The sequence below is a fragment of the Chlorocebus sabaeus genome, chromosome 8 (assembly GCF_047675955.1).
Source record: "Chlorocebus sabaeus isolate Y175 chromosome 8, mChlSab1.0.hap1, whole genome shotgun sequence".
NCBI classification, from domain to species: Eukaryota; Metazoa; Chordata; class Mammalia; order Primates; family Cercopithecidae; genus Chlorocebus; species Chlorocebus sabaeus.
The window spans coordinates 117,987,248-118,059,336 of record NC_132911.1 but is presented as its reverse complement, the minus strand read 5'-3'; the positions used below and the strand labels follow the sequence as shown (position 1 = coordinate 118,059,336).

At 35.5% G+C, this 72,089-nt stretch overlaps 1 protein-coding gene across 1 annotated transcript; it reads left to right on the top strand.

Moving 5' to 3' along the window:
- Nucleotides 1-50,242: 50,242 nt before the first annotated feature.
- Nucleotides 50,243-67,700, top strand: LOC103237717 (protein arginine methyltransferase NDUFAF7, mitochondrial-like; the record flags this gene model as incomplete). The annotated part of the gene is made up of 4 exons (XM_073018619.1): nucleotides 50,243-50,837; nucleotides 55,332-55,452; nucleotides 66,262-66,350; nucleotides 67,612-67,700. Coding segments are annotated over 4 exons (894 nt in total), but the record flags the coding sequence as incomplete, so codon positions are not given.
- Nucleotides 67,701-72,089: the final 4,389 nt, after the last annotated feature.

Here is a 72,089-nt window from a genome sequence, read left to right as displayed (position 1 = left end):
TTTTGGGAGTTGTCTATTTGTCCACTTTTTGATGGGATTATTTGATTTTTCTTGCTGATTTGTTTGAGTGCCTCATAGATTCTGGATATTAGTGCTTTGTCAGATGCATAGTTTGTACATATTTTCTACCACTCTGTGGATTTTCTATTTACACTGCTGATTATTTCTTTTGCTGTGCAGAAGCTTTTTAGTTTAATTAAGTCCCATCTATTTATTTTTGTTTTTGTCCCATTTGCTTTTGGGTCATGAACTCTTTGCCTAAGCCAATGTCTAAAAGAGTTTTTTTGATATTTTCTTCTAGAATTTTTATGGTTTCAGGTCTTAGATTTAAATCTTTGATCCATCTCAAGTTGATTTTTGTATTAGGTTTGTTGTAAAATTAGGCACCAATTTAATACAAGTTGAAAAATCAGAATCCAGTTTTTTTCTTCTGCATGTGACTTGCCAATTATCCCAGGACCATTTGTTGAATAGGTTGTCCTTTCCCCACTTTAGGTTTTTGTTTGCTTTGTGAAAGATCAGTTGGCTGTAAGTATTTGGTTTTATTCCTTGTTTCTCTTTTGTGTTCCACTGATCTACCTGCCCATTTTTATGCCAGTATGATACTTTTTTGGTAACTATAGCCTCATACTATAGCTCGAAATTGGGTAATGCAATACCTCCAGGTTAGTTCCTTTTGCTTATTCTTACTGTGGCTGTATGGGAACATTTTTTGTTCCATAGGAACTTTAGGATTGTTTTTTGTAGTTCTGTGAAGAATGATGATGATATTTCGATGGGAATTACATTGAATCTGTAGATTGCTTTTGTCAGTATGGTGGTCATTTTCACAATTTTGATTCTACCCTTCCATGACCGTGGGAAATGTTTCCATTTGTTCAAGTTGTTGATAATTTCTTTCAACAGTGTTTTTGAGTTTTCCTTGTAGAGATCTTTCACCTCCTTGGTTAGGTATATTCCTAAGTTTTATTTTTTCACATCTGTTGTAAAAGGTATTGTGTTCTACATTTCATTCTGGTTGCTGTTGGTGTACAGCAATGATACTTATATGTGTACATTAATTTTGTATCCTGAGGCTTTAGTGAAGTCCTTTATCAGATCTTTTTGGATGAGTCTTTAGGGTTTTCTAGGTATACAATCATATAATCAGCAACAGTGACAATCTGACTTCCTCTTTACTGATTTGGATGCACTTTATTTCTTTCTCTTGTCTGATTGCTCTGGCTAGAACTTCTAGTAATATGTTAAATAGAAGTGGTGCAAGTGGGCACCCTTCCCTTGTTCCAGTTCTCAGGGGGAATGATTTTAAGTTTTCCGCATTCAGTATAATATTGGCTGTGGGTTTGTCATAGGTGGTTTTTATTACTTTGACATATGTGCCTTCTGTTCCAATTTTGCTGAGGGTTTTAATAATAAAGGGATCCTGGATTTTGTCGGATGTTTTTTGTGCATCTATTGAGATGATCACATGAGTTTTGCTTTTAATTCTATTTATGTGATGTGTCAAACTTATTCACTTGCATATGTTTTATTTATTTATTATTATAATTTTTTTGAGATGGAGTCTCACTCTGTCACCCAGGCTGGAGTGCAGTGGCACAATCTGGGCTCACTGCAAGCTCCGCCTCCTGGGTTCATGCCATTCTCCTGCCTCAGCCTCCTGAGTAGCTGGGACTATAGGCGCCCACCACCACGCCTGGCTAATTTTTGTATTTTTAGTAGAGGTGGGGTTTCACTGTGTTAGCCAGGATGGTCTCGATCTCCTGACCTCGTGACCCACCCTCCTTGGCCTCCCAAAGTGCTGGGATTACAGGCATGAGCCACCACGCCCGGCCTCACTTGCATATGTTAAACCATCCCTGCATCCTTGCTATGAAACCCACTTGATTACACCTTTCTGATATCTTATTGGATTTGGTTAACTAATATTTTGTTGAGGATTTTTGCATTGATATTCTTCAGGAATATTGGTCAGTAGTTTCTCTTTGTTGTTATGTCCTTTCCTGGTTTTGGTATTAGGGTGATACTGGTTTCATAGGGTGATACTGGCTTCATAGAATCATTTAGGGAAGATTCTCTCTTTCTCCATCTTTTGGAAGAGTTTCAAGAAGTTTGGTACCCATTCTTTTTTGAATGTCTGATAGAATTCAGGTGTGAATCTATCTGGTCCTGGACTTTTTTTGTTTGTTGCCTTTTTTTTTTTTTAATACTCTTTCAATCTCACTACTCGTTGATCTATTCAGAGTTTCTGTTACTTTCTGATTTAATGTAAGACGGTTATATATTTCCAGAAATTTATTCTTCTCTAGATTTTCTAGTTTGTGTGCATAAATGTGCTCATAGTAGCCTTGAATGATCTTTCGTATGTCTGCGATATCAGTGGTAACACCTCCCATTTTGTTTCTAACTGAGCTTATTTGGATCTTCTAGCCTCTTTTCTTGGTAATTTCATTAATGGTCTATGAATTTTGTTTATCTTTTCAAAGAACCAGCTTTTCCTTCATTTATCTTTTGTATTTTGTTTCTGTTTAATTTAGTTCTGCTCTGATCTTCATTATTTCTTTTCTTCTGCTGGATTTGAGTTTGGTTTGTTCTTGTTTCTCTAGTTTCTTGAGTTGTGAACTTTGATTGTCTAATTGGTGCGCTTTCAGATTTTTTCATGAAGGCATTTAGGCTATAATCTTTCCTCTTAACATTGCTTTTGCTGTATCTCAGAGGTTTTGATAAGTGATGTCACTATTATTGTTCATTTCAAGAAATTTTTGAATTTTCCATCTTGATTTTATTGTTGATCCAAAGATTATTCAAGAGCAGATTATTTAATTTGCATGTGTTTGTATAGTTTGAGGGTTCCTTCTGGAATTAATTTCCAGTTTTATTCTACTGTGGTTTGAGAGGATATCTGATATAATTTCAATTTTCTTAAATTTTTTGAGACTTGTTTTGTGACCTACCATATGGTCTATTGTGCAGAATATTCTGCAGTTTGAAAAAAAAAAGTATATTTTTGATGAAAAAAAGTATATTCTGCAGTTGCTTGGCAGAATGCTCTGTAAATATCAGTTAAGTCCATTTGTTCTAGGATGTAGTTTAAGCCCATTGTTTCTTTGTTGACTTTCTTGATGACTTTTCTGGTTCTTTCAATGGAGTATTGAAGTACCCCACTACTATTGTGTTGCTGTCTATCTCTTTTCTTAAGTTTAATAGTAATTGTTTTATAAATTTGGAAGTTTCAGTGTTAGGTGCATATATATTTAGGATTGTGATATTTCCTGCTGAGTTAGACTTTTAAAGTTATATAGTGTTCCTCTTTGTCTTTTTTTACTGTTGTTGCTTTTAAGTCTGCTTGGTCTGATACAAGTATAGCTACTCCTGCTACCTTTTGGTTTCTATTTGGAATATCTTTTTCCACCCCTTTATCTTAAGTTCATGTGGGTTCTTATGTGTTAGATGAGTCTCTCGAAGACAGTAGATACTTTATTGGTGGATTTTTATTCATTCTGCCATTCTGTATCTTTCAAGTGGAGCATTTAGGCCATTTACATTCAACGTACAGTTCTATTCTATGTGAGTCGTTGCCTGTATATCTTGCTTTTTTTTCTTTTTCATGTATTACTGTTTTATAGGTCCTGTGAGATTATTTTGTTTTACAGGCCCATTGCATTTTGTATTTCTCTAAGTGTGTCTTTCATTTCCAGAATTTGTGATTATTTTTTCTTTAAAGTATCTATTTCTCTAGAAAATTGTTCATCCATATCCTTTTTTTTTTTTTTTATATTTCTTTAAGTTGATTTTTAACTTTCTCTGGTATCTCCTTGAGTAATTTAATAATCAACTTTCTGAATTCTTTATCTGGCAATTCAGGGATTTCTCCTTGGTTTGAATCCATTCTTGGGTAGCTAGTATTATCTTTTGGGGGTGTTATGGAACCTGCTCTGTCATATTGCCAGAATCATCTTTCTGGTTTCTTCCCATTTGGGTACACTATTTCAGTGTAAAGATCTGGAACTTATATCTTGCTTTTCAGATTTTTTTGTCCCATCAGATGATTTCTTCATGTGATGCCCTCCCCCTTCTTCTAGGGATGGGGCTTCCTGAGAGCCAGACTGTAGTTATTGTTATTACTCCTCTGGGTCTAGCCACCCAACAGGGCTACCAGGCTCTGGGCTGGTGCTGGGGAATGTCTGAAAAGGGTCCTGTGATGTGTGTGATGTGATCAGTCTTCAGGTTATACCAGCACCTGCTGTGGTGGAGGTGGCAGGGGAGTTAATAGATTCTGTGAGAATCCTTGGTTATAGATATGTTTAGGGTACTGACTTTCTTGAATGCTGGTTATGTCAGCAATGAAGTTGTCAAGGGTACAGATTCAGGACCTCTGGTTAGCCAGGATATTGCAGGCAGTGATATTAGCTGCTATTTTCTTCTTCCTGGGACAGGGTTTTTCTGCAATGAGTTCCTGTAATAGCCTGAGTTGGTTATCCTCCAACCAAGAGGTGGTGCTTTCAAGAGAGCACCAGCTACAGTAGTAGTAGGGGCATATAAACTTGCCCTAAGTTGGCCAGGGTAAGTATTCTGGTTTCTCAGGCAATGGACAGAGCCATAAAGCTCCCAAGAGTTTATGTGTTTTGTGTTCAGCTACAAGGGTGGGCAGAGAAATACCATCAGATGGGGGCAGGGTTAGGCAGATCTGAGCTCAGACTTTCCTTGGATGAGGCTTGCCACAGCCACTGTTGAGGGTGGAGGGGTGGTTCTCAAGCCAATGGGGTTATATGTTCCAGAGGGAATTATGGCTGCCTCTGCTGTGCCGTAGAGTTCACCAGGGAAGTGAGGGATAGCTAGGAGTGAGAGTCCTCACCCAGCTCCTATGCAGTTGGCATAGAACTTAAGTCCTGCTGTTCAGACTTAAGTCTCACTCCTGCAGTGCTCCATTAACTGTGTCAAGTTTAGATGGAGGCAGCCTGCACACAGAACTCAGACCTTGCCACTGGTCAAAAGCTTCCCCACTGAGAGAGAAAGCATGGCTTTCAGGCCTTGTCCCTCCTCATTTGCCCACAATGCTGGCAGCATTCCTATAGCAGTTGCCATTCACCCCCTCGACTCTGCTCAAGAAAGTTTGTGCCTAGTCGAAATTAGTACAAAATCCAGTTGGAATCATCTTTCACCCTGTGACCCCTCCCGAATTCTGCTGTCAGCGTTCCCCAAGGGCCCCTGTGACGTATAGTCAGGGTTGGCTTCCCTGGGATCAAGCTGGAGACTGGGAGTGCCCACAAGGCTCTTTCTACTACTGCTTCTACTTTTATATTTTACATGGCTCCCTAAATCCATTTCATCTCTAAGTAAGTTTAAATCCTTCTCTTGTGATCTGGATTTTCACATTCCCCAGTGGGGATGTGTGTTTGGAGGCAGGTTTTACCCTTCTCACACTTTGGGAACTCACAGTTTTTTGCCTGCACTGTTCAATTTGCAGTGTCATGCCACCTCTTTCAAAGGATCTGTGAATTCCTTCAGTTTTCCTGTTAGGTTCCTGTGGTGATCCCTGGAGCAAAAGTTCACTGTGAGTTTCGACACACTGCTCTGTCAATTCAAGTGGGAGCTGCACATTAGCCCTGCATCCTATCCACCATCCTCCTCCACAATCTGTTTTTAACCCTTTGAATAAATTTTGAATAAACTACCCCTATCTCTTTCTTTATCTCCTCTTTAAAGCCAATAACTGTTAGATTTGCCCTTTGAGGCTATTTTCTGGATCCTATAGATGTGCTTCGTTGTTTTTTATTCTTTGTTCTTTTGTCTCTTTTGACCACGTATTTTCGAACAGGCTGTCCTCAAGCTCACAGATTCTTTCTTCTGCTTGATACATTCTTCAGTTTGTCAATTGAAATATTCAGCTCCGGAATTTCTGCTTGATTCTTTTTAATTACTTCATTCTCTGTATTAAATTTATCTGACGGAATTCTGTATTCCTCCTCTGTGTTATCTTGAGTTTCTTTGAGTTTCCTCAACACAACTTTAAAAAAAAAAAAAAAAAAATTCTCTGTCTGAAAGATACACATCTCTGTTTCTCCAGGATTAGTTCCTGGCACCTTATTTAGTTCATTTTCTGAGGTCATGTTTCCTGGATGGTGTTGATTCTAGTAGATGTTCTTTGGTATCTGCACATTGAAGAAGTAGGTATTTATTATAGTCTTTACTGTCTGGGCTTATTTGTAGCTATCCTTCTTAGGAAGGCTTTATGGATATTTGAGTAATGCTGTAGTTCTTGCAGACTTGTAGAGACACCACTTTGCTGTTCTTGGACAAGATCTGGGAGAATTCTCTGTACTACTAGGCAGTAACTCTTGTTCTCTTCCCTACATTCTCCCAAACATAGAGCCTCCCTCTGTTCTGAGCTGCCTAAAGCTGGTAGTGGAGTGACATGAGCACTTCTGTGGCCAACATCTAACTGTGGTGGGTCAGACTTGAAGCCAGTGCAGTCTGTCTTCAAATGAATGCTGCCCAGAGTGGTTTTTTTTTTTTTTCTTTCAAGGCACCAGGTTCCCTCCTGGTCCAAGTAAATGCTTCAAGTGAACGCTTCCAAGTGAGTGCTGTCTTCAAGTGAATGCTGCCAGGACTGTGTTCTTTCCTTCAAGGCAGCAGGTTGCCTTCTGGCCCCGGGTGTGTCTGGAAATGTCATCTAGAAGTTAAGTCCTGGAACAGGGGCCTCAAGCCTTTGATCATTTCCCTATCCTGCCATAGCTGAGCTGGTATCCTACATGCAAGACAAAGTCTTCTCCATTCTTTCTTCTCCTCTCCTCAAGCAGAAGGAAAGAGCCTCTTTTGGAGGCTGGGGTTAGAGGAGTTTAGAGTAGGAGTGATGCCCTCCCTTAGCTGCCCCAACTTGTACCTCAATATGTTGCGTGCCCATCCTAACCCCAGTCAACTGTCTCCGGCATAGTTCAGCATTAGGACTTGCCTAAGAGTTGCAGTCCTTATGGCCTAGAACGGCTTGCACATTTACTTGGAGACACAGAGTGCCGTATCCCTTGGTGGCAAGGTTTGCAGGTTTGGAACGCTAGCATCGGTGACTCCGCTCTGGTTAGGGCTGGTTTAGATGCTTCCTCATCAGGCAGGTGTCCTTTGAGTTTGGTTCCATTTTCCTTTCTGCTTTAACAGAATATCTCTGAGTTCAATGCCTCGCAGTTATAATGTTCTCCTCCCTGTGTGCCCAGAGAGGCTCTCTGCCTGATGCTGCAGCTAGGGGTGAGGGAAGGGTAGCACTGGTGATTCAGGACTACTTTTTCTGTCTCTTGAGTGACTCTTGCGGCACTATGAAGTTAAAAGCAGGTACTATGAGTGCTTACCTGATTTTTAGTTCTTATGAATGTGTTTAGTTTTTGTTTTTGTTTATTTTTCCATGTAGATGTTAACTTGATGTCCTTCAGGAGATAGGGTGCAATCAGTGGAACTTTCTGTTCTGCCATCTTGCTTTGCCACCCTCCCAAAGTTTAGTTTTGATTTCAGTAAGACTTGTCTCATACCTACTTTCTTTTTATTGTCCTAGGATATTAGGAACTATGTATTGTGTTTACTTTTATTTATGAAACTGTAAAATGAGTGTGTGTGCACCTTCCTGTGTTGTGCATGTGCTCATGTGTGCTTGTTTGTGTGTGTGGGTCTACATGCAAATATACAAAAGTACATTTTGCAAATAGAAAATAACTGGTAAAGTAAAATATATATATTGTTAGTGGAGTTTCCTTTTCTAAGTGTATTTACCTTTGGCCTTATTACAAGACAGAGAATACTAGCAATAACATCAAGTAGGAAACTGAACAGTTCTTTCAATTGCCCCCGCTAACAATTTCAAATGAAATCATTACATTCTATTTCAGATTGTTTTCAAATTGAAGCACCTGAATCAAATGACATGAAAGAAAGATGAGCAATAAATGTTAAAGGCTTTTAAAAGTTATTGCTATTACACTATCTGACATGGATTGTCATATTGATTATAGCTGAACAATGAAACATAACCACAAGCAAGAATATGTATTTTAGCTGATGATTCACTTTGTAAACTTCTCTTCTCATTCAAAAAGTATTCACCTTAGGAGTTTGATTTGTCTTTCTATATTTTCTTCCCTCTTGTAATGACAGTCTTGGATATTACGTCTTCATTTCAAACCCTTGATCAATATGGTGCTTGGTTAAGTGGTGGCTCTAATAAATGTTAAACTGCACCTTTGCATTTTGTATAAACTCAAAATAGATTTTAATAGAAAGCACAAAAGCACTATATAGTGCTATACAGAGTATAGGAGAACTGCAAATTTACCCTCTAGATGCTTATAACCATTTCTAAAAATTGGTTTGATCTAAAAAGCACTGTGAAGCATATTATGTAATATTTGAATAAGTTAAAGTCCCTCGTGTTACAAATAAATATGTTAAATCCATACTTTTTAAAGTTTTATTTTCATGTCACCATGTTTATTTCTACTGCTAGAGCCAACATAAAATAAACACTAATTGCATAAGCACTACAGGAGCAATGGAAAAAGAAATAACTTTTATGTAGTTGAATAAAACTTCATTTTTTAAAAAATTGTTGAGTTTTTATTAGGTCTTTATAAAATATTGTAGGAAATGAACCTTTCATAAGTGCAGGGAGCAATATTACTAGACTCTGAGAACAATAGGAAGAAATGCATACACAGAAGTGGTATGCGGTAGATTGCAAAGAGAAATATGGACTCTGAATGGAGAGCCTTGATCTTACACATTTGTACATACATTATGCATCTGTCAAAGGCACTTTACATGTTCTTTATATTCTGATTAATAAAGCAGTTAGAAACATGGAGGGGACACATTAGGGTATTTCCAGAAATTGCTTCATTTAGGCCCACATGTGTACTAATCAAATCCTTCCCAAGTGAGATGAAATAATATTAACAGCATAATGTTCGCTAATGAACTACCTACTTATAAAATTGGTCTCATTCCAACAGGTCTGTCCCTTAAAAGTGTAATCAAAGCACATCTTCCAAATGTTAATTCTTTATAGGCCTCTATTTCTAAAAGAAAATAGATTGGACAAGTCCAATCTCACAGAAAGAGTTTCCCTAGATGAAAGAGTTTCTCATAGTCCCGTAAATATCTATGAATTAAAAAAAAGCAAAAATGCTACAGTCATAAGAACATCATGGAATTTATTTTGAATATCAAGATATTAAAAAAGACCTGTGGGAAAATAATTCTTAGAATATTGGTGCAAAATGGCTTTTATATTCACTTTAAGAGAGAATTATAATTATATATAAAATAAAACATGTTTGATCTTGCTATCTTTTTAAAAAATTCCAGGAAATAGAACTAATTGGGTATTATTTTCTTTAATTCCTAGCCTATAGGTATGGTTTAAACAATATTTTATAATGTAAAAAAAAAAACTTTAAAATATTTCCTAATGTAGTCTCATAAGAAAATGTGCAAATTAAACATTAAAGGTGATTATTTAGTAGAATATTTTAAAACTTATTTTATTTCACATTCATTTGCTTTATATATATTTATTTTACTACTATTATCCATACCAAATACTTTTTTATATTTTGTTCATATCAGCATGGCCCACAATTGAAGACTTTTAGATACATATAACTCTAATTTGAAAAGGGTTACCACGCTACATTTCTCTTTGCAATCTAAAAACCCATTTACTTATTTCTGTACCTGTTAGCTCAGTTTAACATCTGTATAAAAATAATCTCTTGCTCTCAAGAAAATTTAGAATATAGTAAATTAACATAAATTAACATCAATACATTGTGTAAAGTACCTAGGCAGCAATACTTCAATCACAAACTGCTATGGAAAAACATCAAATAAAGAATCTCCAATATTTCCAGAGGCTGGAAAGAACTGCAACTGTGTTAATAGATAATGGTATTAATATTTATATATAGATAGACTGTTGGTCTATTATACATTACGATAAACTTAAAAATCTTTATCTCTAAATATCCAAGTCAGCTCTTTCCCCTCTAGATTTCTCTATTTCTAACATTCATATGAAATCTATCAATTATTGGTGCAAAGCATAATTACTTTTGGCATTTTCGCTTCTTCTCTTTCACACTCCACCCCCTTGCATCAAGAAAGTTGAACAAAAAAGTCTTGCTCATTCTTCTCTAAGGATTGCTGTTGACTGCTCATTCCGATTTGAATTTCCAATGAGACAACATTATTGTAAGTGCTCATGGTCTGATTAAGTCAGTCATCAAAATAGCTACTGAGTACCTATTAATTCATGCATATGCAAAATATCTATTGAGATTACATGGAAATGTCAGAGAATAACATGTTTGTTTCTTAATGTTTCTTGTGTAATCAAAATGTGTTAGTTTGGAAAAGAGATCACTCAGAAAGCGATTAGCTATTCATGAAAAACTAAAGCCAAAGATAGGTAAAGATCATATAGGCAGAAGCTTAGATGCAGTGAAAAAACATCAGTTAAGCAATAATCATAGGAATAAAAACCAACGAACCATAAAGCCTCCCATCATCTCATCTACAAATATATTTTTAAATACATATCTACTACTTATTTTAATCATTAAATCATTCATCCTCCCTCTCTGTTTTCACATCACTTTTTACTTAAAACATGGCACATTATTTTAAAGACACTCATTTGGAGTGTACTCTCTTCATATTTAAGTCTGGACTGATTGCTTGTATATCTGCAGTGTCCTTCGTTTGATGTTCACTGGTTTTTGCTGGATGTGCCTTCCTAAGAAATGATGCATGGGATAAAAAATCTGTTTGCGTTCTTATATATTGGAAAATGTATTATATTTTATATTGATTCTTGAAAGATAACATTTAAGGGTATGAAATTAGTGAAACGTAATTATCTCCCCTCAGAACTTATCTGCTGTATCATCTACTGTAGTTTTGCTGATGAATAGTAAGCTATCAGAATATTCTTATTTTTTTCTGGAAGTTTTAGAATTATGTATTTATCTTTATAAGTCCTAGTATATAATTAAGATCTACTTATGTTTCAACATTGCTTTGCTTTTGCAGATATACTGATTTTTTTCATACACACATGCACACACATATATGAAATAGTTGTGTTGTCTTATTGCAGAACAAAAATTCATAAAAAGTTATCAAAGAAGAGTATTCATTAAAAAATTATAAAAATAAGACTCCTTAACTACATGAATTATGTATTTATATGTACATATATACACATATAGATATGTAGACTATGTCTATAGAACACATATAGACTTCAATGGATTCATGCTTTATATTCTCCACAGTTTTGAAAATAGTTACCAATGTATCATACATACTGAATTTTTTCTTTATAATTTCTGAAGTACAATTTATATAACTTGTAAGTCAGTATTTACTATGTTCATTTGTGAAAATAGGAATCTGCATATACATATTTCATATATTTCATATTGAGGAATCATGTATTACCCCTCCTAACACATTTGCAGTGTAATTTAGAAACTCAAAATTCTTTCATCAGCTATAAATATTCACATATCTAATCATACTTTGGTATTATTATATATATGAGGTTTAACGCAAGGTATTTTCACCTTATCACTTTGTTATTTTTTCTTGATGTATAAGATCAATATGCAAGGCTATGTCACTTTTGACTGCACATTAATAATCAAAGAGTAGTTTTTCCTGCAGGAGTTGTGTCAGGGCAATTTGACAAACAGTACTTTGAAGGATCATGACCTTGGAGGTTTCTAGCAAGACAATTTCCGAATTTGAAGAGGCTGTCAGGTTGAATTTCAAAGAACAGTATAATAATGTCCATGATTAAGACTAGAGTTAACCAGAGCGATGGTTTTTATTTCTCAAAATTAGTCTATAATTAGATCATAAGATCCATACACAACTAATTAGAAACAAAAATTATCTAATGAAAAAAGCATGGGGTAAAGAAGAGTGTTGATGCCTTTGCTTACACCTTTTTTTTTTTTTTTTTTTTTTTTTTTAATGAGTGTTGGAAATGCCATAGATGTGGTTCAGTTTTCACCTAGTTTAACTTTACTATGTGATCAAAACGCTTAATAACTATGCTATTCAAATAGCAATTTTCATCATTGTGAAGGTAAAGCTGTGTGGCCTACAAGGTTAGAACTCCAAGTGTTAGCTTAACCTGTTAGAATGAGATCCAAACAATTTTATTTCTTGCAGCAGAAGTGATAGTGAGCAGCGTATATGGTAAAGACATAATGTTATAATTTCTCCATAAATATATGAAGTAACATGTTTATGATTTATCCATTTCAGGTAACTACTATAAAAGATCTTAAATTCCTTTAAAATTACTTATTTTACTTTTAGAAAAAGATATTTAGCAAAAGAAGACTTTCAAGATTTAAAACTTCAAAATAAAAGGTATGCTTCTATGGCATTTGAGAACACTTTTATGACAAATGGGTAAATATAACATTTATGTTGAAACTTTGAAGGCCATGTTACCATTTCAATACGCATACACATACATAAACATATACATGTATATATTTTACATATACAAAACAGACCATTTTTCTTATGTAACTGATATAAAAATTAGTATTTTGGAAGATAATTATTGCATAATTTTGAATTTCACAAAAACACTTTTATTAAGTGAGAATAATTTATGGAAGCTATATGTATGAAAGTATTTTCCCATGTATATAGAGTCATAAAGTTTATATATATTCTGTTAATTGAATAATGGTTATATGAGTTATCTGAGCTATTGTCCATGTACATAAAATCATAAAATGATTTTAGTATTTATAGATTTATAAATTTATAGTATTTACAGATTTACATTTTAGTCCAGTTCGTAGTTCAATTTTGACACATAAAATATCAAAGTAGTATTGCTAAATATAACAATGACAATTGTTATAGTTAATCCTCAACTTGTCACAAATATAAGAACCAAAACAGTCCCCGTTATACAAAGAAACTAAAAGACTATAAGTGTGACAGCACAGTCTTAATAATAAAGTAGTATTCATGAATCATAAATGCTTTTTACTCTAAGTTGTAATTGTAATGGCATTTCTATTTGAATTTCTAAACCATATCTTCATTTCTATTTGTTTAATGTTCTTTATTTCTCAAAATATGAGAATTTCCACATTAAAAATACAGTCTTAACAATGGAATTATTTCATACATGTAGTCAGTTAACATATATATTAGGTTTATTCCATGTGGCAGGATCATTGCTATGCAGTAAGGATAGAGTGCTGCATAGTTAAATCACGTTCCATGGCTATTTGAAGCTTATAATTAGGACAGTTCATACAGAACCTTACAGGTCACAGATAAACATTTATATTGTATTCCAAGGGTAATGGGAAGCAATTCAAAGCTTTTAAACTTTCTCAGATTGAAATTATATCAATAATAAAGCATTAGAATTATAATTGGAAAATTCAAAGATATGTAATAGAATCAAAATGCACACGTCTTTACAGAATTGCACAGTGTAAAATGTTTAGGAATGAAATAGGAAGCCATGTGCAAAGCACTTTCATGAATATATAAGATAATGTCTGAAAAGTTACATTGAAAATGATGATAAGGTGGTTACATTTTCACGTAAAAGTAGTAAAGAGGGTTGGCAGTATTTTCACATTTTAGAGTTTTAATCCTTTAAAAACTAGTTAATGTAATCATTATTTAATTAAAAGTAAATTTAAGAAGAAATAATAGGCCGGGCACGGTGACTCAAGCCTGTAATCCCAGCACTTTGGGAGGCCGAGACGGGCGGATCATGAGGTCAGGAGATCCTGGCTAACACGTGGCTAACACGGTGAAATCCCGTCTCTACTAAAAAATACAAAAACTAGCCGGGCGAGGTGGTGGGCGCCTGTAGTCCCAGCTACTCGGGAGGCTGAGGCAGGAGAATGGCGTGAACCCGGGAGGCGGAGCTTGCAGTGAGCTGAGATCTGGCCATTGCACTCCAGCCCGGGTGACAGAGCGAGACTGCGTCTCAAAAAAAAAAAAAAGAAGAAATAATAAAGAAAATTACATCTGAGAATGTCTTCCAAGATGTCCATGATGTTATTTCACAACAGAAATTATTTGAATAAATATTTGAAGAAACATACTTTTCCGTATTTTATTCAATCAGTTCACAAATACTCAATTTTAAATATTTTGAATACTCAAGAATAATCTAGTCAAACTCTCAGCTCATATTTTCTGAAATATTAGTGGTCGTTGGTGTAAGGAAGTATTGTTAAAATCTTTTATTTACTGTTTCCACTGGGAAACATCTATGAAATTTTCAATGTGTACTTTCTCTCTCTCATCTTATTTTTTAGAATTTGAAGTTATTAGTTTTTAAAATGTAAACAAACTAACTTTTCTATCCTTTTTTTTTCTATACCACATGCATTTAATTTTCTAGGAATAAATTTATTTTTTTCTTCAAACAGAATGGGAGAACATTTTTGCCATCCATGTATCCTTGGATTTAGAGGTGAATGTGTTTATCTTTTCTCACAGCCCTTTGGAAGATTCTTCTAATCTTAAATTTTTTGGTTCAGCACCATATTGTATCCTAATGTATCTAAATATATACTATATTTAGATATCTAATATAAATATTTGATAATATTTGTGAGTAATTCATATTTGGTAGAACTTCATTTATTTGTTTAAATAAGCTTTTTAAGTCTCCATTTTCATAGGCAAATCTGAAAGTATTCGTTTTATATAATTAGATGATCTTTTGAATCTTTACAGTATCTATTTATGAAATGTCTCTAAATACTGACACAAAATTCTGATATCTGTCTTCTCCAAACTGTTTCAAAAACATTTTTAAAGGGCCTTTATTCTCAAATGCACTTGTAAAAGTGTTCAAATGAACACTTTAAATGACCATTTTATTATGGTGCAATGTTATTTGTTGTTTAAGATTAATTTTACTCAGAAAATACTGCTAAAGGACTTATTCATATAACCAAAGGCCACCTGTTCCCCATAAACCTATTGAAATTAAAAAATAAATGAAATAAAATATAAAAAAGGAAATCTATTGTATAACATGGTGACTACAGATAACAATGTATTGTTTACACTTGAAAATCACTGAGAATAGATTGTGTGTTCTTATTACAAAAAATAATGAATATATGAGGTTATACATATGGTAATTAGCTTGATTTAGTCATTCCACAATGTACACATATTTCAAATCATGTATCACGTTGTTTTAAATATTTACAAGAGACCGGACATGGTGGTTCATGCCTATAATCCCAGCACTTTGGGAGGTCGAGGAGGCAGATCACTTGAGGTCAGGAGTTCAAGACCAGCTTGCCCAACATGGCGAAACCCTGTCTCTATAAAAAATACAAAAAAATAAAATAAAATTAGCTGAGCATGGTGGTGTGTACCTGTAATCCCAGCTACTTGGGAGGCTGAGGCAGGAGAATCACTTGAACCCAGGAGGTGGAGGTTGCAGTGAGTGGAGTTTGCACCACTGTGCTCTAAGCTGGGTGACTGAGTGACTCTGTCTCAAAAAATAAAAATAAAAATATACAATAAATTATATATAATAAAATATATACTATATAACAAAATACTATATCTAATATATATTACATATAATAAAAAATACAATAAATATATATAATAAAAGATTAATTTTACTTAAGAATAGAAGTCCAAATTTTTTAAACTGATAACTGTTCACTCAATTTATGCCTGGTGGCATGTTATCATATTATAAATCTCTCTCTGAGGTAGGCCTTTATAATTCACATAGCTTGATTATAGTCTCCCTCAAAAAAATTTTACTTGAGAGTTTAAATGCCTTTGGAAAAAGATTTGCATAAATTAACACTGGTATCATCTTAATAATGTTTTTGCAGAAAAGTATAAATGATAATGTTTAGTGTTTGTAGGCTTTTAAGCTTTTGCTATTCTTGTGAATTCCAATTTTATTGAATTCTTCCACAACATGAGAACTAAATTCTTCTTTGCCAAAATAATTTCTAGTTGCTAACAGAGTTATAAACAGGAGCATGATCCATAATATTGACAGGACATAAAATGTGCAATAAAAAATATGTTTAAAAGCTTTTTTAACTTTTATTACAAGTTTAGGCATACAGTGCAGATTTGTTACATAGATGAACTTGTGTCATGGGAGTTTGCTGTACAGATTATTTCATCACCCATTTTTTTTCCCTGATCCTCTCCCTCCTCCCCCGCTCCACCTTCCGAAAGGCTCCAGCATGGGTTGTTCCCCTGTATGTGTCCATGTGTTATCATTTAGTTCCCACTTGTAAGTGAGAACACGAGGTATTTGGTTTTCTGTTCCTGTGTTTGTTTGGTAAGGATAATGGCCTCCAGCTCCATCTGAATCTTAATTGTTTCATTTATTTTTCAGTTGTATGGATTTGGGTATCTCATTTAAATTTCTGAATCTTAAATATTTTATCTGAAAATGTTACATTATTGATTTTGGAGAAGTGGGAAATATAAAAAAGAAGTGCAGGGGGAGAAAGAGGAAGGGAAGAAGGAGGAGGAGGAGGAGGTGGAAGAAGAAAAGGAAATAGAAGGAGGAGAAGGAGGAAGAGGAGGAGAAAAAAGAGAAAGAAGAGCAGCAGCACGAGGGAAACAAAAGTTCTATAATAATCATATTGCTAGAAAGATCAACATGAAATTCTAAATTTGTAAGAGAGTTAAAGTTATAAACCTATATTTGCAAATTTTGAAGGGCTATCATCTGAAAAGATGAGGTTTCCATTAAAAAATGTATATCTTAGTATCATTTTGTAGTTATTTACGTATATATTTATTTATTTTTTGAGGTGGAGTCTGGCTCTGTTACCCAGGCTGGAGTGCAGCACTTCGATCTCAGCTCACTGAAACCTCTACCTCCAAGGTTCAAGTGATTCTCCTGCCCCAGCCTCCCGAGTAGCTGGGATTACAGGTGTGTGCCACCACACCTGGCTAATTATTTATTTTTCTTTCTTTTTTTTTGAGATGGAGTCTCGCTCTGTCACCAGGCTGGAGTGCAATGGCACGATCTTGGATCATTGCAACCTCCACCTCCCAGGTTCAAGCACTTCTCCTGCCTCAGCCTCCCAAGTACCTGTGACTACAGGCACACACCACCATGCCCAGCTAATTTTTGTATTTTCAGTAGAGATGGGATTTTACCATGTTGGCCAAAATGGTCTCGATCTCTTGACCTCATGACCTACCCACCTCGGCCTCCCGTAATGCTGAGATTACAGGCGCGAGCCTCTGTGCCTGGTCTAATTTTCGTATTTTTAGCAGACCTGGGGTTTCACCATGTTCCCCTGGCTGGTCTCGAACTCCCGACCTCAAGTGATCCACTCACTTTGGCCTCCCAAAGTGCTGGGATTATAGATGTGAGCCACTGCGCCAGCCCATTTTATAGTTTCGAACTCATTACACATAAAATGAAGAAAAAATATGCTTTTGTTTAAAAACGCAGACTGTATTTTTTTTTAAATAAGTCTAGCCGACACATTTAGCAATTTTTGAAGATTGTAGACATTTATATGAAGGCAGATCTATCATATAACAGACAGCCATGAGAGCCCCCACAGATAGTAACTCTGTTGAAGAGTCATCCTACATTCCCAGGCTGATTTCTGCTCAACTGCCTGACATGTGTAGGGCTCTACATGTGAAATGAGCCCACACACGATGTCACATTATAGAAAATGGCAGGACTCTACCCAAGTCTGAGGTGTGAACACATTCTTTGTTATATTTTTCTAGTTGTATACATGATTGTTTCGTCATAGACCTTTTTTGATTTCTACCTTCATTTAGCATCTGAATTACCCGGCTTTTATATCAAGTGACAAAATCTGACAATTATTTCTATTTGTAATAATTCTGGTTGTACTGTAAGAAACTGACTGGATTAATAGTATCGCTATTTATTGGTATTGAAAATCTAGGAAGAAAGTATGTCTGGGTCTCATTTGAACTAGTTCAGTTTGAGATACCTCCTAGATATCCTAGTAGCAATTAAGAAAGGGGATTTTGGATATATAAAAATCAACTCCTCCTTGAACATTTTCTTCTTTTTTTAAAAAAATATATTTTCACTCTTTTGCTTATGCTGGAATTGATGATAGATCATTGCAGGCTCAAACTCCTGGGCACAAGCAATCCTCCTGCCTCAGCCTTCTGAGTAGCTAGGACTACAGGCACATGCTACCATCTCTGGCTATTAAAAAAAAAAAAAAAAAAAATACAGAGGCCGGGTGCGGAGGCTCATGCCTGTAATCCCAGCACTTTGGGAGGCTGAGGTGGCTGGATCACAAAGTCAGGAGCCCAAACCAGCCCAAACAACACAGTGAAACCCCGTCTCTACTAAAAATATAAAAATTAACCAGATGTGGTGATGCATGCCTGTGATTCCAGCTACTCAGGAGGCTGAGGCAGGAGAATCACTTGAACCCCAGAAGTGGAGGTTGCAGTGAGCCGAGATGCCGAGGTTACACCACTGCACTCCAGCCTGGGTGACAGAGCGAGACTCCACCTCAAAAAAAAAAAAAAAAAAAAAAAAAAAATTATACAGATGGTGTCTCAGGGTGTTGCTCAGGATGTTGCTCAGGGTGGTTTTAAACTCCTGGCCTCAACTGATCTTCCTATCTCAGAATCCCAAAGTGCTGCAATTACAGGTATGAGCCACCATAACTGGTTGAAGATTTTTCTTAAAGGCAGTAAGAATATTAGGTTTAAATAATTTGGCTTTGCTTAAAGAAATACTTATTGAGGGTTTTTTTTTTTTTTTTTTTTTGACAGATATCTTATTTTCTTCTTCTATTCTCCCTTAAAACTTGTTCATTTAGTCCCTCTTTGAAATGATTCTGATGAACAAGTCCCGAAGATGGTTATTTGGTTTTGTAGCTATGCTGGCTTTTCAAATTAACTTTTAAAGTAATAGTTGCTTTATAAAACAAATTCTACAAAGGGAAATAGAAAGGAATGAATCCTAAATGGTAGAGAAGAAACTATTGGAAAAGAATAAAGTTAGGTTATCATATAAAAAATTTGAGCCACATAGAACTGGCTTTAAATAATTACTCCACAATAAATACATGATAACAGAAAGTTCCTAATCTCTTTGAGCCAAATCTTTCATTTTTAGTTATTAATATGATAATCAGTTGTGTTTTATTAAATTCTCATTTAAATCACATTATAAAACATGGACAATTTTATATGGCATAACCTACTATTTAACTTCCAAGACTCAATATTGTCAAGGTTAATGAGAAATACAATATAAATCTTTTGGCCATAATAGAAACCCATTGAACTTAATACACTTGAAGACATCCAAAGATGATGTTAGCTTTCTCCAAATACCTGATGTTGGTGACTACTTTTTGCAAGACAGAAATAATTGCTTGCTCATGTTCAAGCAGTTTTCCAAACATAAAAAAAGCACCATTAAGATAACAAACTGCTTTACTATTAAATGAAAAAGAAATGATTAATAGGTAGACGTAAATAAAAATGTAACTAATGTTTTAGAGAATCAAGAAAATATCAAAACAGGAAAAAACTTAGAATTTTAGGCTTGGAAAAAGTTTAGTAGGTCATGCAGCCCCATAGTCATTCAGTTGTATTTCCTAATCAATTCCCTTTTATTTGTCAATGTTTACAAACTGTACTCAAAAATAATGACGATAATAATGATGATAAAACAATTTTTGTAAGATTATATCTTAAATAGATATAATCAGTCATTTTGTAGCAGGACAAGCCGCAGACAAAACCCCTCAGACACCGAGTTAAAGAAGGAAGGGGTTTACTTGGTTGGGAGCTTCAGCAAGACTTATGTCTCCAACAACCAAGCTCCACAAGTGAGCAATTCCTGTCCCTTTTAAGGGTTCACAACTCTAAGGGGGTCTGCATGAGAGGGTCGTGATTGATTGAGCAAGCAGAGGGTACCTGACTGGGGGCTGCAGGCACTGGTAATTAGAATGGAACAGAACAGGACAGGGATTTTCACAGTGCTTTTCTATACAATGTCTGTAATCTATAGATAACATAACCGGTTAGGTCAGGGGTCAATCTTTAACTACCAGGCCCAGGGTGTGGCGCTGGGCTGTCTGCTTGTGAATTTCATTTTTGCCTTTTAGTTTTTACTTCTTCTTTCTTTGGAAGCAGAAACTGGTCATAAGACAATATGAAGGCTGGTCTCCTGTCTTAAATTCATAAAGCTCTTTGTACCTATGAGTCATATGTGCAAAAGATGTGAATCCAGGTGTAATTAGAAAGTTGAAATCACTCTTTTAAGATTGTGTTTAAAATCACATATGCTACACTGGATTTGTTAATCCATTCAACAGATATCAAAAAAATAATATTTTAAAGAATTTTTTTAAAGTATTGGAGATACTGTTATGAACAATATAGGCAAAGTCTCTGCCTTGACAGAAATTTCATTCTGGAATATTGATATTTATGTTAAATTAAATTATAACACTTAATTATATATGTCTATAATAGGAGAGGTAAGGATTGATAAATAATACTAACTAAAATGTAATGGGTATTTGCATTGTGGCAGACACTGAGCCAAACACTATTCTGCATTATCTAATTTAAATCTAATAAAACCTATATAACTTGCTTAGAACATTTTTCTAAGTTTATAAACGAGAAGACAGGAACATAAAAAATTAACTAAGATTATGTCTCTCAGAAAAGAGACTGTCAATAAATGAGTATCAGACAGAATTTGCTTTGCAGTATTAAAGTATTAAAGGGTTTAAAACATTAATAAAATATTTTTCAATGTTTATGCACTATAAATTGAAAAATAGTTTATAAGACCAAAAATGGCTTCTAATTTAAAACAGTTTGAAACACATCTAATTGTTTAGTTGACTTTCTTTTCAAATTTGTTCTTCTGTGCTGTGTATTCACCATATCCCAGCAGGCTGACAAGAGCAATATGTATTTTATGAATAAACATCTGAAGAAACCAAGATATACAGCTGTTGTACATGTCAGTTTCTATCATTTATGATTCTCACATATGGTTCATTATGTGTTTTCCTTGGAAGGTACAGGATGTAATCATTACTCTCATGGCAATAATACAGGGACATTGTACAGGCTCCAGAGGAGGCATTCTGCTGATCACGGTGGTATCTTCTACCTTAATTATGCACTATATTTGCATTATTGAGAGCACAATTGCTGCCAAGGAACTGTTATGATGTCAATTCAATTACACTGATATTATGCTGTCTCAGCATTGTTCAAATGCAAAATCCTTACTATGCAAAATTTGATCAAAAAGGCAATTGGATATTTATATTATCCCTATCAAAAGATGTTTGATGTAAATCAAATGTGCATATTTAAAGTTTCCTAAAGAATTTAGTGTTTTAAAAGCTTGATAGTTAATGCATATGCAGATTTTTTTTCTTACTAATAGATGTTTAGTTTAAAACAGATTTGCTTATATCCATACATTTGTGAATATTAGCAAAATGGTAATTTCACCCGATTAAAACTAGTAAAAACAGTGGCCACTAAATTGCCTGTGTTCTTATAAATACTGTGTTTGTGAGCTGATATACTTTTTATTGAATTTTATACCGTTTGTTAAAAAAAATAGACAAAATATACGTTTTAAAGAGACTTGAAATTTACATGTTACTTAAGTTCTTTCAAGTTTATACATACCATGATATTATGCCTTCCAGATAAGACACCTGCCATAAAGCTAAATGATCGTTTAGTTAACTCATTCACACATTCAGCAATCATTTTAATAAATATTTTCTTATTTTAGGAGCAGTGTTAAATGATAGAAAAACAAACAAAAGACAAGAGTCATTGATGTTACCAGTGGGAGAGGTCTTAGTTACCCCAAGTTACTGGTATCCATACGGGTCTGCAGCAACTTCAGTTCTTGCCTTCTCAGAAGAAAGAATTCAACTGGGGGGAATAAAGCAGAAAAAGAGACCAAGACAAGTTTCAGAGCAGGAGTGAAAGTTTATTTAAAAATCTTTAGAACAGGAAAGAAAGTTAAGCTCACTTGGAAAAGATATCAGAGGGTGCCGGAAGGTCAAATACAGCATTTAACCTTGATTCTAGGACTTTATAGGCTTGCCTGTTTCTCACGATTCTTCCCTTAGGTGGGCTTCCCGCATGCAAAGTGTCTTCCTTACCCCAGGGAATTGAGCACTCCCAGTGTGTTTAGGAAGTTGTATTCATGTCCATCTGAGGCTTTCTTCCCTTTTCTGATGGAGTGCTCCCGGAAAGTCATGCTTCACCTTTTTGTCTCATTGCGCATGCCATGCGAGGAAGTTTCTTCTCCCTGGCATCTGCATTCAGTTAACACTTCAACGTAATAACCATGGATCATCAGGAGATTGTCTCTGCCTGGCACTCTGGCAATGGCTGCAGAGTTATCATTGTTAGAGAGGCAGTGTGGTAATTGTCAGAACATCACCTGACATGCCTAATGGGTGGGGAAAGAGCCCATCCCTGTCCCTGCTCATGCCTATCTAACTACCTGTAACAAATGATAAAATTGCAAGCTAAAAAATAAGATGAATATGTAAACTGTATAGAATGCCAAAAGTCAGTAATTTGCAAAGAAGAGATATTAATAAACATTTATGTATATACAGATACATGAGAATAGGGAAATATATGTAGGCTTAATTGATGAGATGACATTGAACTGAGTCTTAATGAATGATAGAAATTGAAAAGATGTTTTAGGAGAGAAAAATATTATAAAAAGAAAAAGCTATAAGTCAGGCTAGTGAGTTAGAGTAGTTAGATCCTCAATGTTAAAAGATCCTCACTCACAGTGGGTAAAAAAAAGAATGAAGTGGAAGCGATATAAGATAGTTAAGGGTGAACATGTGGAATAGACAAATCACATAACTTAAATATCAATTCAAGGAGTTTCAATTTTCTATTAGACTCAACAGAGTTGCATGAGAGCTTTGTAAGACAAAAAGTGCTATTGAGAGGTGAAGCCAGTTGGACTTCCTGGGTTGAATGGGGACTTGGAGAACTTTTCTGTCTAGCTAAAGGTTTGTAAATGCACCGATCAGCACTCTGTAAAAATGCACCAATCAGTGCTCTGTGTCTAGCTAAAGGTTTGTAAACACACCAATCAGTACTCTGTAAGATGGACCAATCAGCACTCTGTAAATGGACCAATCAGCAGGACGTGGGTAGGGCCAAATAAGGGAATAAAAGCTGGCCACCAAGCCAGCAGCTGGCAACCCACTCAGGTCCCCTTCCATGCTGTGGAAGCTTTGACCTTTTGCTCTTCACAATAAATCTTGCTGCTGTATCTCTGAGGGCAAGTATTCCAATCAGCAGGGTCCAGGGACCATTGCGGATTCTTAGGCAAGAGCTGTTTCTGCTGCTGTGTCAGTAAGCACAACTGTTCCGATCAGTAGGGTCCAGGGACCATTGCAGTTTCTTGGGCAGGGGGAGAAACAAACAAACCAAAACCACAGGCGGTTTTGTCTTTCAGTTGGGAAACACTCAGGCATCAACAGGCTCGCTCTTCAAATGCATCCTAAGCCATTGGGACCAATTTGATCCTCAAACACTGAAAAAGATTCAGCTCATTTTTTTCTCCACGATGGCTTGGCCCCAATATTCTCTCTCTGATGGGGAAAAATGACCATCTGAGGGAAGTATAAATTATAATACTATCCTGCAGCTTGACCTTTTCTGAAAGACGAAAGACAAATGGAATGAAATACCTTAAGTCCAAGCTTTCTTTTCGTTGAAGAAGAATACACAAATATGCAAAGCTTGCAATTTACATCCTGCAGGAGGACCTCTCAGCTTACCCCCATATCCTAACCTCCCTATGGCTCCCCTTCCTATTAATGATAAACCTCCTCTAATCTCCCCCACCAAGAAGGAACTAAACAAAGAAATCTCCAAAGGACCACAAAAACCCCCAGGCTATCAATTATGTCTCCTTCGAGTTGTAGGGGGAGGAGAATTTGGCCTAACCCAGGTAAATGTCCCCTTCTTCCTCTCTGATTTAAAGCAGATCAAGGCAGACCTGGGAAGTTTTCAGGTGATCCTGATAGGTACAGATGTCCTACAGGGTCTAGAGCAAACCTTCAATCTCACTTGGAGAGATGTCACGCTATCATTAGATCAAACCCCAACCTTTAATGAAAATAATGCAGTTTTAACTACAACCCAAGAGTTTGGAGATATCTGGCATCTCAGGCAAGGAAATGATAGAATGACAGCAGAAGAAAGGGACAAATTCCCTACCAGTCAGCATGCCATCCCCAGTATGGATCCCCACTGGGACCTTGACTCAGATCATGGGGTCTGGAGTCATAAACACCTGCTGACTTGTGTTCTAGAAAGACTAAGGAGAATTAGAAAAAAAACCCATGAATTATTCAATGATGTCCACCATAACTCAGGGAAAGGAAGAAAATCCTTCTGCCTTCCTCGAGCAGCTATGGGAGGCCTTAAGAAAATATACACCTCTGTCACCTGACTCACTTGAGGGTCAATTGATCCTAAAAGATAAGTTTATCACCCAATCAGCTGCAGATATAAGGAGAAAGCTCCAAAAGTGAGCCCTGGGCCCTGAACAAAATCTGGAGGCATTATTAAACCTGGCAACCTTGGTGTTCTATAATAGGGACCAAGAGGAACAGGCCCAAAAGGAAAAGTGAGATCAGAGAAATGCTGCAGCCTTAGTCATGGTCCTCAGACAAACAAACCTTGGTGGTTCAGAGAGGACAGAAAATGAAGCAGACTGATCACCCGGTAGGGCTTGTTATCAGTGTGGTTTACAAGGACACTTTTAAAAAGATTGTCCAATGCGAAACAAGCTGCCCCCTCGCCTGTGTTCACTATACCGAGGCAATCACTGGAAGGCACACTGCCCCAGAGGACAAAGATTCTCCGGGCCAGAAGCCCCCAACCAGATGATCCAACAATAGGACTGAGGGTGCCCGGGGCAAGCGCCAGCTCATGTCATCACTCTCACTGAGCCCTGGGTATGTATAATCATTGAGGGCCAGGAAATTGACTTCCTCCTGGACACTGGTGCAGCCTTCTCAGTGTTGATCTCTTGTCCTGGAAAGATGTCCTCAAGGTCCATTACCATCCAAGGAATCCCAGGACAGCCTGTAGCCAGGTATTTCTCCCACCTCCTCAGTTGTAATTGGAAGACTTTGCTCTTTTCACATGCCTTTCTTGTTATGCCTGAAAGTCCCATACCCTTAGTAGGGAGGGATATATTAGCCAAAGCTGGAACTATTATCTACATGAATATGGGGAACAAGTTACCCATTTGTTGTCCCCTGCTTGAGGAGGGAATCAACCTTGAGTCTGGGAATTGGAAGGAACAAACTCAAGCTCCAACCTTAAGCCTTCCCACAGGACGAAACTTTTCTTTATACGTCACAGAGAGAGCAGGAATAGCTCTTAGAGTCCTTACTCAGACTCGTGGGACAACCTCACAACCAGTGGCATTCCTAAGTAAGGAAATTGATGTATTAGCAAAAGGCTGGCCTCATTGTTTAAGGGTAGTTATGGCAGTGGCCATCTTAGTGTCATAGACTATCAAAATAATACAAGGAAAGGATCTCACTGTCTGGACTACCCATGATGTAAATGGCATACTAGGCGCCAAAGGAAGTTTATGGCTATCAGACAACTGCTTACTTAGATACCAGGCACTACTCCTTGAGGGACCAATGCTTCAAATACGTATGTGCGTGGCCCTCAATCCTGCCAATTTTCTCCCAGAGGATGGGGAACCAATTGAGCATGACTGCCAACAAATTATAGTCCAGACTTATGCCACCTGAGATGATCTCTTAAAAGTCCACTTAGCTAATCCTGACCTTAACCTATATACAGATGGAAGTTCATCTGTATCCCATTTGTGGAGAATGAGACATGAAAGGCAGGTTATGCCATAGTTAGTGATGTAACTGTACTTGAAAGTAAGCCTTTCTCCCAGGGACCAGCGCCCAGTTAGCAGAACTAGTGGCCCTTACCTGAGCCTTAGAACTAAGAAAGGGAAAAAGAATAAAGTGCATACAGATAGCAAGTATGCTTATCTTATCCTATATGCCCATGCTGCAATATGGAAAGAAAGGAAGTTCCTAACCTCTGGGGGAACCCCCATTAAACACTACAAGGAAATTATGGAATTATTGCACTCAGTGCAAAAACCCAAGGAGATGACAGTGTTACACTGCCAAAGCCATCAAATAGGGGAAAGAGAGGGGACAACAGCAGCGTAAGTGGCAAACAGAAGGAGGGAAAGACCAGCAGAAAGGAAAGAGAGAGACAGACAAAGTCAAAGAGAGAGAAGAAGAGACAGACAAAGGGGGAGTCAGAAAGAGAGAGACAAAGAAGTCAAAGAGAAAGAGAGATGGAAGTAGGGAAGAAAAAACAGCGTACCCTATTCCTTTAAAAGCCAGGGTAAATTTAAAACCTATAATTGATACCTGATGGTCTTCTCCGTGACCCTATAACAGTCCAATACCACCTTGTTGTCGGTGCAAACAATGGCATAACCCAAAAGCACTGAGGCCTCTGACAACCCATAGCCTTCCTATCAAAAATCCTTAACCCAGCAGGTTTCCTAACAGGGGATCTAAATCTTAATTAATTACCATACAAAAGCCCAATCTGACCTAGGAAGAACTCCCTCCAGGACAGGATGATGGTTCCTCCCAGGCGATAAAGGGAAAAAGAAACAATGGGAATTCAGTAAGTGATAAAGGAACCCTTGTAGAAGCAGTTAGGAAAATTGCCAAACAATTGGTCTGCTCAAACATGTGAGCTGCTTGCACTCAGCCAAACCTTAAAGCATTTACAGAATCAGCAAGGAGCCATCTATACCAATTTTAAATTAATCTGGACTGAACGAGGTCTTATTAATAGCAAAGAATAATTGAAATCCCAAACTTACAGGTTTCCAACGAAAGTAAAGTTTGCTAAAAGTTAACAGTGTAACATATATTATCCTAACTTCTAATCTTATGGAAATCAGACCCTATCAGTGTCCCTCAAAGCTCAAGTCCATCAGCGCAGGGTCATGCAAGTAATACTCCTACTTATAGGATTAGAAATGGCCACTGCTACAGCAACTGGAATAGCCAGTTTATCTTTATCATTATCCTACTACTACACACTCTCAAAGGATTTCTCAGACAGTTTGCAAGAAATAACAAAATCTATCCAGTAAGGATAGTAACTACAATCCCAAATAGACCCTTTGGCAGCAGTGACTCTCCAAAACTGCCAAGGCCTAGACCTCCTCATTGCTGAGAAAGGAGGACTTTGCACCTTCTTAGGGGAAGAGTGTTGCTTTTACACTAACCAGTAAGGGATAGTACGAGATGCCACCTGGCATTTACAGGAAAAGGTTTCTGAAATCACGCAATGCGTTTCAAACTCTTATACCAACCTCCGGAGTTGGGCAACACGGCTTCTCCCCTTTTTAGGTCCCTTGACAGCCATCTTATGTTACTGGCCTTCGAGCCTTGTATTTTTAACCTCTTCGTCAAATTTGTTTCCTGTAGAATTGAGGCCATCAAGCTACAGATGGTCTTACAAACGGAACCCCAAATGAGCTCAACTAACAACTTCTACCAAGGACCCCTGCACCAACCTGCTGGCCCTTTCACTGGCCTAGAGAGTTCCCCTTTGGAGGACACTACAACTGCAGGCCCCCTTTTTCGCCCCTACCTAGCAGGAAGTAGCTAGAGCAGTCATTGCCCAATTCCCAACAACAATTTGGATGTCCTGTTTAAAGTGGGGATTGAGAGGTGAAGCAGCTGGACTTTCTGGGTCAAGTGGGGACTTGGAGAACTTTTCTGTCTAGCTTAAGGTTTGTAAATGCACCAATCAGTGCTCTATATCTAGCTAAAGGTTTGTAAACGTACCAATCAGCACTCTGTAAAAACGCAGCAATCAGCACTCTGTGTCTAGCTAAAGGTTTGTAAATGCACCAATCAATACTCTGTAAAATGGACCAATCAGCAGGATGTGGATGGGGCCAAATAAGGGAATAAAAGCTGGCAGCCCAGGCCAGCAATGACAACCCCCTTGGGTCCCCTTCCACGCTGTGGAAGCTTTGTTCTTTAACTCTTCACAATAAATCTTGCTGCTGCTCACCCTTTGGGTCTGCACTACCTTTTTGAGCTGTAACACTCACTGCAAAGGTTTGCGGCTTCACTCTTCAAGTCAGTGAGACCACGAATCCACCGGGAGGAGCAAACAACTTGGAAGTACCATCTTCAAGAGCTGTAACACTCGCTGTGAAGGTCTGCGGCTTCACTCCTGGAGTCAATGAGTCCACAAACCCACTGGAAGGAAGAAACTCTGGACACATCTGAACATCTGAAGGAACAAACTCCGGACACACCATCTTTAAGAACTGTAACACTCACTGTGAGGGTTCACGGCTTCATTCTTGAAGTCAGCGAGACCAAGAACCCACCAGAAGGAATCAATTCTGGACATACCGTGATCATTTTATATAGGAAACTTTGAGCATCATGGAGCACCTGCACAAAGAGCAGTCATAAAATGCTGCTTCTTCCATTAAATGAGGACAAGGAAAATGACACCTATCCATAATACATATACATATGTGACATATACATATGTGTTGAAGAAGCACAAAGTTAACATTAGAAGTTAGAATAGCAAAGATCAGGTAAATATTGGTAATGTCCTGGAAAGTAGGAAATAAAATCACTAAAGAGAACTTCTTAGTATCTCAGCTGCCAATAGCACAAAGGCAGGAGGTTTTCAGGCAGCAGGGTGGAGACCCACATGCTAGAGGCTGGCAGAATCTCACATCCAACCCACAGAAGTCAGAAGGCACCCTTGCTCTGTGTGAAAGTGATTTCCACTTGTCTTCCACCTTCCAGTCTAAGTCATCATTCACAAGATAACAAAATCCATGTGGATAATCCTTCTAGCACTTTGATAATGTCTTCAATTCCAACTACTTTTCCCTCACCCAATCTCACCCACCAACTCCCATCAGTAATACTATTGTTACTGTCATCATTATTAACTGTATGGTCTCCAAAAATCTATATTTGAACATTTGAACTCTCCCTGATAACCTGTCTTTAGAGTTTACTTGCTCTAAAACCCCTACTCTTTATATTATTCAATCACATTTGTACCCTATCATCATTTTCATTTTCGACCACTACCCTTATTTGTCTTTACCTAACCTAGATAAGAAATTCTATTCATTTTTATGTGTACGTCCTCAATTCTTACTTTTTTCTCGTTCTACCACATTTCTCCATTAGACTCTTGACCCTAATTACAATCAGCCTTTGGCTAACTCTCTGCCTTCAACCACACAGTTGAAAATGGCAGTAGAAAAGCACACAGGCAACTGATCTGATGAAGAAATCTCAAGTGGGATCTCAGTGATACTCAGTAAACCAACTATGTTCTTCTACAGATTTAGTCTCCCATCCCTCAGATAAATAGTTTTCTCCTTATTTCTCTCTTCAGATCTAATGCTTCCTGCTCCCTATAGCTTTCTCATAGAGTGAACACACCTGTGAAATGATGAGTTACCAAAGAACTCATTCAATTTTACTCCATTCAATAAACTAATGTTTTAAATCGGTTGCCATATACTCCGCTGATTTCAACGCAAATGGATAAGCTGCCCTAGTGAATACATGCGGTATAAGCCCTCACATTGTTTGCTGGGCAACACTGTCTCTTGCCTTCTCTAGTTCTTTCCTGCAATATTCTCTTTTATCTCTTAAATCGTCATATTTTTGCCTTCTGTTGGACTGTTGCCCTTGTCACATAAGCATGTTGTAATTTAACCCCCAAAACACTGTTTTTACTCCATAACCTAATCAAATTACTGCCTCACTTGCCTCTTTAGGGCAAATATCTTGAAAAATGTCCTGTGTCCAAGTCTTTGGTTTCTCATGTATCTTTCTCCTCTCAATCCATTCCAACAGACATCCATTCAACTATCATCAAGATCCTCAACAATTATTTCACGTAAGCCAGCATTCATTTCTCACTACATGATGCCCTATGCCTCTCAGCAACACTTGACCACTTCATCAGATATTTTCTTCTTAGTTTCAAGGATATAATAACCTTCTTGCATTTCTTTTTCTCTTTGCTTTTTCTCAAGCTTTTTTTCTATCTCCTCCTCTTCTTTCTATCCCTGAAGTGTTTGTGTTTCCAAGCATCCAGTCCTGTGTTCTCTTCCATTCTCCCTCTGCATTTAATCCCTAGATCAGTGTTTGTTTTTCCAACTGATGCCTAATACAAAAATTTATGAAATTAACTTAATGGGCTATGACTATTACATAAATATGTCCATTATTAAATAAAATAAAATAGAAATTCACTGAAAATGTCATTGAACACCACACATATCAAGTGTGTAAGAAAGAGTTATTTTATTGCCAGACTGGGACAGCTCTAGGTTAATCTCTGAGAGTGTCTGAAATTTTGTATTGACTCTTGGTAAAGATAAGAATGAGTTTGAAGCCAGGCACCTGGCACGGTGGCTCACACCTGTAATCCCAGCACTTTGGGAGGTTGAGGCGAGCAGACGGCTTGAGGTCAGGAGTTCAAGATCAACCTGGCCAACATGACCAAATGTGGTCTCTACAAAAGATACAAAATTTAGCTGGGTGTGGTAGCACATACTTGTAATACCACCTATGTGGGAGGCTGAGGCAGGGTAATAGCTTAAACATGGTAATCACTTGAACCCGTGAGGCAGAGGTTGCAGTGAGCCGAGATTGTGCCACTGCACTCCAGTCTGGGTGACAGAGTTAGACACTGTCTCACAAAAAAAAAAAAAAAAAAAAAAAAGGCAACAACAACAACAACAACAACAAAAACGAATGAGTTTGAATAGTAGTATATAATGTGCACTTTGAGTGTAAACCATTTCCTGAAAGCAGCAAAGGCAAACTTATTGACATTATTTACCAATATATAAATGGATAGCTTGCACCTGATTTAACTGCTTATACAATCTAATTTGGGAATGTGTCCAGCGAGGTCAGACAAACCCCACTGGAAACTCCTGGGCTCCCCTAAGACAAAGATGTCATGTGCATGTCTGAGTTAAATAGATGAAAGATGATGTGCCTTCTGTGAAACTTAGAAAGAACTCTGGATACTGCCTAAAAATCTCTCCACCAACAATGATTGCTTGTACTTTCTTTCTCCTGTTGTACTGCATTATTTAACTTTGTTAAAGCTTTAATAAGTGTATGACTTGCAAAGCCTTGTGAGTCCTTTAAATATTAAATCCTGCATAATCAATGCAAGCAATTTTGTGAAACTTTTGTTTTAGTAGTTACACATGAATATGGGTTAAGAAGCAAAATGCTTTTTATTGTGGATCAAAAAAAATCTTGACAGGCACTGCCTCAGATAATGGTATCCAGCACCATGATTTTAATTTGTGTGTGGTGACTCCCACATTTATATCTATAATTGCTTCCCTACATTTTAGATTTGCATAATGTACCATATACTTGACATTGAATATATAATAACCACTTCAACTGCAACATATCCCAGGGTAAATTTTGGTTTCCCCTATCAAATGTTTTGTGGCAGTTTTTCCATTATTGCTACATTGAATCATGATTTATTCAATTGTTCATGAATAAAAAGTACTTTAAACAATATAAACCAGGAGTTACCTTTGTCTCTTTTCTTTTCAGTACTCATTTTCTGTACTCAAATCTAACAGAACGTTAAATATAATTGGGTTCAAAATATGTCTCAAATCTAACACTTCTCTCCACTACCCGGATACCGCCCTTGTCCAGGTAACATTCCCCTACTGCCTAGGCTAATAACAGCCTCCTGATCTCTCTATTTTTCATGTACTTTCCTGCTTCTTCAGTTCTCCTTCTACACATTCCCTAGGTCAGTAGGCTTTTTCAAACTGAGACCTAAAACAAAGATTGATGAAATTAATTTCATAGACTATGACCAGATTGGCTTTTAATAAAATAAAATAAAATAGAATAGAATTTCACTGAAAATGTCAGTGAATATCACACATAGTAAGTGTGTAAGAAAGAGGATTTCCTGTCTAACTGAGCCACTCATTTTCCCAGCTGCTGGAAATGTTGGCTGTTGATGGCTCACAGATGTGTACTTCTCGCAGCACTACTTTACCCAAAGGGAGGTGCCTTGCCCATAGGGTAAATGACATCTAGTTACTGTCTGACGTGAGGATATAAAGGCCCAAGCACCCTTGATTCCCTTTGGGACAACTCCAGAGGGCCAGCTCCTGAGCTGCATGTAAGATTGCCTGAGCCTTCTGTTTCACCTTTATCACAGTTTATTTTCTCCCTCTGCCCAATTCTGCTTCCCTTATTTCTGTTTGCAGGGAACCAAACCTAAGATCCTGTATTGGAACCCTTTAATCACAGAGTGGCTAAAATGTCTTTTCATTAAAATCAGATCAAGTAACTCCTCTGTTCAAATATCCAATGTCTTTCTACTACACACATAAAAGCACATGGTATGACTTTTAAGTCCCTGATAAATAATGACTCAGATTATCTCTCTTTTTTAAAACACTTTTCTTTTTTCACTCATCCTGTTTTAAATACTCTGGCCACTTCCTCATGCACCCAATGTCCCTCCTGGCTGGAATGTTTTTATTCCTAATCTTCAAAGGTTTAGACTGATCCTGTCATTTTAGATCTCAACTTCAATGCAACCTAGCCCTTTTACAGAGACCTCCTCTGACTAAAAATCTGAAGCACCGTTCCAGTTCCTTTCTATGACATTCTAATTTAGCTTTTTTTTTTTTTTTTTTGATAGCACTCATCACTAGATTATTTTTCTGTTTTATGATTTATTTATGTATTTATTTTTTACAGAAGCATATATGTGTGTACACATAGGTGTATATGTTTACTTATTTGTATACTTCTCCAAACTGGAAGAGAAACGCTATAAACACAGAAACTTTATTTATTGTATTTACTGTTACATCTCAAGTACATAGAATATGACCAGGGCTTTAGTAGGCTGACAATAAATATATTTGATACAAAATGACCCCATGGCTCATTGTAACTTATATGAGTATAAAACACTCTGATTTATATTTTGTCTGGTGTCAATACCATCATATTTGAATTCTTTAGAAAATATAAGTTGGACTTTTGGGACATCAACAGAGAGGAACATGCAGGTGGAAGTAATTTAGTTATTCCCACAAAAAACAGGTTAGGTGAAAGAAATTAGGACCAGAAAGGGAAAAAGCCAAGCAAGGGTGCACTATCAGTTAAAGTCCCGGAAAGGGTATTTCTGGCTAATGCTGGGGTGCTCTGGGGAGTGCTGGTCACACCATGGAGTTGTCTCAGTCAGCAGCAAGAGACTTGGAGAATTAATACTTCCTCACCTCTCAGGCTTTAGTTATAATCTGTCATCTGTGACATAAAGTTCTGGTCACTTGTGCAAAAAACACAAGTACAGTGGGCATTGGCAGCCTAAAGGCAGTTCTTCTACACAGAGAAACAAGAGCAAATTCTAAGAAGTAGAAGGACGGCCATGGCAAAGAGATTTGAAGAAATATGGGGTAAAGCCAAGAAGACACTTGGTACATAACAGGTTTTTGAATAGAAGCTTTAAAAAGACCTAAAGCACTAATTTTCCTTTACTAAATAGACAAAGTCAAAATCAGAGCTTATCAAAAGTGTGGCACTAATACAAAAATAAACATTTCAGTGCAAAACAGAATACTGATAAACATGATCCCATTACATACTGCAATTTGGTTTATGGTAAAAATGGTGATTAATCAGTGGCAGTGGTAGTGGCGGTATCCTTTACCACAAATGTAGTTGGAAACAATGAATAGTCCTATGGGACAAAGCTAAACTTGATCTTCAATAGACTAAAATATCTATTTCAAAGTAGAATAAAGATAAATTAGAGTGAATCATAGTCTGAGGTTGTTTTGCCTTTACTACACATATGACAGAAAATAGAAACCATAACATATTGAGAATTTTACTATGTTACATTTTATGGAACATACATCATTAAAACCAAAACAACAACTAAAATGACAAGACATTAAGGTAGTTGAAGGAATCACATTGTATGCTTTCAAAAATCAATTAACACAAAATATTAACTTGTACTTTGTTGTAATTTATCTTCTCTTTTCTGCTAAAAATAAGTCCATGAGTCAACATTTCACATAATTCATATTGTTTTCTCTCTGAAGATTTTAAAAGATATCAAATTTGATTTTTATTGATGCTTATTTTAAAAAAGAAAGGAATTCCCTTGGCCTGTCAAAAGATGCTACAAATAGCTTTCCTTTTTCTTCCTAAAAATACTTTGTCCTCAATGTTTTATTTTTCAGATTCCATAGGAGTACATAAGCATATGCACATTTTAATTTATATGCATACATATGTATCACTGTAACTTAGAAATTAAGAATGTCATAGAAGAATAGTTAAAGGCAATGAGAAAGTGTTGATTAAAAAGGAGGAGCCTGTGGGGAAACAAAATAATTATATGCAAATATCTGAAGGTAAAAAATATGGAAAAGGCAATTGTCTTGCTCTAGGTTGTCACAGAGAAGAGAATTGTACTAATTGGGTAAAAAATAAATTACATGTAAGTGAGTTTTTTCAAAATATTTCTATTAAAAAGTTAAAGATCATTTTTTCTATCATATCATTGACCTCCTTTTTACAATAACTGTGGATTACTATTTCACCTCTATTTTCAAGAAAAATTAGTAAAAGTTAAAAATTGTATCAACAGCTTCATAGGGATAGTTGGTTTTGCTTATATCCACCCTTATTGCATTACTTGTATTAATAAATGGCTTCTAATTTTCTGAAATAGTTTACAAATATGCCCATATTAATAAATTTCATTATAATTCAGTTAGCATTTTTCAGATGTCTTTACGAAGCTAGATATCATTCATTAACCATTAATGGTATGAATTTATCTTCTTGAAAGCAAGATTCAATTGACACCATATACGTATTACTTATTGTGTATTTATGGTATTTGAAAAATGTAAAAAAAAAAAACACCTAGTTAAATACCTAGTTAAAAAAATAAGTAATTCAAAATTCAGTCCACAATTTACAATTAAGTGTGGCTGTCTATGTATGACTTATGGTCTGCATCAGGTCAATTTCCTCATTAATATGGAAACTCATAAGAGGGTGAAGTATTTTGGGATTATTTGTAATGTTGACACAGACTCTGTAAATTCTCAACTTGCATAATCATTTGTAACATTCTGAAAATTCATGTACAAGGACACATCCAAAACACTAGTTAAAATAATAAATACTCATAAACAAACTTTGGAATCACAGGTATTTAAAATAATTAAATATGAAAGTACAGTTGAATACTAGCTATTGCTTAAAATTTGAATATTTCTGCACAGATATAACACACTTTTCATATAATTAAAAGATACAGAGAATATCAGAATACTTAATGAAAGCAAAAAATCCCTGCTTTTCATTTACATTTGTCATCATCACTGGAATAAATCTGATTAATTGCTCAAGTTTTCAAGGTTGAGAACAGCAGAACAATTAAAAGTTTCACTTTTAGATATCTTAAATAAAACTAACATAAAAATATTGTTTCATTATTAAGAATTTTTTGAAATTTCAAGATCATTTATGCATAAAAGCACAAAAGGCATTATATAAGAGAATAAAATTCCCAGTTTTCAAATAAAAAAAATTTAAGCTCTCTTATCAAGGTGATAACCTTTTGATCCTTTGCCTCCTAGGTAAAAGAAAGATGGAATAAAATACCTTTTGTGAGAATTAAATGATATATTTGAAATTCTCTATAAACTCTAGATTGCCACATATATTAGTTAATAATAAAATTTAATATTACATAAAGTTTGGAATGTCTATGTGTCACCAACACAAAGAAGAAATTTTTATGTATTTTTATCAAACATCGATATAAACTGCATAGATGTTTTATATAAAAGTTAGTTTGTGGTATTTTTCAATTAATTCTTTTCTTTTAATAGAATGCTGTTTTTACATTTAGAAAATTCAGGATGTCCTATTAAGGTGTGTATTTCAGAAAACAAAGAAAAGAAATACCAGATATTTGGTGCCATAAATATATATCACAAGGACTTTGGCAAGACAAAATTAGAAAAAAAAGATTTTGCTTAATATGTAAGCCAGAGTAGAATTAGACTATTCAGTCAATTCCAAGTAATCAATTTCCCTTCACAATATTATTAACAAAGTTACCACCAGAGAAAGAAGACAGCAATTGTTTAGTGAACATGACAATAAAATCTGAGAGAATCCCAGTACATGTGATGCTGGAAGTGTTCCCAAGTGGCAAAATCATCACATTATATGAAAAAGTATAATTGCTTGATATGTACCATAGATTGAGGTCTTGCAGATACATTTGCCAGCCATTTTATGATAAGAGAATCCTGTATAAGACCCACTATAAAATAAGAAAAAAACCTGTGATGCTGTCACTACAGCTACACCAGCAGGTGTGAAAACCTTGCACTTTTTGTGGAATACTTTTTTATCTTGTATTCAAAATCCAGCTTTTATGTGGGTGTAAGACTACTATAAGACAAGCATACTTGTAGGCTGTAACATGATTTGAGAAAAAGTGAAGGTAAAGAATATAAACTGAAAAATGTAATGCCAGGAAAGGATGGTTTGATAATTTTATTATAGAAAGAGTTTTGGCTTTTAAAATGTCAGGATAGGTAGAAGAGAGCAAGATGGCCGAATAGGAACAGCTCCAGTCTCCAACTCCCAGCGAGAGTGACACAGAAGACTGGTGATTTCTGCATTTTCAACTGAGGTACTGGGTTCATCTCACTAGGGAGTGCCGGACAATCAGTGCTGGTCAGCTGCTGCAGCCCAACCAGCGAGAGCTGAAGCAGGGCGAGGCATCGCCTCACCTGGGAAGCGCAAGGGGAAAGGGAATCCCTTTTCCTAGCCAGGGGAACTGAGACACACAACACCTGGAAAATCGGGTAACTCCCACCCCAATACTGTGCTTTAAGCAAACAGGCACACCAGGAGATTATATCTCACACCTGGCCGGGAGGGTCCCACGTCCACGGAGCCTCCCTCATTGCTAGCACAGCAGTCTGTGATCTAATCGCAAGGCAGCAGCGAGGCTGGGGGAGGGGCGCCCGCCATTGCTGAGGCTTATTGCTGAGGCTTAAGTAGGTAAACAAAGCCGCTGGGAAGCTCGAACTGGGTGGAGCTCACAGCAGCTCAAGGAAACCTGCCTGTCTCTGTAGACTCCACCTCTGGGGACAGGGCACAGATAAACAAAAGCAGCAGAAACCTCTGCAGACGCAAACGACTGTGTCTGACAGCTTTGAAGAGAGCAGTGGATCTCCCAACACGGAGGTTGAGATCTGAGAAGGGACAGACTGCCTGCTCAAGTGGGTCCCTGACCCCTGAGTAGCCTAACTGGGAGACATCCCCCACTAGGGGCAGTCTGACACCCCACACCTCACAGGGTGGAGTACACCCCTGAGAGGAAGCCTCCAAAGCAAGAATCAGACAGGTACACTTGCTGTTCAGCAATATTCTATCTTCTGCAGCCTCTGCTGCTGACACCCAGGCAAACAGGGTCTGGAGTGTACCTCAAGCAATCTTCAACAGACCTACAGCTGAGGGTCCTGACTGTTAGAAGGAAAACTATCAAACAGGAAGGACACCTACACCAAAACCCCATCAGTACGTCACCATCATCATCAAAGACCAGAGGCAGATAAAACTACAAAGATGGGGAAAAAGCAGGGCAGAAAAGCTGGAAATTCAAAAAATAAGAGCACATCTCCCCCGGGAAAGGAGCGCAGCTCATTGCCAGCAACGGATCAAAGCTGGATGGAGAATGACTTTGACGAGATGAGAGAAGAAGGCTTCAGTCCATCAAACTTCTCAGAGCTAAAGGAGGAATTACGTACCCAGCACAAAGAAACTAAAAATCTTGAAAAAAAAAGTGGAAGAATTGATGGCTAGAGTAATTAATGCAGAGAAGGTCATAAACGAAATGAAAGAGATGAAAACCATGACACGAGAAATACGTGACAAATGCACAAGCTTCAGTAACCAACTCGATCAACTGGAAGAAAGAGTATCAGCGATTGAGTATCAAATGAATGAAATGAAGTGAGAAGAGAAACCAAAAGAAAAAAGAAGAAAAAGAAACGAACAAAGCCTGCAAGAAGTATGGGATTATGTAAAAAGACCAAATCTACGTCTGATTGGGGTGCCTGAAAGTGAGGGGGAAAATGGAACCAAGTTGGAAAAAACTCTTCAGGATATTATCCAGGAGAACTTCCCCAACCTAGTAGGGCAGGCCAACATTCAAATCCAGGAAATACAGAGAATGCCACAAAGATACTCCTCGAGAAAAGCAACTCCAAGACACATAATTGCCAGATTCTCCAAAGTTGAAATGAAGGAAAAAATCTTAAGGGCAGCCAGAGAGAAAGGTCGGGTTACCCACAAAGGGAAGCCCATCAGACTAACAGCAGATCTCTCGGCAGAAACTCTTCAAGCCAGAAGAGAGTGGGGGCCAATATTCAACATTCTTAAAGAAAAGAATTTTCAACCCAGAATTTTATATCCAGCCAAACTAAGTTTCATAAGTGAAGGAGAAATAAAATCCTTTACAGATAAGCAAATGCTTAGAGATTTTGACACCACTGCGCCGGCCTTACAAGAGACCCTGAAGGAAGCACTAAACATGGAAAGGAACAACCGGTACCAGCCATTGCAGAAACATGCCAAAATGTAAAGACCATCGAGGTTAGGAAGAAACTGCATCAACTAATGAGCAAAATAACCAGTTAATATCATAATGGCAGGATCAAGTTCACACATAACAATATTAACCTTAAATGTAAATGGACTAAATGCTCCAATTAAAAGACACAGACTGGCAAACTGGATAAAGAGTCAAGACCCTTCAGTCTGCTGTATTCAGGAGACTCATCTCACATGCAGAGACACACATAGGCTCAAAATAAAGGGATGGAGGAAGATCTACCAAGCAAATGGAGAACAAAAAAAAGAAGGGGTTGCAATACTAGTCTCTGATGAAACAGACTTTAAACCATCAAAGATCAAAAGAGACAAAGAAGGCCATTACATAATGGTAAAGGGATCAATTCAACAGGAAGAGCTAACTATCCTAAATATATATGCACCCAATACAGGAGCACCCAGATTCATAAAGCAAGTCCTTAGAGACTTACAAAGAGACTTAGACTCCCATACAATAATATTGGGAGACTTCAACACTCCACTGTCAACATTAGACAGATCAACGAGACAGAAAGTTAACAAGGATATCCAGGAATTGAACTCATCTCTGCAGCAAGCAGACCTAATAGACATCTACAGAACTCTCCACCCCAAATCAACAGAATATACATTCTTCTCAGCACCACATCGCACTTATTCCAAAATTGACCACATAATTGGAAGTAAAGCACTCCTCAGCAAATGTACAAGAACAGAAATTATAACAAACTGTCTCTCAGACCACAGTGCAATCAAACTAGAACTCAGGACTAAGAAACTCAATCAAAACCGCTCAACTACATGGAAACTGAACAACCTGCTCCTGAATGACTACTGGGTACATAACAAAATGAAGGCAGAAATAAAGATGTTCTTTGAAACCAATGAGAACATAGATACAACATACCAGAATCTCTGGGACACATTTAAAGCAGTGTGTAGAGGGAAATTCATAGCACTAAATGCCCACAAGAAAAAGCAGGAAAGATCTAAAATTGACACTCTAACATCACAATTAAAAGAACTAGAGAAGCAAGAGCAAACACATTCAAAAGCTAGCAGAAGGCAAGAAATAACTAAGATCAGAGCAGAACTGATGGAGATAGAGACACAAAAAACCCTCCAAAAAATCAATGAATCCAGGAGTTGGTTTTTTGAAAAGATCAACAAAATTGACAGACCGCTAGCAAGACTAATAAAGAAGAAAAGAGAGAAGAATCAAATAGATGCAATAAAAAATGACAAAGGGGATATCACCACCGACCCCACAGAAATACAAACTACCATCAGAGAATACTATAAACACCTCTACACAAATAAACTAGAAAATCTAGAGGAAATGGATAATTTCCTGGACACTTACACTCTTCCAAGACTAAACCAGGAAGAAGTTGAATCCCTGAATAGACCAATAGCAGGCTCTGAAATTGAGGCAATAATTAATAGCCTACCAACCAAAAAAAGTCCAGGACCAGATGGATTCACTGCTGAATTCTACCAGAGGTACAAGGAGGAGCTAGTACCATTCCTTCAGAAACTATTCCAATCAATAGAAAAAGAGGGAATCCTCCCTAACTCATTTTATGAGGCCAACATCATCCTGATACCAAAGCCTAGCAGAGACACAACAAAAAAAGAGAATTTTAGACTAATATCCCTCATGAACATCGATGCAAAAATCCTCAATAAAATACTGGCAAACCAGATTCAGCAGCACATCAAAAAGCTTATCCGCTATGATCAAGTGGGCTTCATCCCTGGGATGCAAGGCTGCTTCAACATTCGCAAATCAATAAACATAATCCAGCATATAAACAGAACCAAAGACAAGAACCAAATGATTATCTCAATAGATGCAGAAAAGGCTTTTGACAAAATTCAACAGCCCTTCATGCTAAAAACGCTCAATAAATTTGGTATTGATGGAATGTACCTCAAAATAATAAGAGCAATTTATGACAAACCCACATTCAATATCATACTGAATGGGCAAAAACTGGAAAAATTCCCTTTGAAAACTGGCACAAGACAGGGATGCCCTCTCTCACCACTCCTATTCAACATAGTGTTGGAAGTTCTGGCTAGGGCAATCAGGCAAGAGAAAGAAATCAAGGGTATTCAGTTAGGAAAAGAAGAAGTCAAATTGTCCCTCTTTGCAGATGACATGATTGTATATTTAGAAAACCCCATTGTCTCAGCCCAAAATCTCCTTAAGCTGATAAGCAACTTCAGCAAAGTCTCAGGATACAAAATTAATGTGCAAAAATCACAAGCATTCTTATACACCAGTAACAGACAAACAGGGAGCCAAATCATGAATGAACTTCCATTCACAATTGCTTCAAAGAGAATAAAATACCTAGGAATCCAACTTACAAGGGATGTAAAGGACCTCTTCAAGGAGAACTACAAACCACTGCTCAGTGAAATAAAAGAGGACACAAACAAATGGAAGAACATACCATGCTCATGGATAGGAAGAATCAATATCGTGAAAATGGCCATACTGCCCAAGGTTATTTATAGATTCAATGCCATCCCCATCAAGCTACCAATGAGTTTCTTCACAGAATTGGAAAAAACTGCTTTAAAGTTCATATGGAACCAAAAAAGAGCCCGCATCTCCAAGACAATCCTAAGTCAAAAGAACAAAGCTGGAGGCATCACGCTACCTGACTTCAAACTATACTACAAGGCTACAGTAACCAAAACAGCATGGTACTGGTACCAAAACAGAGATATAGACCAATGGAACAGAACAGAGTCCTCAGAAATAATACCACACATCTACAGCCATCTGATCTTTGACAAACCTGAGAGAAACAAGAAATGGGGAAAGGATTCCCTATTTAATAAATGGTGCTGGGAAAATTGGCTAGCCATAAGTAGAAAGCTGAAACTGGATCCTTTCCTTGTTCCTTATACGAAAATTAATTCAAGATGGATTAGAGACTTAAATGTTAGACCTAATACCATAAAAACCCTAGAGGACAACCTAGGTAATACCATTCAGGACATAGGCATGGGCAAAGACTTCATGTCTAAAACACCAAAAGCAACGGCAGCAAAAGCCAAAATTGACAAATGGGATCTAATTAAACTAAAAAGCTTCCGCACAGCAAAAGAAACTACTATCAGAGTGAACAGGCAACCTACAGAATGGGAGAAAATTTTTGCAATCTACTCATCTGACAAAGGGCTAATATCCAGAACCTACAAAGAACTCAAACAAATTTACAAGAAAAAACAAACAACCCCATCAAAAAGTGGGCAAAGGACATGAACAGACATTTCTCAAAAGAAGACATTCATACAGCCAACAGATACATGAAAAAATGCTCATCATCACTGGCCATCAGAGAAATGGAAATCAAAACCACAATGAGATACCATCTCACACCAGTTAGAATGGCGATCATTAAAAAGTCAGGAAACAACAGGTGCTGGAGAGGATGTGGAGAAATAGGAACACTTTTACACTGTTGGTGGGACTGTAAACTAGTTCAACCATTATGGAAAACAGTATGGCGATTCCTCAAGGATCTAGAACTAGAAGTACCATATGACCCAGCCATCCCATTACTGGGTTTATACCCAAAGGATTATAAATCATGCTGCTATAAAGACACATGCACACGTATGTTTATTGCGGCACTATTCACAATAGCAAAGACTTGGAATCAATCCAAATGTCCATCAGTGACAGACTGGATTAAGAAAATGTGGCACATATACACCATGGAATACTATGCAGCCATAAAAAAAGATGAGTTTGTGTCCTTTGTAGGGACATGGATGCGGCTGGAGGCCATCATTCTTAGCAAACTATCGCAAGAACAGAAAACCAAACGCCGCATGTTCTCACTCATAGGTGGGAACTGAACAATGAGATCACTTGGACTCGGGAAGGGGGACATCACACACTGGGGCCTATCATGGGGAGGGGGGAGGGGGGAGGGATTGCATAGGGAGTTATATCTGATGTAAATGACGAGTTGATGGGTGCTGACGAGTTAATTTGTGCAGCACACCAACATGGCACAAGTATACATGTGTAACAAACCTGCACGTTATGCACATGTACCCTGGAACTTGAAGTATAATAATAATAAAAAATTAAAAAAATAAAAATAAAAATTAAATGTCAGGATAACCTCAGAAATAGCTTCTGCTGACCAAGAGGCAGCAGACTAGTTCCCAGACAACATTAAGAAATCATTGAAAGGAAACAATATCTGCCTAAACAGGTTCATAATGCAGATGAAAGTGCACTATTCTGTTAGAAAAAAAAGTGGACATTTATTAGCAAAGAACAGCAAGCACCATGAATTAAGGCAGGAAGAGATAGTCTAACTCTAATATTTTGTTCAAATTCAGTTGGGTTTATGATCGAGTCTTATCTATAAAGCTTCTTTGAAGGGAAAAGATAAATACCAGGTGCCAGTCTTTTGGTCGTACAAGAAAAAGGCCTGGTCAGTGAGAACCCTCGTTCTGGATTGTTTCCATGGAAATGTAATGGATTGATGCTTTGTTCCTAAAGTCAGGAAATCCCTTTTCAGTAATGGATTGCATTTTGAAGTTATTTTAATATTGAACAATGACCCCTGACCACGTAAAACCCCATGGGTTCAACACAGAAGGTGTCAAGTGGTCTAATTGCCTTCAAACACAATGTATCTAATTCAGCCTCTAGATCAGGGGATCATAAAGACCTTAAAGGCTCATTACACATGATACTCAAAGGAAAGGATAACTAACGCTATAGATGAGAACCCTTATACAGATAACATCATGAAAGTCTGGAAGTATTACACCACTGAAGATGCCATCATGGTTAGGGAAAAAGCCATGAAAACCATCAAATCTGAAACAATAAATTCCTGCTGGAGAAAACTGTCCAGATGCTGTGCGTGACTCCACAGTATTTACAACAGAGCCCACCGAGGAAATAATGAAAAACATTGGGGATATGGTGACAAATGTGGGGATTGGAGGGTTTCAAGTTATGGATCTTGAAGAAATTCTAGAGCTAATAGATACCATGCAAGAGGAATTTACAGAAGACGACTTGATGGAGATAAGTGCTCTGAACCAGTGCCAGATGATAAGGAAGATGAGGAAGAAGAAATTTCGGAAAAGAATTTGACATTAGACCATCTTGCGGAAGTTTGCCAATTATTCCGGACTGCTTTTGACTTCTTTTACGACACAGACCTTTCATGATTTGGGCACTTAAACAAAAGAAAATGGTGAAAGAAGGACTGGTGACACACAGCAATATTTTTAGAGAAATGAAGAAGCAAGAAGTCAAAAATTACAATGTGTAATTTAGTGTAAAACTACACTGAGTGTGCCTAACTCTCTTGCTTCCCCTTTCACCTCCTCCATCTCTTCTGACTTTGACACACCTGAGACAGCAAAACCAACACCTCCTTTTTCTCCTCCTGTTAAGACTACTCAATGTGAGGATGAGGATGAAGATCTTTATGATGATCTACTTCCGCTTAATGAAGTAATATAGTAAATATGTTTTCTTTTTTCAATAATTCTTAAAATAGCATTTTCTTTTTTCTAGATAATTTTATTGTGAGAATATAGTAGATAGTACATATAACATACAAAATACATGTTAATTGACTGTTCATGTGCAGGTAATTGCACCACTGCACTCCAGCCTGTGGAACAAAGTGAGACTCCATCTCCAAAAAATAAAATAAAATTAATTAACCAATGCTTTCCTCAGTTTTCTCATCAGAATAAATAAATTTAAAAAGTTATTTCACACTGAAAATTTGAGCATTTTTATGTTAAGAATTGTAAGGGTCTGAAATTTTATTTTACTTGCAAGTTTACAACATACCCCACAGTATTGTAGAGGCTGGCAAAACACATGAAATTCCTAGATCAAAAACAAAAAACAATCTAGTTACTCAAGGCATAGCAGACAGCATAAGCTTTGTGTTTAAGTTGGTTTCTGTTGCTCTCCCATATCCCATGGGAGCTATATGGAGCAGACCAGGTAGATGGTACACACAGTGAGTTTACAGAACTTTCAGTCTTCTAAGGGGATTACTGGCAAGCTTGCCAAAACTTTATCTCGGAAGGAGATATTACCTTTGCTTTTCAAGTCAAGACACAAATCTGTCCTCTGTCCCTGGGGGGAACACTATTTTTCAAAGACATTTGCTGTATAAACTTTCTTGGAAAGATAGTCTGGAACAAAAACTGATACAAGATATGTCGAAACATCATGGATAATTTTATCTCAAGATTTTGTTATACATTCTAATAAAAAATCAAATATTCACCTTCTTTACACTCCCTAACTCTAAAACATGTTTACAAAATACCACATGTGGGAAAGTGAGAAGAAAATTCAGTCAAGTTAACTTAAACATTCTTGTTTCCTATTGATTGTGTTTTTCTAATATTATGTTATACATAAAATATTAAAAAGTAGGTGTTTGTGAAAAAGACTGCAATGACTTTGCTTTAGAGTTTTTAATTGTATCGTTACTTAACACAAATTATGTCTTCTATATTTGACCCTAATTTACCTGAGATCTTGTAGAGCGTACCTGCCCCCAAAATTTATGTAGTCCAGTTTTTACTGTCTTCATGCCTATGCCACTGATTTTCAAATTATTCTTCCAGATTTTATTTTAGCTTAGCATAAATGAAATTTAGCACTACAGGAAATGGCAAAATATTAAATATCATAATAGAGTATTTTCAAATGAATGTGTGCCATAATAGTCACAATTATAAATTACAACTCTATTACCAAGAAAGAAAGATTAATGAGTTGAATATAGTATTTTATTTAAGATAATCTAAATTTAATGCACTCAGTGCTTAGTTCTCTGTGGGTGTGCATGTATGGCTATGCATCCATTATCATTCATCAATTCGACACTTCAAAATGGGTGTGTTTCATTTCCACATTTGTTTTTCTTTTCACTTTTCGTTTTAAATAAATTTAGTCATATAGTGGAAGTAACTGGTAAGCTGTATTTCAAACTGTATCGAAACTTTTTATGGACTTTTTTTTTTTTTGCTTTGACTTCCTTGTTTTGTTTTTATTAAGAGTTATTTATTTCCACCTCCTCACAATGCTTTATGCTTTTTGTTCTCTCTTTATAAAGTAATTGCAAATTATATTTCAAAGTGTTATGGTTAAAAATGAATGTAGAAATGAAAATAGTTTCCTCTTTTTAATGAATAGCCTCTAGCCCCCAGCTCAGATCACTTTAACACTTGTCTTTATTGTCTCCAAATTCAACTAACTGATGTTTTTGATCCTGGATTGCTCCTATTTCTCATCTATGCTCTACATTTCCACTGTTTTCAACAAAGCAGAAACCTCACCTACCTAGCGTGGCTTACAGGAAATTGAGATTGCCCTAGTTTCACTTTGAATTGCTTGTTTTTAACCTATAACAGTTTGCAATGATGTCACTTTTATTTCAGACACGCTCAGAACGTACTCCTTAAGACTATGGTTTGTTGAACTTCAAAATATAAAGTAATAAAGGTTACTTGTTATTTGGTTGTCATAGTGATACATTTGGGTGATGGTTCAAATGTTAACTTGCAGATTAAAGATAACAGTGAAGAAAATCCTGCAATATGAGGTAAAGCCTTATGGTTGCAAAAGAAATCTAATAAAAAGATGAATCAAGAATACTTATAGAGGCCGGGCGCGGTGGCTCACGCCTGTAATCCCAGCACTTTGGGAGGCCGAGGCGGGCGGATCACGAGGTCAGGAGATCGAGACCATCCTGGCTAACACGGTGAAACCCCGTCTCTACTAAAAATGCAAAAAATTAGCCGGGCGAGGTGGCGGGCGCCTGTAGTCCCGGCTACCCGGGAGGCTGAGGCAGGAGAATGGCGTGAACCCAGGAGGCGGAGCTTGCAGTGAGCCGAGATCGCGCCACTGCACTCCAGCCTGGGCGACTGAGCCAGACTCCGTCTCAAAAAAAAAAAAAAAAAAAAGAATACTTATAGATAGATGAAAGAGAAGAGATGTTTATCTTAGATGAAGATACGTTAACTATTCTACCAATCCAGGCTTCTGCTAATTATTTCACACATCACTTTATGCTCAATCAAAGGGAATAACCAAAGATGAGAAAGTGAACCCAAGTGGAGGCACTTCAGAGGCAATCCATCTGAGAATTTTGGGAGAAACTCTTACTTTTCTGTTCATTCATTGGGCAAGATGAAGAAAGCTCTTGACTTAATATATCATCTGTTCTTGTCTTTTTATTTGAAACTTGAGCCAAAAACTACACAATTGGCTATTTTTCTTTTCTTCTCAAATCTTTTATTGTTTTCTGAGGAAAGACTGGCAAACAACACTTTAATAAAATCGCAGATATCTGCTTGTTTCTTGGCCCTAAGTGCACGTTGGGAACAGTTGCTTTCTAGAAAGTATTATTAGGGTAATTAATTTAAAGTTTTAAAAATGCCTGTCCCAAATAGGTTTCTGCTTAATTACTTTTATGATTAGCCATTCCCTGCAGAATGTGACCCACATCACTCAAAATTACTTAACATTGGTTTTAAAAATACGGTAAAAGCTAACTTGATTGTTGTATAGACTACTTTTTTTTTTTTTCAATACAACCATCCTACACTATTACCATTCTGGATCATGCATAATTACTTAAATAAACCATGCTCTGTTGTATCTCTTTGATATGGCTCATGTCATTAATTATTTTCTGAAATGTGCTTTTTCTCATCTCCTTCTTAAAGTGTTTATTAACTCTGGAAAGACCTATCCAAATCTAACGTGAACAAAAAATCCTTCTCTAAACCACAAATTGCTGTTGTTCTAGTGTAGAATTATTAAAATAGATCATTTCATTGTGCTTTAATATAATTTTTGTAAGCATTTTCCTATAAGAATGTAAACATTATTTTATAATTGAATACCATTTTGCTTTGTGTATCAAAGTTTAACCATATTAGGCTATGTACTTCAGACCCTAACACTGCAGCCAGCATGTGGTATTAAATAACTCTTAGTTAAATAAAGAGTTGAATGCATGTTGAATCTCAAATGAACTTGTATTTTGTTGATGTTTATCATATTAATATTTTTGAAATATTTTAAACTGTGTTCCATAAATGTAGACAATCGGGATTTCATACGTGTGCATGATGTTTTAGAGTGGACGATAGGTCTTGATCTAGAAGCAAAACACGCAGTCAGGTAGTCTGCGTGATATGCATGGGGTAAGGTTGTAAATACTGGACGTGTTCACTAGATGAAACGAAATCTGTCAATATCTCTGTCACACAAAACTTTTCATTTACGTCTTACTCCATTGTATGTTGAAGTACACAAATTTCCACATTCTGTTGTTCTCAACACACTTGATGCCTCAAGACAAAAATAGAGAATGTCTTCTGGTGACAAAGGGACAGGAAGTAACAAATGGACAGGAAGTATCAGAAGAAATTAAACACATCAAATAATTTTATTTCTTTCTAGTATATTCTCTCTTCTTTTAGCAGTAGACAGTCTTCAACTACAGCAGGAGGAGCCTCAACCAATGAGGATTGATAACAAACTGCTAGGCTGTGTCTCACAAACCTTCAGCAATATGGCAGGCTGCAGTATTGAAGACAAAAACGTAGAAAGAAAACATCATTGTAATTTTAATGGCAAGAGAATTACAATAAAGAAGGCACATTATGTAAATATTTTCCAAGAATAAGAAGTTATTCAACTGCTCTTGTCATATAAGATTTTGAAATTTATAAAATCCTGTAGGCTGGACTACATTTGGTCATGTAACTAAATCTGCTCTGCTCTTCAAAACTGCTCTTCAAAAACAGAGTGGAATGTTTTAACCTAAAGTATTTAGATTTTTTAGTACTCTAACATGTACGATAAATTTTGTTTATTTTAAGTCAGCTTTTAAATGCATGTTTTAATTATAACATGTAATTGGCTGTATTTGAGCTTTATTTTCATAAAGCTGTTTTATGAGCTTTAATCACTGTTATTCATGTTACCAACTTTTATTCAATAAACTGAAAAAAATATATTTGGCTTTTAAATCAAATGCCTTAAAATAGAACATGTGGAAAATATAAAGTTCAATTTATTGACTGTTCACTTTAGTTACAATTAGTTATTCATTGATTTTTTCTCAACTCAATGTTACTGATTACATGAAATTTACTGAATCAACTTTTGTCCAAATGGATCCCCAATGAGTTAGCGAATTCCTGTTTTATAATAGAAATTATGTAAAACAGACTTATAAGTATTGAAATGTAGGGTTTGAATTGAATTTATCTAATATTGGTAACTATTTTCTCATCTAACATACTACATATTATTTTTTTACAATCAAAGCTAAGTATTTTCTTATAGGCTGGCTAGGCATGATAGGCTGATTTTGATATTATAATCTAATGGTTGTCTATTCAAAGCAAATTTATAATAGTCCCTTTAATATAAGGAGCTTGCAATATAGAGAAGGGGACAGATATTGCAAACATTAAAGGAAATTAGTGTAATATTTTATTACTTGTGTTATGATTGAGCAAAGTAGTATCACTGGGAAAAATTAGTAAAAAATACAAAAAAACCCTTATTTTTAAAAAAGAGATCTGGAAAACATTATAGAATAATGAAATTTAAGCTCAGTCCTTTAAATGTGACTACTACTTCAATAGGTGGAAACAGAGTATTAATTGGGGAATTCGTGGTGAGGAGAATAGAAAAAGCATAGATGGAGAATGGAGAAGAAAGTCAAGTGTACGTTATCCATATCACACATGGAGCAGGACTGTATGTAAATATGAACTCATAGATGTTCTGGAAAGCAACATTTCTTTGCATAGTAAAAATTACTTCATAATTTCTTTTGAATATTATTATTTGATTTATTAATATTACAACTTTTAGAAGTGAATTTTTTCCAAATGTTTGGTATTAACTTATAAATTATTTTAATTTATAAATTTAGCATATTTTGAGTGAAATGGAGTGCAATTTCCTGATCACAGCTCACTGCAGCCTCAAACTTCTGGGTTCATTCCCTCCAGAGTAGCTGGGGCTACAGATGAATACCATTATGCCCAGCTAATATTTCCATTAAATTTGCTTCAATTGCCTGACTACTAAAACCTTCCCAAGTAAGTGTTAGCTTTATCAATATAAGAGGCCCTTATAGTCCTAAATACTGCAATAACATTATATATTTGTGAAATAAATAGCTCCATTTTATTCACTTAATCAAAATTTTAATTCAAATCACAATTACAGTAGATTGTCTCAATGGCTGAAGTCACTAGATTAAACAATCGATCACGTTGAAGTGTTTCCTGATGCTGGTATGATCACTAAGGAACTTTCTCAATGCGTTGCACTAACTGGAGGTGCTGCACTGGTTGCTGATTACGGTCATGATGGAACAAAGACAGATGACTTCAGAAGGTTTTGTGGCCACAAGTTTCATGTCTTAATTGCCCCAGGAACAGCAGATCTAACAGCTAATGTGGACTTCAGTTATTTGCAAAGAATGGCACAGGGAAAAGTAGCGTCTCTGGGCCCAATAAAACAACACACATTTTTTAAAAATATGGGTATTGATGTCCAGCTGAAGGTTCTTTTAGATAAATCAAATGAGACATCAATGAGACAGCAATTACTTCAAGGATATGATATGTTAATGAATCCGAAGAAGACGGGAGAAAGATTGAACATTTTTGCCTTGCTACTTCATCAGAGACTTCAAGGTGGAAGGAATCAGATGAATGTATGTCAGTTAAAACGTTATGCATCTCCTGTAGCTGGGTTTAGTGAACTTGTTTGGCAGTTATATCTCAGCTTGGATATTTTACCCTTTGGTCTGCCCAGGAAATCAAAACAAAGGAAACACATTTCATACATTGCAGGTAAAAAAAGAAACACAAAATACACAAAATATCAAAATGTTGTTTTGATTTATTTTATTCCCTATATTTAACTCTAAATTTCTTTAGGTTAGAAAGACTTTGCCTACATTGAAGTGCTTTCCCCAGAAAACATTGACCAATAACTTCACAGTGGAACTTTCATATGTAATCAGAGATAATCTTCAGCTCTCCATTCTGTACTCCCACCTAGACACATAACGGATTCTTACCTACATTTATGACCACTATAACAGAAACTTCATAACTTATTCACAGGAATTAATCATAAAGTTCATATCCTCAGATCCATATTACATAATTACTTAATTATTCTCTACTCAAAGATGTCCAAAAACCCTTGCTGGATATTTAAATAACTAAAGGAATGAATACGATAAGGAATAAAAGATAAAAAATCATCAAGAAGCCAATATCTAGACATAGGTATTTCATATCAACACTTTTCTTCCTCTTTTGTGTTCCATAGTAATGAGAGTCTATTTTGTTCAATGTCTGTTATAAGACTTTGCTTTGTTTTTCTACTTATGATTTTTAATATCATCTCAATTGCAATATAGTTATGTTTTTTCTTTCTGGTCTTTTTAATTTTACCAAAGTACTATGCATAGGATTGGTGCTTAATATACACTGTAATATTGTTCTTTATCCACCAATATGAACAAATTTAATGCTTTTTAAAATTGCCATTAAATAGTAATATGTTTTCTCCATGGAGATATTGTTTACATTAGGAATAAGTCATAAGTAAGATAATCACACAGTCTGCAAAGAAGACTGTGACTTGGATTATAGAAATCTGTCAGAATTAACAATACTCTAATGCTTCTAAGAGATGTGCATTCTACATCATTTTAATTATTCTAATATTTTTGAATTATACAATAAGAATTATGTGAGTATCATTAGAGGAGAAGCACTTAGATTGTAATAAGATTTAATTCAATGATTTATATCTACTTTTGTTTCTTGCTGTTGTTGAACAGGCTTTATATTGGCTAAACTGCACATCCTGGAAGAAACTGATCTTTCAGTTATTTTCCACATCAGCACATGACAATTAGTGAAATGAGTTCAGGCTTTTAAAAATAGCAGATGTTGAATATTTATAGAGTGTTACTTTAGTTTATTTTATAAAATTTTGTACACGAATTTTAGATTCAAATGTAAAAGAATGTCTGAAATGAGTAATTGCACATGCCAAATAGTTTTTTTTATATATTTCAGGGTTATGATTATCGGAAGTCACTTCTTTCTTTGATAAATTGGAACTTAATATGATGTAAGGCAAATTACCTCAAAAGATAAAATCCAAGTGATCATACATAAATGTATCGTGTGGTGTCAAATAAAACTTCAATAAATACAAGGTGGCAGAAACAAAAGTTATGTAAATTATTCATCCATAAAATCTGCATTAGCTAGTTTGTAAAGAAAATATATTTATCCCAAATGACACTATTGCTAAGCTACATGGCTTAGATGAGGAAAATTAAATCCGGAAATCTCTCTCATAAATGTACTCAGAAATATAACACTTTTGCAACAAGAATTGAATTTTGCTCCTTTGTTTTACTCAGCAAAAAAAAAAGAAACATTTGTAATTTTATAATAATGCTGTTTTAAATTTCAGGCATTTATTTATTTAAAAAATTAAATTACTAATCAGTGAAAACTATATTCATGCATATATGAAAAACTAGGTTTTGTAATTTTACCTCAAATTTTTATGGTAATGCACAGTTCATGGTGTTTTTTTCAGCTATTGAAAACATTAATATTACTTTGCTGTTAATATTAACAGGTGAGAAAAATAACATATTTACGTAATAATTAGATTTAATTTGATATTTTACTGCTAAGCACTATGTCTTTTTATTTTCTAAGTTTTCAACAATAGACTCTCATTCCTCCAATAATATTTTGGCAACAGAAGTATGTTTGAAACTCCCAATATATTCAGATTTCTTGAATATTCCCTTTTATGGTAAGTATGAAGATAAGTAATTATATTCTTGTGCTTATACTCATAAGGAAGTTGTGAGACGACTTGGTTTATGTTTATTTGTTATAAAGAACAATTCATTATTTGCTATACAAAAAGTGTAATTAATATCTTATTTAGTGATAGTTTCATTTTTCTCCCACTGGTTTGAATTACACATTCTAACGATTGTTGGTGAGAGGAACTTCCTCATATCATTTCTACCTATGAAGTGTATTATTTCATGGCCAAGACAGTCATACTCAGGTTGGGCTACATAATTTGTGGGGTTCAATTCAAAATGAAAATGTGGGGTCTTTTGTTGCAAATTATTAAGAATTCCAAAATGGCAGCAGCACAGCATTAATCCAAGAGCAGATCCATGTGAGCATGGTACCCTGTGCAACTGGACAGGTCATAGGTCCATGAAGTCAGTCCCATAGACACACTGTGACACAATCAATGTATTGTAGCATTGGAGAGTATGGCCTGCAGAGCCACACGCCTACGTTTTAATTCTACATTATCAATTCTTTACCTGTTAGACTTTAGGCGAGTTACTTAAAAGCTCTCTGCCTCAGTGGTTTTATCTTCATTAAATAATGATTATAGTATGTAATTTATGAGATTATTTTGAGGAATGAATACTATATGTAAAAGCTCAAGGAATAACATCTGACATGAGTAAGCTATCAATAATATTAGGTAGTATTAGTTTATATGAAGCGGTTATTTTTAATAGATACAACTAGTGAATCAACTCATGTAGATCATCCTTTTTCATGCTATTTCCATGAGATAACATCTTATATTTGGCACGCTTTTGTTGCTTTTTTTTTTTGAGACAAATTCTTGCTCTGTCACCCAGGCTAGAGTGCAGTAGCTCAGTCAATTATGGATAACTGCAGCCTCAACCTCCAAGATTCAAGCAATACTCCTCCCTCAGCCCCCTGAGGAGCTGAGACTATAGGCACATGCCACCATGGCTGGCTAATTTTCATATTTTTGTAGAGACATGCATTTTTGCACATTGTCTGACTGGTCTTGAACTCCTAGACTGAAGTCATCCACCTGCCTTGGCCTCCCAAAGTGCTAGGATTATTTCTTGCAATTTTGAAGACTATTACTATGAGAGAAGATCAGAGGATACAACTCTGGTTCCCAAATTTACATTCTCACAGGTTTATACTACTCTGGCATTTAATTTAAAGGGCAAAATTAAGATCAATCTATTATCCATCTGATACTTCTGTAAATCCAATGGACATTACAATCTGGATTTTATAAGCCAGTTTTGACTTAATTTTGCTATTTTGAAAATATGATTAAAGGTACAATTATATAAGGTCTATAATTTATATTCAAATATTTCAGAATTGACCATGTTAAATCAATGTATGTGCATTTGTGTTAATCTAGACACTATGGGAATCTAGTTGACATATTCCTGCAATCATTTTCCCCAGGGGGTCAGCTAACATTTAAAGTTAGGAAGTCCATACTGCAGAAGTAAATTCATCAAGCATTTCTAACATCTACATCTTGACTCAACATCAGGAGCTTTACCAATTAGCATAATGAATGTTAAAAATGGATCCCTATTAATGAAATTACTAGTGTTCAAGCTGTTTTATTTAAAATAGTTTCTACAACCTTTACACTTTTGTATGGTCAAGGTGTAAGGATCAAGTGAAACCTTGCCCTGTAGACTAAGGGATAGCATCCTCCATTTGACTTTTAACTGGTTCTGAGCCGAGTTATTGGTTCCAAGAATACCTTTTATCACCTCAGACTGCCTGATTATTTAGCCTAACCCTACTTATAGAATCAGGTGAATTTTTCAATGATAGTACCTGTGTTAGGACATTCTTGCATTGCTATAAAGAAACACTTTAAGGAGCTTTCACTCATGATGGAAGGTGAAGAGGCAGCAGCCACATTACATGGTGAAAGAAGGAGCAAGAGAGAGAGATGGGAAGGTGCCAGACACTTTTAAACAATTGGAACTCTGAAAACTCACTCACTATTGTGAGAACAGCACCAAGAAGGTGGTACTAAACCATTCATGAGAAATCTGCCCCCATGATCCAATCACCTCCCACCAATCCCCACCCCCCTCCAAAACTGGTGATTACATTTCAACGTGAGGTTTGGGAGAACCAATATTCAACTTATGTCACTCCACGTTTGGTCCCCAAATCTCATATTATTCTCACATTGCAAAACAGAATCATCAGCATCACTCAAATGTCAAAAGTCCAAAGTCTCATCTGAGATTAGTTTCTTCTATTTATGAATCAGGAAAACCAAAACAAGTTACTTCCAAGATACAATGGGGGTGCAGGCATTGGATAAGCATTTTTATTCCAAAAGGGAGAAATTGACCAAAAGAAAGGGGTAACAGGCTACATACAAGTTCAAAACCTAGCAAGGCAGTCATTACATCTTAAAACTCCAAAATAATCTCATTTGACTCCATGTCCCACGTCCAGGGCCCACTGGTGCAAGAGTGAGCTCACAAGGCCTTGGGAAGCTCTACCTCTGTGGCTTTGCAGAGCACAGGTCCTGTGACTGCTCAGATGGGTTAGAGTTGAGTACCTGTGGCTTTTCCAGGTACAGGGTGCAAGCTACCAGTGAATCTATCATTCTGGGGTCTGGCAGGTGGCAGCCCCCTTCCTATAACTCCACCATGCAGTGTCCCAGTGGGGACTCTGTGTGTTACCTCCAACACTACATTTGCCCTTGACACTGCCCTACTGGAAGTTCTCTGTGAGGGTTCTGTCCCTGCAGTGACTTCTGCCTGGGCACACAGGCTTCTCACACATCTTCTGAAATCTAAGCAGAGGCTGCCAGGCTTCCTCTTGTACTCAGTGAACTTGCAGGCTTAAGACCACCTCAAAGCCATCAAGACTTACAACTTGTACCCTCTGGATTTGCCATCCTAAGCTGTACATGGGGCCCTTTGAGTCAAGGCTGTCACAGGGGCCTGGATGCGAGAAGCCTACCAACGTAGTGCAAGTCAGTGACACTCCTGGTCTAGCCTACCAAACCATTCTTTAGACCTAATCCTCTGGACCCCCGTAATGGGAGGGGCTGCCTCAAAGATCTCTGAAATGTCTTCAAGGCCATTTTACCATAGTCTTCGCTATTCGCACTTGGCTACTTTTTAGTTATGCTCATATCTCTAGCAAGTGGTTATTCCACAACACGTTTAGATTTTTCTTTTTTTTTTTCTTTCTTTGCCACATGACTAGGCTGCAAGTTTTCCAAATTTTTATACTCTGCTCTCTGTTTAATCATAACTTCCAACTTTAAGTCATTTCTTTGCTCCCGTATCTGAGATAGGTTGTTAGAAGCAGCCAGGTTACATCTTAAATGTTTTGCTGCTTAGAAATTTCTTCTGCCAGGTACCCTAAGTCATTGCTCTTAACTTTAAACTTTCACAGATCCCTAGAACATGAACAAAATATAGCCAAGTTCTTTGCTATGGCATAACAAGGGTGACCTTTGATCTAGTTCCCAATAAGTTCCTAATTTTCATCTGAGACCTCATCAGCCTAGACTTCACTCTCCATATCACTATCAGCATTTTGGTCACAACAATTTAACCAGTTTCTAAGAAGTGCCAAACTTTCCCTTATTTTACTATCTTTACTATCTTCTTTTGAGTCCTACAAACTTCCAACCTTTGCCCATTATCCAGTTTTTTTTGTTTTTTTTTGTTTTTATTGTTTTTTTTTTTTTTTTTTTTTTTTTTTGAGACAGAATCTGTCTCTGTTGCCCAGGCTGGAGTGCAGTGGTGCAATCTCGGCTCACTGCAAGCTCTGCCTCCTGGGTTCATGCCATTCTCCTGCCTCAGCCTCCTGAGTAGCTGGTACTACAGGTGCCCTCCACCACACTCAGATAATTTTTTGTATTTTTTAGTAGAGATGGGGTTTCACCATGTTAGCCAGGATGGTCTCGATCTCCTGAACTCATGGTCCACCCTCCTTGGCCTCCCAAAGTGCTGAGATTACAGGTGTGAGTCACCATGCCCAGCCCTGTTATGCAGTTTCTAAGCTGCTTACACATTATCAGGTATCTTTATAGCAATGCTTCACTACTCAGTACCAATTTTCTGTGTTAGACTATTCTTACATTGCCCCTATGAGATTTGGGGGGAGCGAAATTCCAAACTATCTTAGTGCTTTTGGGTACCACAGGGGAAAAACAACTGACATTCATCCCAGATGACAGACTTAGATATAAAAATGTTCCTGCTTATCTTCTTATGAATGTATGTAGTATGACAAAATAGAGACTGAGGTTCCTTCCTTTTAGACTGGTAATGAACCATCTCCAACCTACCTCTAATGATTAACAACTACCAAATCTTAAAAACAAAAGCTTAATAGTTGTGCATAATTAACTTAAAATAATCACTTTGCAACAATTACTACAAAAAAAAATAACATTTCAAATTCCTTTTAGGATTCCATATGAATACATTCAAAATTCAGAGAAAAAATAAAACACATTTCCTAAGTATTAATTAAGAAAAAAGATAATCATATTTTTGTTACTACAGATGGGAAGAAAATTAACAAGTAATTAAAAGTTACAATGCTCCAGGTCCTTTAATTATATAACCTCACTTTATTTTTATATTAACCTTAAAATCTTACTTTAATTTTATTGTATTAACAAGGAAAATGAAGCTAAGAGATGTTAAATATCCTAGCCACAGCCCTATGATCAATAAATAATGTAACTAGGATTCAAACCTGGTAACATAACACCAAATCTATAGGTTTTATTTTTGTTTTGTTTTGTTTTCTTATTTTTACCCACCATGTTTTACCTACCATTGAGATATATAAGAATAATTATGAGAATAATCCTTGAAGAAACAGAAGCCTTGTTATAATTACCAGGCTAAACATATATATCAAAATTTTGAAAACTCACTTACCATTTTTCTTTTTATTGTCTTCTTTTTGTGAGTTACTTATAGAATTTTTTATGTACCTATCTTACCAATATTTTTCTCACCAATAAATTCCTCTTAGAGTACAGGTATGTATTTCTTTACTTTTTCTTTGCTATAAATATTTCCACTTAAGAGATTCATCCCTGCCAGTCAGTCATTGTGGAAGACACTGTGGTGATTCCTCAGAAACCTAAATACAGAAATAGTACTTAACCCAGCAACTCTATTACCAGGTATGTACTCAAAGAAATATAAATCATTCTATTATAAAGATACACACATGTGTGTGTTCATTGCAGCACTTTTCACAATAACAAAGATATAGAATCAACCTAAATGTCCATCAGTGATAGACTGGATAAAGAAAATGTGCCATATATATGCTGTGCAATACTACACAGCAATTAAGAAAAATGAGATCATGTTCTTTGCAGGAACACGGATAGAGCTAGAGGCCATTATCTCTAACAAACTAACACAGGAACAGACAACAAATTACACATGTTCTCACTTAAATTGGGAGCTAAATGTTGAGATATATAGATACACAGAGTGGAACAATGCACACTGAAGTCTTTTGGAGGGTGGAGGGTGGGAAGAGCATCAAGAAAAATAACTAATGCATATTAAGTTTAATACCTGTTTGATGAAATAATCTGTAAAACAAACTCATGACCAAAGTTTACCTATCTAACAAACCTGCACTTGTACTCCCAAATTTAAAATAAAAGTTAAAAAAAAGATAAAATGTATTATAGTTAAGACCTTAACAAATAATACATAATAGCAAAACAGCTTTTGGGTTGAAAAAAATGTCACAGTAAAAGGAATACATTAGAGCTTTAATAGCCGCTCTAATATGCTTTCTCATATAATGAAAACAAATTGATGAAAACAAAAGTAACATTTGATTTAAGGAAGTTTGCACATCTGGACACCAGATCTAATTATAAATAAGTCAATAACTGTAACTAGTAGTCTGAAAAGAAACAAAATGTGGAATCTACAAAATAGAAGTAAAAATCCAAGTTTCTATTGTAACTGAAGCTCAGTTTTCTTTATAAAAAGTTGCCAAATAATGCCATAGTTGACATATAATTAACTATTTACTGTCACTTTCTAAGTTAAGTCTACAAGATAAATACACTATTCACCTATGTTTCTAAATATAAGAAATAATAAATATTTTAATGGTTGAGCCATTAATGGCATAATTTTGGAAACCTACAAGAGCTAATGACTTAGAAAAAAGTTCATTGACTACTTATTCTATTTTAAAGTAGTTTCAATCAGTGAGACTATAAATGATGTAATAAGACATTTTAAGTTTAAAGATTAAGGTGGAAAAGGGCAGAGTATGGGCAGTTTTTTACACTTACCATATTCATAGAAGGCTTACATTTAACAAGGATTGCCGAGATTTACAAGCAGGGGTTATGTCATGGAGTATCTTATATACCATGCTATATCAAGTTCATCTTGTATTGCAAAAGTATTTTAACAGATAGTCACTTTATCAAGAGGTGTACATTTTATCTATATTTTGGGAAGTATAATTAAGTTGCTGGTGCCCCAAATTACAGTTCTTTCCCAAATTAATTGTCCTAAAATGAGCAACCAAAATTGTTGGAGCATAATGGAACTACTAAGCATCTAGAAAAAATAAAACACCGAAGACAGTTGGATACATGGCTCTCAAACTTAAGAGAGAGTGAGAAGTCACGAAAGTGTAGATTTGGGAATAATTAAAACTATAGATGTAGGTACCATTGCCCAAGGAGAGTGGGCTATGCCAGAGGAAAGAGAGAACTGGAAAGGAATATCTTGATTATTGATAGAAAAGGTAAGGAAATTGTCATCCTTGAAGTCGAATCTCAGATACTCTGAAGCTAACTAGATAAGGTTGTTGTCCCATTAGAAAACATTTCAAGATGAAATGAATGGCATACAGTGAAAAATAATGCAGAGATTTAAAGTAGGTTAAAGATTGAAATGGTCAATGGAGATCTTGGAGACCAACTTTAATATGTGTTTTGGGATGCAAACAGACAACAGTCAGTTGAAGGGTGAAAGAAAGAAATAAAATACACGTAGCCAACAAGCATAGACAACTCAAGAAGCTTGAGTGGGAAGAAAAAATAAAGAGTTAAGGGTCAAGGAGAGGAAGAAAAGGAGAAAGAGAAGAGGAAGAAAGGAGGGAGGAAGAGAAAGAGAATGAGAGAGAGAGACTGAACGAAACAGATGTGATATGAAACACAAGTAAAGAAAATATCATTGTGCCAGAGGCAAAAGGAGACCATTTGCATTATAAGACCTGAGAGAATCAAAGATGGGTGTCATTGTTTTAGGTGCCTACAATAAAAATAAAGAAATCAGACTAGAATGACACTATTTTATGTAAATCAGAAATGGCTTAATGGCTTATTTTTTTTAAGTAGGAGGAAAAATAATTACTCCAGGCACAAGTAGAAAAGTTAATATGATTTGGAATCTATCTCTGCCTAAAAGTAGATCTTGTGCTATGTTCTTGGTTTAGTTTTTAAAAAATCCATGCTCTTAACCAGTACCCTCAGATAACTTTACTTATATTAAGTCATTTAATCTGATAAGTACTCTGTTTAGTAGCTGAACAGTTTATTGTTAGTTTTTTAGTTTACAGATGAAGAAACTGAAGCAATGGCAGGTTAAGTGAGTTGTCAAGGTTACATATTTACTAAATAATAAAACCATAATTTGAACTTCTTCCAGAGAAGATGGGCATGAACCACAGCTTAACTTAAAATACCTCTTTAATGGCTTTATTTAAACGAAATCATCATAAAAGATACTTTCAATCTTCTAAAATTTTCCATAGATACACAAGAAAATACATTACAAGAGAAGTGATATATTCATAAAACAACAAAATATAAATAAGAATGATGATGCTAGAAGTGTTTCAGAAAGGAACTAACTCCAGAGAATGAGAGAGTATGTCTTAAGCTAGTTATCTAAAGAGTGTCTGACTACAAGATTTAACTTAAGTTCCCTCTGAATTTTGGAAACAGCAGAATAAAACTGGACTCAAAGCTGAATCTTCTTGTTTGCCTCAGATCAAAATTTTCTTTCTAATTGAAAGTGTAGATGTAAAAAGTGAAACAGTTTCAGAGGTTCTGAGAAATGACAGGTAAATGGGTTATTTAACTCAAAATTGAATTCAATTCTTAGAAAAATAGAACTGAATTCACTTGCCAGCAGAACAAACTGTCTTGTAGATTATGTCATTCCAAAATCAATTCTAAAGTTTTTTAAAAAATCTGAACATGTAAAGGTTCTTATCATTTTGCTTTGTTTTGTCTTGTTTTTACTATCTATTCTATTCATTAATATCCCTTCATGTATTATAGGAAAAGTAGCTATTAATTATAAAATCCAAATTTATCCACTACATAAAATACAGTACTTAGGATTAATCTAACACACAACGCAGGATAATGGATTTTTGAATAGATTTTCTGAAATTTCTGTGAACTTTATAGCAATCAGTAGTATAATTGTACCAGATGATAACTTCTATATTTAGGAACTCAGTTACAGATGCACAAGAGACAAGAAACTATTATTAAGTGCCTGACATATGACTCAGAGAATGGGCTGAGGTAAATATGAAAGAGAAACACTTCTATAACATTGAATAATATTTTAAAAATTCAGAAGCTTCTCATTCAATTATTTGTGCTCTAACTCTAGTTTGTTGAAGTTTTCTCTAGTGTGATGCTCCTACATATTATTTCTATTGTTAACTGGTAGCTTGGGTAACTGTCATTTATAGCAGAGTGAAATGATAAAATTGCATACTGAATGCAAGTACCATTTGAGTATAACAACTCTAATTGGAAAGATGAAGAGTGACTTCTCTGCAGCTGTGAAAACTACTTGGTATAATGTAAAAGGTGAATAAAAGCTTTAAAGTCTCCTGGAAAACAAAGGTCAAGTTGTGTCGTTACTAAATCTTAGACACCTTGCTGAGTACCTGGAACTCAGTGGTTGTATGCCAATTTAGGTTTATCGAAGGAAGAAAGCATAGCTGACAAGTATTTATAGCCAATTGTATAGTAGGAATAAGGGAGACATTTTATGTTCTTAAAATATATAATTGTGGCCTTCTAATTTCAGCTCTGACATTTAAAAAGCTTAGAAGTCATGACTTCTATCTTTAAAACAAGATGAATTGGAAAAACTTAAAATCAATGAATTTTCTTTGACCAACAGAGAATTGAATTTGCAAGGCAAAGTTTTAATCCAATATCTGGGGTGATAGATCACTCCAGAGAGTCACGGCCAACATCTGCTTACCTGAAACAGAAGCCTCTGCAGCAATAAACTAGTACAAAAATAAAAATAAAATTAATCAAAATTTGCACAGTGTAGGAAAAGCCATGCCTAGGATAAATTTACTGAACTAAATTCATATATTAGAAAATATGGTAGATCTATAATCAATAACCTAAGTCTCTAAGAAACTAGAGAATAAAGACTGAGTTGGCAGTCAGAAAGTAGCATAAAATTAAAATTAATATTAGAAAAATATCAAGAATATTAAAATATAAAACAAATAAATTGAAACCAAAATCTTGTACTTTGAAACAAAGGATAAGTGCTTGAGGGGATGGATACCCCATTCTCCATAATGTGATGATTACATAATGCATGTATGTATCAAAACATCTCATGTACTTCGTAAATATATATGTCTACTATGTACTCACAAAAATAAAAACTAAAATTAAAAAAAAAGTTAAAGCTTTTTCTTTAAGAAGATTGATATGATTCAAAAACCCCTATCCAGAATAATCAAGAAAAAAAGAGAGATGACCCAAATTACAACATCAGAGTGAGAGGGATCCATCACTATCAACTGATAGGCAGTAAAATTTAAATAAAAAATACAACAAACATCTCAAAGCCACCAATTTTCTGCCTTAGGTAAAATGAAACAGTTTCTTAAAAGACTACCAAAAATGAAAAATGGAGAAATAATACCTTGAATATTTCAAAATATATTAAATAAATTAAATAATCACAAATTTTCCAAAAGAGAGAGCACCAGAGACGTATGGTTTTACTAGATAATTTTAACAAACATTTAAGAAAAAATAATACCAATTTTTACAAAATCTCTCAGAAAATAGAAGCAGAGGGAAGTTCTAATCTTTACATAATTTGATATAATATGTCCAGAATCTGTTTGCAGAAAACTACAAAATATGGTGAAAAAAATCAATAAATAATTAAATAAATGGAGAAATATTCCGTGTTCATGGATTGAAAGATTTGATATTATTAAAATGTCAATTCTTTCCAGTTTGGTCTGTGCATTTCATGCAATCCCAATCAAAATCCCAATAGACTATTATTGATGTTAATAAACCTGTTCTAAAGTTTATATAGAAAGGCAAAATGCCTAGAATAGCTACAAGATACTGCTCAAAAATATAAAAACACTCACACTACTCAATTTCTACATTAATTACACAGTTATAAGAACCAAAACAGGATATTATTCATAAAATAGTAGAAACATAGGTAAATTGGACAAAATTGATTTCCAGCAACAAACTAATAAAATACAATCAATTAATTTTTGACAATGTTTGAAAGCCAATTTAATTAAGAAAGAATAGACTATAACAAATGTTTCTGTAACAACGGGATATCCATGTGCAAAAAGGAAAAAAAAAATACCTGTGCAGAGACCCAATTATATTCTTAATAATTATCTCAAAATGGCTCATAGACCTAAAAGTAAAATGTAAAACTATAATACTTACAAAATAAAACATAAGGGAAAATCTATATGACCTTGTTTTGGTGACAAGTTTTTCAACACAACACTGAAAACACAATCCTGAGAGAAAAAAAAGAAAAAAAAATTGATAAGTTGGACTTTTTTTAAATTAATATCTATGTTTCCCTGAAATACACTGTAAAGAGAAATAAAAACCTAGAATCAGGGGACTGCAATTAAAGCAAATGTTGGAGGATCCAATTAAAACAACAAAATAAAATAAAGGAGTTAAACCTTTAATCACATGCTGTGATGGCATAAGCAGAAGTCTAAAACCGAAGGAAGCCCCAACTCTCTGTCTCAATTCTCCCACGGAAAGACACACAGGTGGAGGCGTTTGTGTTGCACAGAGAAGTGGATCATTTCTCTCTTGAGGACGTCGCAAACAATAGGGTCAGGCAGCTTTATAGACCCTGGTGTCAGGAGCAGGATGAGGAGGAAGAGCTAGGAGTGAAAAATTACTGTGCTGAGTCAAAGTGGGAAAAAAGCATATCTTGAAGTTTTCCCACCTTCTGCTCCTCCAGGAGGTCTCAGCAGAGGTACTTGAAGAAGAACTCTCTGTCCTAGACCTCAGATAAAGAGATCTAGGAATGAAGGCACTAGGAATTTAAATACGGTAAGAGCCTGACCAGTTAAAAGGCCGTGAGTTCTCAAATGCAACTCCCTTCAGAGACTGTAATGAACTGGCTGTGCACCCAGTCTGGTCAGTGGGAGGGCAGTTTATTCCCATGAGTCCTGCCAGGCAAAGCCTTTGTAGTTGCCTGTGGTCAGGTCTAAAAAATCACATATAGGTTTTGAACTAGCAGTTAATCTCCTCAACTAGAAACAGTCATTTTTTTTTTTCCCCCAAAATGACTTGTATCTAAAATACACAAAGAACACCTAAAACTGAACACTAAAAAATACACAAAGAACACCTAAAACTAAACAAATGACACAATTACAAAATAGGCAAAAGATCTAAATCGATACCTCATGTAAGAAGATACACAGATGAAAAGATAATCAACATTATTTGTTATTTGAAATGCAAATTAAATCCATAAGGTATAACATCACACCTATTAGAATAGCTAAAGTAAAAATGAATAAACAATATCAACTGCTGTAGATTCAGAACAACTAGTGCTCCATTCATTGCTGGTGGGAATGTAAACTGCTACATTCACTTTTGGAAATAGTTTGACAGTTTCTTTCAAAGCTGAACATAGGCTTATTTTACAATCCAGCCATTGTGGTCCTAGTTACTTAACCAGTGATTTGAAAAATTGTCCCCACACAAATCTTTATGTAGATATTAACAACAGCTTTATACATCATCACAATAAACTGGAAACAACCAATATATTCTTAAATACGGAACAGAAAAATATATTGTATAATATTATTCAGCAATAAATAGATATAAACTATCAAGCTATTCAAAGTCATGATGAATCTCAAATGAATACTGCTAAATGAAGAAAGACATTCTGTAAAGTCTATCTGCTACATGATTGCAATTTATTGGCAAAACAATAGAAACTATAAATAAAGCAGTGTTTGTCAAGGGTTTGGGCAGAGACTGAACTCATGAAGCACATGCATTTTCTTAGGGCGTTGAAATTATTCTGTATAACACCATAATGATGGATTCATACTACTATGCAATTGTCAAAACCTGTTGCACTTTGCAGCATAGAACATGAAAGCTGATAAATGCAAATTATTAAGAAATAGGAAGTCAAGGAGTCCCAGGATGGAATGTTCAGTGTGATAAAAGAATCTAACTGTATTTACCAATGTATGAAGCAACCTACCTGAAGGCAATGCAGAAATGGTGATGACCTAAGCAACTTTGGAGAAGGTTGGGTTCTGTAAGACTGAAGGCAATATAATCTGTACATAAACTCTGCACAGGAAAAGATCATATCTTGTCCCCACAGGGCATATGTTAACAATCTGGAACTCCTGTACATGTACATTTGCATTGAATAATTGAGTAAATTGAACACTTGGTACATCTACTTTGGAAAATGATTTTACACTTTCTTTCAAAGCTGAACATAGTCTTCTTAATGCAGGTTTCTCACTTTTACGATGGAAGTTAACAAACCAACAAGATGAGACCACTAGAGTGATGTCTGTGGTATTCAATTAGAGTTGGAGAAATCGGTATCAAGTCATGTTTCATCTTATGTAAATTTAGATAGATGATAGATAATGTGTAGGGTATACATGGGTTTGTATTTGCGTATGTATTTCCTTACTTTGTCAGTTGAGAGAGCCTAGAAGCATTGATTTTCTTGTAACAATAAGCACATCTAGCATTCTGGGTTTTTTTAAATTTTTATTTTAGGTTTGGGAATACATAGGAAGGTTTGCCGTATAGGTAAATTCCATGTCACAGGGGTTTGGTGTACAAATTATTTTGTCACCCAGGTAATAAGCATAGTACCCAACAGGTAGGTTTTTTATCTTCATTCTCCTCTCAGTTTTCACCCTCAAGCAGGCCTCTATGTCTTTTGTTACCTTCTTTGTGTCCGTGTATACTCAGTATTTAAGCTCCCACTTAAAAGTGAAAACACTTTTAAGAAATCGAGAACACATCTAGATCTTGATTTCTGATGTTATTCTCCAATACAAGGTACAAGTGCTCCGTGGAGAAAATGGTGATTCAGTGCCTGAGCCATGAAATATACAAGATGAGCCTGGAGAATCCTGCAGTTCTAGAAAGTAAGAAGGTATTAAAAAAAATCAAAACCAAAACCAAACAAAAGCAAAAACCTGCACACAATGATGGTGGTGTGTCAAAGGCACATAGAAACAAAGGGAAAGAGCTCCCAATGATAAAACTATCACAATTTGAGTAGCAAAATCAATCATGTCATAATAGATTATATCCCAACGTGTAAAATTAATGGTGTAAAATACATTCATAGTATTGTAAATAATTGAGTAAATAAATATATGTGGAGAAGAGAAGTATCTCATCAAGGAAAATACCAATGAAGTTAGGTAGAAACTCTTATTCAGGTGGTGGTTGTAATGCCTTCCCTTTAAAGTGGGCTGCACATAGTGACTTTCTTCCAAAGAATACAATATAAAAAGATGGGAAAATAATAACTTTCCAGTGAAGAAAACTAAGAAGCACTATCTCAAAGCTGATAGATCAACAGCATCAGCGATCAATCATGTTGTCAGCATATATCTGATATGATGAAATGAAAATGTCACTTACCTCTATGATCTTCCTTAAAAAAAATAAATAAATAAAAATAAAAAATCAGTTTAAACATGAGAAGGTATCCATAAGGGATATTTTCCAAATACATGACCAGTCCTCCTCAAAACTGTCAAAGTTATCAAAAACAAGAATGCCTGAAAAAGTGTTGCAGCCAATCCTAAAGAGAAAAATAACTAAATCTAATATGGCATCCTAGGTGAGATCCTAGGAAATAAAAATGACAATAGGTAAAAAATAAGGAAATATGAATACAGTACAGACTTTCATTAATAATAATGTATCAATATTGGTTTATTAATTATAACAAATCAATTTAATTTAAAATGCTAATAATAAGGAAATTGGGTGTTTAGCATATGAGAGCTCTCTGCAGTGTCTTTGCCAGTTTTCTGTAAATCAAAAAATATTTTAAACTTAAAAAGACAGTAAATGTTTTAAAAATGATCTGAGAAACCCAATGTGCTAGGTACAACACTTATTTTAAATGAAAAATGTAAATCTCATCAATATTAACAATAACTCCATTTGACTCAAGAGTAAATTATAGCATTAGAAATTTTGTTTAATGTTTCTGATTATAATTTTTTTATTTGTGTTTTAATAAAATGAAATAGGTTTTGAAACATTGTCCAAGCTCAAGCCTACCCCAACCTCATCCAAAATATATCATGGAAATTATGACTGAAGTTTTTATGGGGTGGTTACTGTCCTCTAAAAGGAAACATAAAGTTTTATCTCGTGTTTTTTCAGGGTGCTCCCTGACATCCTATAAAAGAATGTCCTTGAAGAAAGATGCTAAACTGTTCAACGATTTTTTTAAAGCAGAAAGTCTGAAGTAGCTGCCGTGAGTGACAGCTGAACACAAATTTCTGACTACTAGAAGAGGAGTCATGTTAACAGTACATAAATATTCACAGAGATGGTATCTTTAAATATAACTTGCAAATAATCTGACAGTAAAAATGTATTTTTATGTTACCCAGTGAAATTAAAGTGAACTTTTCTTCTTTCCATTTTCTTTGATGAATTTTAACAAAATTGCTCCCAATTTCAGCATCTGCTACATTGGTTTATGTTTTCAAAGAAAAATGTTTATAGTTTCAGTTGGCTTTATATTGACCTTTACCAGGTGATTAAATTTCTGATATATATTTAAATCACAGAACATTTTATTTATCCTTTACATCTTCACATAAATACTTGTGTTTTGAATCCAGTGACATTGGTCAAATAGTAATATATTAAAAAATCCATTAAATTATAACACCGTATGTGGACTATTGTACATCAATGGTATAGTAAGCATGAAATATGATCAATAGTTTTACTCTATTACTTTCCTCATTAATACAACACATCTGAAACAACTGACACTTTTACATTTAGTTTTTAAAATTACAAGTCATAATGGATTTTTTTTTTCAGGGCAAGGTAGAGTAACAGGGATGGGATGGAATGTACTCTGCTGCTTGAAAGAGTTTAATATTCTGAAAAAATAATAAAAGAATAAACCTTTAGTTTTCAAACTGTAGATATTAAGAATTGCAAGAGAGGTTTCCTGAAAAAGAGGAAACAAATGGTCTTATGATCCCCCAGCATATGAACTGCAATGTGGTTTGACGCTGCAGTACAGGAAGATAAAGTTGGAGCCCAGTATTCTTCCGAGTTCAGGAGGCATAAAGAATTTGCAAGAAAACACACTAGCAGAGAGAGGGAGAGAGAGATCCAGATATCGCTCTCAAGATTTTACCTGAGGACTCAACAGCATGTGAGTGTATATAAAAAAAAAAAAGTCAGAGAAAGCACCACCCAAAAAAAAAAAAAAAAGCAGAAAAACAATCCCCAATGCTAATAAAAACAGGATAATATTTTCTATTCTTATTTGGAAGGATATTGACTCAATAGTGGCAAAAATAAATCAGCAACAGATTGCTAGGTTACTGGGTCCTTTGTTCAAAGACTAGAATAAGCCTTAGAGGAAACAAACTATTTCCAAGAAATTTATCTGTGTCTTAGAACAAAGCTCAATAACATTTTTGTGAATACACAAATATACGGGAGCTAGCAGGATAAAGGCAAAAAATTCACAATATATAAACTGTAGTCAAAATTAATCAGGCATTCAAAAAGCATAGAAATCTGACCATTAATTGGGAGAATAATAAACCAAATCATATGTAGAAATAATATGACAGACTCAGTAGACAAAGACACTGAAATTATTTTTTTCAATCAAATTTATATGTTCAATGAGGTATATAAAAATTGAGGATATTAATAAATATAGAAAATGTAAAAAAGGTCAAATTTAACTTCCAGACATAAAAAATGAAAGCTCTGAAAAACAGTCTATGAAATAAAGTATTAGAAACTGCAGAAAACCAAGCAAAAAATAAAACTATATTATTTAACTTAAAGTCCAACAATAGAAACTATATAAAATTAATACAAATTTAAAAGGGTCTTAAAAGTAGTAAATAGCTTATGCGAATTATGGGAGATGTTTAAGTGATCAAATACATGCATAATTTGGGTCTACAAGGATAATAGGAGAGGCAGACAAATATTTGAGAAATAGTGATGGGAATGTTTCCATGTTTTATTAAAAAACATCAACCAACAGAGCCAAGAAGTTCAGCAAGCCCAAGTACAAGAAATATGAAGAAAAGTTAAGTTCCTTAAAGCCATTGATAAATACAAAATGTTAATAAAGATAAGAATTATCAACAAAATAAAAAATAGAAAAATAATAAATCAAATCACTGAATCAAAAGCTGCTTTTTTTTCTAGAAAATCAAGTGTTAATATAACCTGACAAAGTGGGTCAGAAAAGTGAAAATATTCTAACCTTTGAGAATTAGCATGTCATCATATTTAACAGATTCATAGAAGGGAAATACTATGATAATTTCAATAAACGCAGAAAAAAATTTTGATAAATTGAAAATCCATCCCTGATAAATACTCTCAGCAGTCTAGGAATCATTGGGAAGTTCCTCAATCTAAAAAAGGGCATTGCAGAGAAACCTCTTGCTGACATCATAGCTCATCGTAAACTAAACATTTCCCCTTTAATGGTAGCAGAAAGTCAAGGTCATCTGCTCTTACAACTTCTATTCATCATTATAATGGAAGCTCTAGTCTGTGTAACAAAAGCAAGAAAAATACGAAAGGCATTCAGATTACAGAGGAAGAAGTAAAACTATCACCGATGACATTATCATACTTGTAGAAAATCCTATAATTTACATAAAGACCTAGAACTAATTAATTTGGTCACAAGATACAAAATCAATAAAATTCCTTTATACTTTAATATTCAAAATGAATAATCAGAATTAAAATAAAATATTTTCTATAATATACAAGTATAATTTTATTAGTGCTAAAACCATGAAAAATATAAAAGACCTATATATTAAAAACTACAAAAATATAACTGACACAAATTCAAGAGACAAAAATCAATGGAGAGATGAACTGTGTTTATGAATCCAAGAACTCAATATTAGGAAAATTCAATACTCCTGAAATTGATCAATACAATTTTAACACAAACTCATTTGAAATTATAGTAGGCTCATTTGAAAACATTCATAGGTTAATTTGAATGAAAATGTAAAAGAGTTAGAATAGCCAAAACAGAATTAAAAGGAAAAATAAATTTGAACAGTATAGCCTATCTGACCTCAAGACTTATCATGAAGCTACAGTGTATTCAAGACAGTATGGCATTGGTGTGAAGGCAGTTCAATGGACCAGAATGGACTGTACATAAATAGACTCATATATTTCATTGATTTTCAACAAAGGTACAAAGGAATTCAACGGACATAAGATAGTTTTTCTTTGCGGGAACAGGTGGATATTTGTTTGTCAACAAAAATAAACTTCAATCTGTACCTCACATTGTATATAAAGTTAACTCAAAATGACAATTGTCCCAAAATATAAAAATGAAAATTCTTAAATTACTAGAAGAAAGAGAGGAGAAATTCTTTATGAATGTGTTCCAAGCAAATATTTCTTATAGATGGCATCCAAATTATGATTCGTAAAAAAGAAAAATTAAAAATTTTGATTTTATCAAAATTAGCAACTTTTTTCTTCTATTAAGACTTTTCAGGGAATGAAAATACAATACATGGTCCTGGAGAATATATTTAAAATTTCATGACTGATACAAGACATGTATCTATAATATATAAAAAAGTTTTCAAAATTCAATTATAAAAAACAGGCTGGGTGCAGTGGCTTATGCCTGTAATCCCAGGACTTTAGGAGGCCGAGGCGGGTGGATCACTTGAGGGCAGGAGTTTGAGACCAGCCTGGACAACATGGTGAAACCCACCCTGTCTCTATTGAAAATACAAAAAAAAAAAAAAAAAAAAAAGCTGGGCATGGTGGTGCATACCTGTAATCCCAGCCACTCAGGAGGCTGAGGCACTAGAATCACTTGAACCTGGAAGGTGGAGGTTGCAGTGAGCCAGGATCGCACCACTGCACTCCAGGGTGGGTGATAGAGTGAGACTCCATCTCAACAATAACAACAATAACAACCACCACAACAAATCCAATTGTAAGAAAGAAACATTATTTTTTTTAAAATGGTAAACATTGCTAAAGGCACTTCACAAACTAAAATGCACAAATGATAAATTAGCACATGAAAACATGCTTAAACATCATTAGTAGCTAAGGAACTGGAAAAGAAAGCACATTGAGATACTACTACACATCCTGTAGAATATCTAAAATTAGAGAGCAACAAGGTCAAGTGCTGGTGATGACGTTAGAGAAACCAGAACTCTCACTCTCTGATGCTGGAAATGTAATATGACAGAAATACTTTGAAGAATAGCATGGCGGTTTCTTTTCCTGTTTCTTTCTTTCTTTTTTTTTTTCAGCTACAGCTAAAAATATATTTTTTTGTTTCCTTTTTTATTTTAGGTTCAGTGGGTACATGTGCAGGTTTGTTACATGGATGAATAGCGTCACTGAGGTTTGGTGTACAAATGATTGTGTCACCCAGGTAGTGAGCATAGTAACCAACAGGTAGTTTTTCAACCTTTTGCCTCTTCCCACCCTCCCCCTTCTAGAAGTCCCCAGTGACTAGTGTCTATTGTTTCCATCTTTATGTCTATGTGTACTCAATGTTTAGCTCCCACTTATGAATAAGAACATGCAGTATTTGGTTTTCTGTTCCTGTGTTAATTTGCTTAGGATAA